Below are 72,089 nucleotides of genomic sequence, written 5' to 3' on the forward strand. Positions count from 1 at the left end.
AGCTAAAATTAAAAGCAAACAAATGAAGATCAACCTAACAGCAGAAAAGCAACAATTAAGAGCTTTTGAGCGGTAAAATTGCTACAAAAAAAGAGAGAGAAAATTTAAAGCAAAGCTGCAAACTACTCAATGACAAACAAAAAAAAAATTTAAAACTTCCAAGCTATATATCAAAGACCTAATAGTACGCGGAAAAAACCAAAAAAAAATCCCGAGATCCTTGAAGCTAAAGAAACTGAAACTAAAAGGATTTTCAAAGTGGGTTAAACACAATGCAATCGGTGTAGTCTTTAGAAAAAGGAATCCTTTATTTTTTCTTCTTCTTTATGTGTAGTGTTTTATCACTTTCTTTTTGCTTACTTTTGAGAGCTACACTTAGGTGCCATTTCCAGGTCGAAAAGGAGGCGAACTGTTGACGACAACAAAAGTAGCAATTTGGGTTGAGGGAGGAAGAAGAAAGAAGAAGAAGAGGAAGGAAAAAACAAAAAAAGGAAATTAATTACAAGAAAAAAATTAGGGGAGAAAAGTCAAAAGAAAAAATAAATTTTTTTAAATTTTTTTAGATTATAACATTATCATGACTTCATTTATGCCACATGTCACAATTTTATCCAGCCACCTGTCCTGAATTTAACGGAGTTAGACTCAAATACCGATTTAGTTGATGGGAAAAAATTTAAATACCAATATAAAACAGAAAAAAATATAAATTCCAATATAAGAGAAATGAATAAATTTAAGAACTAATTTTATATTTAACACTTTTCTTTTCTTAACTTTCCTCAACCAATCCTTTGCCTTGTTGTGGATGAGTGCATAAACCTACCGGTTCTCGGTGAAAAAATAACACTAGTCACGTATTCGTTTTTATCAAACATTTGTCATGTATTCGGTGGAAAAATATTCCATAATTTCACACACACTTCACAAATAAGTTGACCTTCTGAGAAAATATTAAAAAAAAACAAAAATGGAGGGATTTACCAAAAAAGCCAATTTTTTTTATAAAATTACCGAAATAGGCTGGTTTTTTAATTATTTACCGGACTGGGCCATTTCCCCTAAAATCGCGCCACGTCGGAGCGATGTCAGGGGACGGGGCAGAAGGTCGCGTCCACGTCAGCGCGACCTGCTGACGTGGAAGGAAATCACTCCCTTGAGGGCACGATTTCCTTCCACGCCGCAGTCGCTACCGACGCGGACGCTGATGTGGACGCTGCCACGTGAAAGGCTCAACGGTCAAAAAATTGACCGTTGCCCCCCAACAGTTAAATTTTTTTACTATATAAACCCCCACCCTTTTATTTTCACAAACAAATTCAATATCAATTTCTTTCAAAAATTCTCTCAATTCCTTTCAAAATTTCTCTCAATTCCTTCAATATTTCTATCAATTTCCTTCCAAAATTCTCTCAAACTCTCAAATTCCTTCCAAAATCCTCTCAATTTCCTTCAAAAATCTCCAAATCCATATTAAATTTCTTTTTCCATTAAATTTCATTTTTTAAGAAAATTTTAAAATTTTTATTTTTTAAATAATTTTAAAATTTTAATATTTTCAACAATGGCGGATCATTGATTCGTCTTGATAGGAATCACATATCGGTGAAGCAAATGAACATGGTAAGTATTAAATTTAAATTTTAAAATTTTTAAAGATATTTTTATTTATGTATTTTTAGATATTTATTAATATATTTTTGTTATAAAAGGATGAAGATCGGGTATTGGAATGCAATATTCGAATATGCATGCTCCATTACCGTTAGTAGAGAACTACTCATGAAGCGGGATTTTGGCACGTGGCGTGAAGTAGCCGGGATGCAAGTTGGAGCCGAAACCGATCGGTCGTTGATCGAGAGGTGGAGACCGAGACGCTTACATTTCATCTTCCATGTGGAGAGTGCACTATCACTCTAGAAGATGTCCATCTGCATTTGGGATTGCCGGTGGATGGGCACCCAGTGACCGGGTTTGCCCAATCTAGCAATTGGGAGGCGGTGTGCTACGAGCTTTTGGGCGCCGTTCTGTATTTTGTAACACGCTAACCGAGTGTCGGCCAGGGGTCGTGTATACATCTCGAACACCGGACGGAAGTACATCATTTGGTGACGTAAATTGTACATATAACTCAATATAAGTTGCTCCGCTAGCAAGATGAGTCTGCACCATTGCCTCCAAGCTACGAGCACCTTTTATGTCGAACGAGTCATATGTCACCGGATCAACAGAAGAACAAAATCGATACGTCATTGACTGAACTTTCATTGGCGTGGTTCCGAAGATTTTACGCCTAATTCTTTTACGGAGTTCTGTCAAATCTATGTTTTGGCTAAATGACAGTCGCACCGTATTCTCCGACAAAAAAACAACACTATTCTCGGTGTGGCAAACCTCACCATCGTAGTAAATAACAGCACTAATACGCTCACTCATTTTGAAACTCTAAATTCCCTAACCCTAACCTAAAATGTTTCTGCTCTGAGTTATGCATTCTAAGAAAATTCTCTGCCTAATTTATAGCCTCAGCCCAAACTTGCTACTGTAGCGAAATCGCGTCCACGAGGGCGCGATTTGACACTATTTGCTCAGAAACATCAAAAAAAAATTATTTCCTACATGACTAATCAGAGCGAAATCGCGTCCCACGGTAGCGATTTCACAATTCTTCTCATATAGCATCCCGGTATCGGCGATTTTATACTATTTCCTCGAAAACGCCAAAAAATAATTTCTCACATGACCATCAGAGCGAAATCGCGTCCACGAGGCCACTATTTCACAATTTCTTCTTAAATAGCATCCTAGTAGAAGCGATTTCCCACTATTTAACCGTAAACGTCAACTCGAAAAAAATTTTCCGGACCCTAACTCCTAAAAAGCCCGCACCTAAACCCTAAAAGCCATAAAACCCAAGCGTAAAATCGGGGTCAAAATCGCGTTCCGATCGCGCTAAGTGAGGAGGTCGCGTCAAGTCAATACGACTGCCGACTTGAAGGAAATCGCGCCTCAAGGAGCGATTTCCTTCCACGTCGGCAGTCGCTACCGACGTGACGCCACCTTTTCTCGCCTCGCCCCCGACATCGCTCGACGTGGCGCGATTTTAGGGAAATGGCCCATCCAAGAAATAATTAAAAACCGCCTATTTCGTAATTTTATAAAAAATTGGCTTTTTTGGTAAATCCTCACAAAATGGATAGGTGTCCCACTGTCTTTTAACGGGATAGTTTTTATATATAGGTATATATACACAATTTAATTTTGTATTCTCAATAAAATTAAAAGTTTTTCTAGTATCGTTAGTTAAATTAATTTGATGGATTTTTTATTTAATCGGTTCATAAATTAATTTAATTTTAACTAAATAAATTATTAAAATTGTATAAAAAATTAAAATATAGAGTTCCAACAATTTTGGTATGCTTTAAATTAAATTTAAAATAAAATTAGTAAATAAATGATTTATAGCAGTTTGTGTAATTCTTTTTAATTATTGAGCAGGTCATAATGATTTTTAATGTTTCGCTCATAAATTGTTTGGCAGACATTTTTTATAAAAATTATGCAATATTAAATTCCAGTAGCAACCAGAAAAGAATACGCTGTTGTTTTCTTTTAATCCAGAAAAAAATATGAATTGCAACATGCACAAGGAGAAGAAAAAGTATAGTAATGCTTTCAATAAAAGAAAACAAGAAAAATATCAAGCTATTTGGAAGTTTGTTCATAGATATTTTTCTTTTTCCTGGATAGAAACTGCATTGTATTGTAGGGTTATAGTTCATTGGTTTAAGGGGGTTCATCTTATCTTCCCAAACTTCATCGTCCTAAACACCATCCTTCCACATCTTTCTTCGAACAAACCCAGGAACAAAAATCCATGGCTTCCACTTCAACATCCTTGATACCCTTACGAGGACATGGTCGAAAAGCCAGTTTCTCTTCATCACCAGCAAAAACTGCACTAAAAAAAGCGTTGAGATTTTCATTTTCGTCAAGGTCAAGTGTAGTTATATGCGTTAAATCTTCTAGCGGTGCAGTGAAATATAATGAAGTGGTTGTTGATGAAGAGATGGACAAGATTAGGAGACTTCAAAATGGGTCCGATGTTCGAGGGGTTGCATTGGAAGGCGAAAAGGGTCGAACCGTGGACCTTACCCCACCAGCCGTGGAAGCCATAGCCGAGAGCTTCGGAGAGTGGATTATCAAGGCCTTGCAAAAGGAACGAGGACGTCCAGTGGAAGATGTTACAGTATCACTTGGCAAAGACCCTCGAATATCAGGAGCATCTCTGAGTGTAGCAGTATTTGCAGGCCTTGCTCGAGCTGGTTGCTTGACATTTGACTTGGGCCTTGCTACTACACCAGCTTGTTTTATGAGCACATTGCTGCCACCATTTGCTTACGATGCTTCAATCATGGTAGAGTAAAAAAAGCAGTCTTCACTAAAATCTGTGCTGAAAAAAAATGTTAAAACAACTACAGTAAATTTGTATGTAATTTGTGTTGCAGATGACGGCTTCTCACCTACCCTACACTCGCAATGGTCTGAAATTTTTTACAAAGAAAGGAGGTTTAACTTCGCCGGAAGTGGAAGAGATATGTGACAAAGCTGCTCATAAGTACGCCAACAGGCTCACAAAAGTGTCGACCATGCTTAACTCTCCTCCGAAAAAGGTTGACTTCATGAGGGCTTACGCAAAGCACCTACGGGACATTATCAAGGAGAGAGTGAACCATCCTATTCATTATGATACTCCACTCAAAGGATTCCAGGTTTTATCTCTATCTTTTGGTGTGCTTGCTATTTGTTTTTCACGTACTTTTCTACGTTAAATATTGCATTTTACCTTGGAACTCTATTCGGTTCTCACTCTTTCTTTTTGCATCCAATTAGAAATAGTAGGAAACTTCAAATATAAATCATATGGTGCTTGTTAGGCTGTTGGCTTATCGAAAAGGGAAAATGATTTATTTTACCTCTAATTTTACAAAATAAGTTATTTTAGTTATTTATTTAATTCTTTTATCTCTTTTAACTCTTAATTTTGTATTGTTTGTCAAATTTCTTTAAAATATATGGAAAATTTAACGTGTGTCCACTTTGCTAACGTGATTTAAAATTTTAAAATTCAAAAAATTATTTTAAAAATTAAATACTATTAAAATTATTAAAAAGTATAAAATTATAATAAAATATTTTTAATTTTAAAAATAATCAATTGCTGATGTGGATGCCATATATTAACTTTTGATCTATTTTGGGTGATTTGATAAATAATATAAGTTTAATGAGACAAAAAGTTAAATGAAGGACTAAAATGATTTTTTTGTAAAATAGAAGGTCAAAAAAGTCATTGTCTATCCAAAAACAGGCCAAGTTTTCGTGTGGTCAAGAATTCTTCTAGTAAGAGGGCCATATCTGTGGAGATCAGGCTAAGGGCTTAGTTTGCTGAAGATCCTAGCCCACGTAACACAGTGGCAATATATTTATGCATCGTTACAAGCTAATTAATTGCCTTGACATTACACCTGATTGCAGATAATTGTAAACGCTGGAAATGGATCAGGAGGTTTCTTCACATGGGATGTGTTAGACCAGCTTGGCGCAGATACATTTGGTTCTCTACATCTCAACCCTGACGGGATGTTCCCCAATCACATCCCCAATCCCGAAGACAAAACTGCAATGGCATTAACCCGAGCCGCTGTGCTAGAAAACACAGCTGATCTCGGCATTGTTTTCGACACTGACGTAGACCGCAGCGGTGTGGTCGACAACAATGGAAATCCCATCAATGGTGACAAGCTTATAGCCCTCATGTCCGCCGTTGTTTTGAAAGAACATCCCGGTACCACCATTGTTACTGATGCTCGTACAAGTATGGAACTTACAAGGTTTATCACTGATAGAGGCGGCCATCATTGCTTGTATCGTGTCGGTTACCGGAATGTTATCGATAAGGGGGTTCACTTGAACCAGGATGGCGTTGAAACACATCTCATGATGGAAACTTCAGGACATGGTGCACTCAAAGAGAACTATTTCCTGGACGATGGTCGGAAACACACCTCTTGTTTCTTAATGATCTTTTTTTAATTCTTTTCCAGGGTTGAATTAATCTAAGGTTTTGATTTTCAATTCCTTTAGGGGCTTACATGGTAGTGAAAATCATCATTGAAATGGTACGCATGAGGCTTGAGGGATCAGATGAAGGAATAGGTAGTCTAATAAAAGATCTTGAAGAGCCATTGGAGTCCATAGAGCTTAGGATGAATATCATCTCCGAGCCTAAATATGCAAAGGCAAGAGGTAGAGAGGTGATTGAAGCATTTCGGTCCTACATTGAGGTATCATACATCTCGTAAAATGAGAAGAAATTAATAAATAAATGAACAAAACTGAACTTCATCTGCTAATATATAATTGCTTGCAGGAAGGTCAGCTTAAAGGATGGGAATTAGACGCTTGTGGAGATTGCTGGGTAAGCGAAGGTTGTCTTGTCGACTCGAACGACAGTCCAGCTGCCATTGATGCTCACATGTACAGGTACTACAAAACATCTCTATCAGATTCTTAGCATTTACAAACAATTGTTTCAACCGAAGTTGTGTTTTGATGTCTATAGGGCTAAAGTTTCAAATGAAAAAAATGAAGAGATTGGTTGGGTACACATAAGGCAGAGTATCCACAACCCAAATATTGCTATAAACATGCAATCATCGGTTCCGGGAGGCTGTCAACTAATGACAAAAGTTTTCAGAGACAAGTAAGGCAAATTAATTAACCAAAATATCTACTGTGTTGAATTTTGCTTTCTCTGTGATTAATATTGTTGATGACCTTGAGAATTTCCAGGTTTCTCTTGGCAAGTGGAATGGGCAAAACCCTTGACTTTTCTCAGGTCGACAAGTATGCCAGACTGGGGAAAATGGGCTAAGCAATGATTCAATTACATAAATTGTATATATAGCATATGGGAACATCCAAGGAAATTGTACCCTGTCTGTGTATTGTGTGACATATACAGAGGTTGTATTTCAATGTATAGTGAAGACTGTATACTATACTATTGCTGTTTCCTCATTTTGGAAATTAGAAGAAAAAAATTACTATTAACTTATGATATGAGGAGATTGCTCACTTCTTCCTCCTATTTAGTGGTGAAACTCTGAAAATTATTTCACACAGCGTTGTTTATTTTCATGAGTATTCAATATTATGGATGTTTTTGTTTCAAAAAATTATTAGGGTTATTTTGATAATTAAATAAAAATTAATTTCATTTAAAGAGATTCATGCATTAAATGAATTTATTTACTAAATAAAATGATTTAAATGAAAACCTATATCGTCATAGTTAAAAATAATGGAATCATAAAAGCACTTGCACTTTTTAATAAAAGATTGCATATTAATATAATGTTTATTATTTTTATATAAATATTTAAATGATACAAAAATACAATGTCTCAAGCCTATCATTTTATTTAAAATTTAATTTTAATGAAATTTTGTATAAATATAATTTAAATAATAATTTTATTATTATAATTATTTTATCGAGCTTCTGTACTAAAAAGTTTATTTTAAGATATATTTATCCTAATGATTAAATTACAATTTCTAGTATTTTAAATTGATTAATTTTTTTAAATTTTAATATTTAAAACTTTTCATCTAAACCCAAGAGTTAACTATACCAGGGTTTCAAAATTATGGGTCAAATTCTAAATGGATTCTAAAGTTCAAATGTTTTAATTAATTTCTCAAATTATGAATCAAATTTGAATTAGTATCATTTAAAATTTATTGATCAATTTTACCCATAATTTAAGATAATTAATCCTAATTTTAACTTTTTAGAATTCAATATTGTCTCGGGTCTAATACTATTTTATTTGTGAGACTATCGAGACAAGGTTTAACACAAATAGGAGTGTGTAAAATAAATTCTAAATCGAAAAATCAAGTGAATCGAATAAAAATTCCAATTTTTTGGTTTATTCAGTTTTTAATTTAATTAATTTTTTGTTTGGCTTAATTGGTTTATTCAATTAGTTTTTGATTTTGACATTTTAAATCGAAACTGATTAAATAGATTAATGCCATAATCCATTTACTTACATAAACCCAAATTTAAATATTAAATCCAAATACCCATTAAATTTTAAAACCCAAACTGATAATTTGAATTTTTTATGATATTCATTTTAATTTTATCATTTAATATATAAAAGAACTCAAATTGATATATATTTGTTAAGAACGGTAAAAGACATGAAAATGGTATGTTGGCCATGTAAGAAAATAAATATTTTTGAGTTTATTAAAATTGTTTGCTTTAATTTTTAATATTTTATAATAAATTTGAAATACAAATAAAAGTAATATAATATACTTAATTGAAGAAAGAAGATAATTATGCAAAAAAAATATAAATATCTCAATTAAAGTTTTTTTTCAATTGAAAAATCTAAAATCACCGAAATTATTATTATTATTATTATTAACAATTTCTTTTAATTTACTCCCGCATTCTCACGCGAATTGTAGCAGCAGAACTATTTAAACTGAGAACATAGGGAAGTGTCTGAATCATGTAAAACTTTATTATTATTATTATTATTTCTTGAGCAAATTGCCCACAAGAATTGATGCCAAACTTTATTTAATTTTCCCACAAATACAAGCATTAGATGCATTAGGCAACGTAAAATATAGAAGGTTGAAGCAAGCATATAACCAAGCAAACACAGGATTAGATAAATGCATAAAGCAGCTGTGACAAGCAGCAGCTTGTTATTTTGTAGACGCTAGTTTAAACAACATTCTAAGCTTGAGCCAGGTAAGCACCGATCAGTTTGATCAGTTGGATTCCCTCATCAAACAGTGACTGTGAAGGTGCAACATCCTCATTCAGCTTTACGTATACTACACTTAACCCTACTTTACATCCCTCCCCTAATGGAGTTGCCTCAAATTTGGCTGTGAAACTGCTGAACTCATTCTTCAGGTCACCTTCTATCAATCCATAACTGACCGAGTGGTTAATCGGATCAACCAAACTCACAATCATCTTTGCAGATTTAGTATCCCCATCTACACCCACAAACGAAAATGAATATGTTATGTAAAGATTATGTGAAAAATTAGAACGTCGATAATGACAATGTATCGCAAAGAAAAAGAGAAAGAAAAATAAAGAACACACGATTTTTACGTAGAAACCCTTTCGGGAAAAATACCACGCGCAGAGGAGAAGATAATTCATTATGTCGAATTCGAATGAATACAAGAGGAGTAGGCTATGTCTATTTATAGGCTTGAAAAACCATATTCTAATAGAAGGAGTGTAGTAAGGTTGAAACACCTTATTCTAATCAATATCAAATAGATGAAGTGTAATAAGGTTGAAAAACCTTATTCTAAAATAAAATAAAAGAAGTATAGTTCTATATGGATTTTATTTTTATTTTATTTTATCACTGTGTTTTATTTTAACAAGGATTCGGGTCACTCAATTCTAACAATCTCCACATTGACACGAATTCTTCAACAAACAAGTTCTTCATCACGAACTTTCAACGAACAAGTTCTCCACCTCTTTCATAAAAACCCCTTAAGGGTTTAACTTCAACAATGAACACCAATCAAGTCTAAGCAATGCTTAAACTTGGTTATGGGAAGTGACTTAGTCATCATATCTGCAGGAATTTCATGAGTACTAATTTTACTCTCAACAATATCACCACGAGCAATAATATCACAAACAAAATGATATCGAACATCAGTGTGCTTTGTTCTCTCATAAAACATTTGATCTTTTGTAAGGAAGATGACACTTTAACTATCATAAAATACTGTACTGATTTGAAGGTCATCATTGAGTTCACTAAAGAGTCCCTTCAACCAAATGACTTCTTTACAAGCCTCAGTAATCGTCATGTACTCAGCTTCAGTGGTAGACAAAGCGACTGTAGTTTGCAAAGTGGCTTTCCAACTGATTGCACAACCTTCAATTGTAAAAACATAACTTGTGAGAGATCTTATTCTATCAAGGTCTCTAGCAAAATTAGCATCAACATACCCAATGACTCCATCTCTAGTTCTTACTATTTGTAAGCAAACATCAGTAGTACCTCATAAGTATCTTAAAATCCACTGAACTACTTTCCAGTGTTCTTTATCGAGTTTCATCATGTATCTGCTAACTGCATTGACTGCATATGATAAATCTGGACATGAACAAACCATAGTATAGATGAGAGATCCCACTGCACTAGAATATGAAACATGTGACATGTACTTAATCTCATCATCTGATTGTGGAGACAAATACGATAAAAGTCTAAAATGGGCTGCTAAAGGAGTACTAATAGGTTTAGCACTCTGTATATTGAATTTGCAAAGAACTTTCTCAATGTACCCCTTCTGACTTAGGTACAATTTACTTGCTTTTCTATCTCTAAGAATCTCCATACCAAGTATCTTCTTTTCTGGTCCCAAATCTTTCATGTCAAATTCTTCACTTACTTGGGTTTTGACATTTATTATCTCTTCTTTATCTTTCGCTACTATCAATAGGTCATCAACATAAAGGAGTAGATACAAAAAAGAACCATCACTGTTTTTCTTAAAGTAAACACAACTATCAAACTACTTCTTTTGAAATCATGAGAAGACATAAAGGAATCAAACTAATTGTACCACTTTCTTGGTGACTGTTTCAGATCGTAAAGGGACTTTTTCAGCAAGCAAACATAGTTTTCTTTTTCTAAGACTATAAAACCCTCTAATTGTTGCATATAAATATCATTCTTAAGTTCTCTATGCAAAAATGCAGTTTTTACATCTAACTGCTCAAGCTCCAAATCATTCATGATCACAATACCAAGCAAAGCTTGAATCAAACTATACTTCACAAGTAAGGAGAACACACCTATGAAATCCACTCCTGAAATTTGACTGTAACCCTTTGTAACAAGCCTTGTTTTATATCTAGGTTCTTCAACTCCTAGAGTCCCTTCTTTCTTTTTAAACACTCATTTACAATGAACAATCTTTTTGCCTTTAGGAAGTTTCACAAGATTCCATGTTCTATTTTTGTGGAGTGATTCTATCTCCTCTTGCATAGCAAACATCCACTTTTCTGAGTCTTTACAGCTAACCGCCTCAAAATACTTAAATGGCTCTTGGTTTGCATCTATATCTTCAGCCACATTTAAAGCATAAGCAACTAGATCATCCTTGGCATACTTTTTTTGAGGTTTAATCTTTCTTCTAGTTACTTTTTTCGCGATAGAGTATTATGGTGAAGAAGCAAATCTATTCTGAATTTTTGTACTGGCTTGAGGAGTCGACTCTGTTGTAGATTCTGGATTAATCTGATGTTCCACTTGCTTTTGATGTTCTCTATTGGAAGAGTCTTTAAGAGATAAGTTAGGTAGCATAGTAGTTTTATAAAAAAACAATATCTTTGCTAATCACACCTTTTCTATTTTCAGGACACCATAACTTATACCCTTTTACACCAGCTTTATAACGAAGAAAAACACATTTAATGGATCTCGGTTCTAATTTTTCATTATCAACATAAGTATATGCAGGACACCCAAAGATCTTTAAATCAGAATAATCAGTAGGACTACCAAACTATACCTTTTGTAGAGTCTTTTTCTCAATGGCAATGGATAGAGATCGGTTGATCAAAAAACATGCAGTAGAGGTTGCTTTGGCCCAAAACGACTTCGGTAAGTTAGCATTCAACAACATACATTAAACTTTCTTCATGATCATTCTGTTCATTCGTTTTGCAACACTATTTTTTTGTGGAGTATGGCGAACTGTCAAGTGTCTCACGATCCCTTCTGACTTGCATAGTTCATTAAACTCATCAGAACATAACTCTAAGCCATTTTTTGTACGAAGGTGTTTTATTTTTTTTCTTGTATGTTTTTCAACCATAATTTTCCAATACTTAAATGCAAAAAACACATCACTTTTTTGCTTTACGAAAAATGCCCAAACTTTTTTGGAAAAATCATCAATAAGTGTTAGCATATAGTTAGCTCCACCTCTCGTAGGCATTTTGGATGGCCCCTATAGGTCAGGATGAATATACACCAACAATCCCTTCGTGTTATGGATTCCTCTGGTGAATCAAACTCTCTTTTGCTTCACAAAAATGCAGTGCTCACAAAACTCCAGTTTGCAAATTCCTTGCTTATCAAGAAGTCATCTTTTACTCAATTCTGCCATGCCATTTTCACTTATATACCTTAGGTGCATATGCCAAAGTCTAGTAACATCATAATCTGATAAGGAAGAGGAAGCGACAGATGCATCACCGGTAACAGTATAACCTTGCAAAACATATAACTTGACAGTCTTTCTCTATCCTTTCATCACAATGAGGGAACATTTGGAAATCTTCAAAACCTCACTTTTAGTTGTGTATTTGTACCCTTTTGAATAAAAAGTACTTAACAAAATTAAAATTCTCTTCAATTTTGGAACATGTTGCACGTCACTAAGTGGTCTGACAACTCCGTCAAACATCTTAACTTTAATCATTCCAACACTTACGATTTTACACGAAACATTATTTCCTATCAAAATAACACCTTCAGACACTATTTCGTAAGTTGTAAACCAATCTCGATTGGGACTCATGTGGAAGGTGCAGCCCAAATCAAGGATCCACTCCTCGCTCACTTTAGAATTGTTGATAGAAGCGACTAAAAATTCACCATCGCTGTAGTCTTCTACAACATCAGCTTCATCAGATTTTTCTGTTTGTTTTCCCTTTTGATTCACAACCCCCCTTTTGATCTTGTTTTACAGTTTATAATAAGCTGATTTAATGTGCCCTTTCTTCTTGCAGAAGTTATAAGTTTTACCTCTATTTGAAGATTTTGATCTACCCTTAGATTTACCGTGAGGATTCCATTCTTGTGTCCTTCCATGACCATCATCAGTATTCTGATATTGTCTCTCACAAATAATGAGACCCTCTCCTTGAAAGTCAGGTTTAACCATAAGATGTTTCATCTTATCATACGAGGTCAAAGAATCATAAACCTTATCAACTATAAGAGACTCGTAGCTATATAAAATCGTGTCACTAAAGGTTGAATAATATGGGGGCAACGAATAAAGTAGAATCAACCCTAGATATTCCTTATCATACTGAACCTCCATGGCCTCCAAGTTTGACAGAATTTCTTTAAACACTGTTTCTTCCTCTAAATGATGAGCATAAAGATGCTGTTTTATATGCAACTTACTGGTTAGAGTTTTCGACATACATATTTGTTCCAGCCTCTTCCATAATACAGCAACGGTCTTCTCCTTCATCACATTCTGCAAAATTTCATTAGACAAATGTAGATGTAACTGTGTTAATACCTTTCGATCTTTATGCCTCTTCTTTTCCTTCATCAATGTCGAAGGCTTCTTATCTATCCCTAGTAGGGCATCCTCTAAGTCCATCTATGCAAGAACTGCCCGTATCTTTATCTTCTACAACGTGAATCAGGTGTTGCAATCCAACAGCGAAATTTCATACTTCAAAGATGCCATTACCATGAATGAGATGAACAACTCGGAAGCTTTGATACCAATTTCTGAAAAATAGCCTGTCAATAATGAAAATGTATTGCAAAGAAAAAAAGAAAAATAAAGAACACATAGATTTTTACATGGAAACCCTTTCGGGAAAAAAACCAGGGGTAGAGGAGAAGATAATCCACTATGTCGAATTCGAATGAATACAAGAGGAGTAGACTATTTCTATTTTTAGTCTTGAAAAACTATATTCTAATAGAAGGATTGTAGTAAGGTTGAAACACCTTATTCTAATCAATATCAAATAGATGAAGTGTAATAAGGTTGAAAAACCTTATTCTAAAATAAAATAAAAGAAGTGTAGTTCTATATGGATTTTACTTTTATTTTATTTTACCGTTGTGTTTTATTTTAACAAGGATCCGGGTCACTCAATTCTAACAGATTAATTTATAACCAGGGAAGTGTAATTTGACTTACCAAGCACGTAACTCCATTGGATGATTGAACCCAAACTTTCCCACACTTCATCTAGCAAATCACATGCTAGAATAACTTCAGGGCCGATGCAAAGTAACTACCTTGGTGAATTGCATATCACTCCATGAAATATTTTAGCTGAAGCATCGATTTCTACGTTAGCCTCCAGTGTGTCTGAACACTAAAATTTTTATATCTGAAGCAAGTTTTCAAGAAACTACTCGAGTTTTAGCAAAAGCTACTCTCTGGGGTCGCATTTATTTATTGAAAGGCCTGAAAAAAACATTGTGCTTGGGGGTGTGATACTCACCGGTACCCGATTCAAATGATTAGTGCATTGGTCACTGCAATATAACAACATTCTTTTGGAAAAAAAATTCTTCGAGGGAGAAACGAGAGATATTTTCTTCCACCACTGATAATTATTTAACTCTTGCATTTCAAACAATTTACATGATACATCAGGTCGCTCTTTTATAGGTATAGATGTAACAACCTATTTTTGGTAAAATCAGAATAGTGATTTTGGGACCACAAAATCGATGTGAAAATATTTATTTTATTATTATTTTAATGCCTACAGTATATTAGTAAGGTTGTATAAAAATTTTGTTAAGAAATTTTAGCGTTTGCATGCCTAATTAAGTAAAAAGGACTAAACCGTAAAAGGTGTAATAGTAGGATTCTATTAGTTAGAGGTATCAAATAGCTATGAAACTTTAAAGTTAGAGGACTTGAATGGTAACTAGACTATTAGTGATGTTATTGGATGTATATGGTTTGGTATTAATGAAATTTTGGTGTTAATTAAAAGTTAAATAAGTAAATTGGTAAATAAAGTTAAAATTAAGTAAAACAAAATCCATTTCCTATTCATTAATCTTCATTATCGAATGTAGAAGGGAAAATAAAACATTTAGAGTTCTTGAGTTTTCGGCAAGCTTTGGTGTGCATGGAAGTGTTATTTTGTTTCATTTTTAATGATTTTTTACGTTTTTGGGATCATTGTAACTTAATCTAGCTAGCCCAGGGACTAGTTTGTAAAACTGTTAAGGGATTAGGGGTATCAAAGTACATCAGTGTTGGTAGTTCTTGTTCTCTTTAGGGTCGTGGCAAGTATAATTGGCTATATAGGTTGTTATGGTACATTAGGATAAAAATACTAAACTATGATATTAGGTACTTTATGAATATTGTAAATAGACATCTTTTAGTACAATAAAAAATGTTTGGAATTGATCACTTATGGTTTGTTTTGGCTTGTGAATGATTGAAGTTCTATACTAGAAATGGATCAAAGTTTACATGTTTTAGTTGTTGTGTTTGACATGTATATATGTAGTATTATGGTTGGTGAACTTTTGGCATTTTGATGCTTAAATGGCTGGTGTTGAAATGGTCAAGTAATGGTATATTTTGAATGACCAATTTGGTATGTTTGATTATGATTTGGCATATGGTCAATTGTGCTAAGGCTTGGTATGGAAATAGTTAGTTGTGTATGGTTGATTCATGAATAAATATACTTATGTTTAGAGTGACTTAATGATTTATGATTAAGGTGTCTTTTGGAATATTGGTTGTATGGATAAATGACCTATTGAATTAGTTTTATTATGCATGTTTTATGTATGTTTTAAAGCTTGATTGTATGTGCAAATGACTTGTAGGTGTTTACTTCAGTTGGGTGAAAGAAAGGGCTTGATATTGGCATATTTCTTGTCCACACGTCCAAAGACACAGGTGTGTGTCTCAATTGTGTGTGACACACAGCTATGTGACACAGCTTTGTGTCCCCTGTAGGTTTCAAAAGGTTACAAGTTAGGCAGTTACTGGGCCTAACACAGGGCATGGCACACGGGTGTGTGAGGCCATTCTGGAGTTACATGGCCTGGCACACGGGCATGTGGCTTGGCCGTGTGACCCAAGTCAGAGAGTTACATAGGCTGGGACACGACCATGTGACCCCTACAGTGTGAAATTTTCTATCTTTTTTTATGATGTTCTAAATATTTCTGATTTAGTCCTAAATAGTTTCTAAAGTGTTTCTAAACAAGGAAATTAGACTGTAGATGAGTATGAATAAGAATTTGTGCTATTAAGCAAGTATGCTCGTAAGATCGTATCAAATGAGGAGGAAATGTGTATCAGATTTGAAGATCGGTTGAATGATGAGATCCATTTGGCTATAGCAGCATTAAAGTTATGGGAATTTATTGAACTTTTTGAGCGGGATCAAAAGGTTAAAGAGATTTGTAAAAGAAAACGACATTCAGATTCAAGATTTAGAGATTATAACAAGAGAGGGTCATTCAAGCCTGCTCAAATATCTCTATTAAAGAAATTTAAAAATGAAACAAGTCGATTAGCTGATCCTTAAGAGTTTGTTAACAAAGAGAATCGGAGGCAAAGCATTTTTCAGTTAGTCAACTTTCCGCGGCGAGTGCTGGAAGTGTAAGAAATATGGAGAGAATTGTTTCGGTGTGTGATGAATACAATAAAAAGACATTTTGGAGAGTGTTGATCAAAATCGAGAGCTTGTTTCCATTGTGGGTATACTGACCACTTTATTCGTAACTGTCTTAAGAAGCAAAATGATTTCAGGAATTAATCAAATAAGCCTGAAGCAACTTCTCAGAGGGGTAGACAATCTAGAAATGCTAGAAATACTACTCGCAGTCGAGGAAAGAACATCAAGATGAATGAACAGTCTGAAGCGAGAACACTGACTAGAGCTTATGCAATTCGGGCTTGTGAGGAAGTTATGTAGATCATGCCCACTGAAAATTAGGGGTTACGATTTCCCAGCTAGTTTGATGTTGTTACCTTGTGATGAGTTTGATGTAAATCTGGGTATAGACTAGTTGACACTGCATGATGCTATTGTAAACTGTAGAATAAAACATATTATGCTAAAATGTCAAGATGGTAAATAGGTTCGAATTGAGTTAGACAAACTGGATGGTTCATCTAGTATAATCTCTACTATGATGGCACAAAAATATGTTAAAAAGGGTTGTCAAGTATATCTCGCTTGGATAGTTGATTCTAGGGTTTCAGAATTGAAATTAGAACTGGTTTCGGTGGTATGTGAGTTCTCGGATGTGTTTCCAGAGGAGTTACCAGGGCTACCTCTGACCTAGGAAGTTGAGTTTGGTATTGAGTTAGTGTCAGGAACATCTCTGATATCAATAACTCCATATAGAATGACACATACAGAATTGAAACAGTTGGAGGCACAGTTGTAAGAGTTGACAGATAGGGGCTTTGCTCGACCCAACTTTTCTCCTTGGGGTGCTCCTGTTCTATTTGTTAAGAAAAAGAATGGATCTATGCGATTATGTATTGACTATCGACAACTCAACAAAGTTATGACCAAGAACAAGTATCCATTATCACGTATTGATGATCTGTTTGATCAGTTGAAAGGTGCAACAGTGTTCTCAAAGATTGATATTTGTTATGGTTATTATCAGTTGTGAGTTAAAGACTCAGATGTGCAGAAAACCACGTTCAGGACCAGGTACGGACATTATGAATTTCTTGTGATGCTGCTTGGCTTGACTAATGCACCTACAATATTTATGGATTTGATGAACAAAATTTTCAAATCGTACTTAGATAGATTCGTCGTGGTATTCATTGACGATATTTTGATTTATTCACGGGAAGAGTTAGAGCAGGCTAAGAATTTGAGAATTGTTTTACAAACTTTGTGTGAAAAGAAATTATTCGCTAAGTTTAGTGAATGTGAATTTTGGCTTCGGAAAGTCAGTTTTCTAGGACATGTGGTATCAGCAGATGGCATCAGAGTTGATCCGAGCAAAATTTCAGCTGTTGTTGATTGGAAGCCTCCGAGAGATGTATCTAAGGTTAGAATTTTTTTGGGTTCAGCCGGTTATTATCGAAGATTCGTCAAGGGATTTTCGATGATTGCTACACTGTTGACAAGATTATTGTAGAAAGAGGTTAAATTTGAGTGGTCTAAGAAATGTTAGCAAAGTTTCGATCAATTGAAAACATTGTTAACTGAGGCATCAGTGTTAGTTTAGCCAGAGATGGGTAAAGAATTCATGATTTATAGTGATGCATCGTTAAATGGTTTGGGCTATGTTCTGATGCAAGAGGGTAAAGTAATAGTGTATGCTTCTAGATAGTTAAAACCACACGAAAAGAATTATCCAATGCATGATTTAGAGCTTGCTGCGATTGTGTTCGCTTTGAAGATTTGGCGACACCATTTGTACGGTGAAAAATGTCATATCTTCATAGATCATAAAAGCTTGAATTATTTAGTGTCACAGAAAGATTTGAATTTGAGACAGCACAAATGGCTCGAGTTATTAAAAGACTATGATTTCATCCAGGAAAAGCTAATGTTGTTGCTGATGCTTTGAGTAGAAAATCTTTATTTGTTTTGCGAGCGTTAAACACATAGTTGACGTTGATTGATGATGGGTCGATCTTAGCTGAGTTGAAAGCTAGACTAATGTTTTTACAACAGATTTGCGGAGCTCAGAAATGTGATGATGTTTTGATAGCTAAATAGAAACGAATTGAAATGACTCCTGATTTAGACTTTCAGATTGGATCGAATGATAGTTTATACTTCAAAGGTAGAATTTGCATTCCAAAAAATTTAGATCTTGTTAAGAAGATTTTGGAGGAAGCATATAATAGTAGCTTGTCTGTTCATCATGGTAGCAATAAAATGCACGGTAATTTGAAACAAATGTACTGGTGGCAAGGTATGAAATGAGAGATTTCTGAGTTCGTATCAAAATGTTTAATGTGTCAGCAAGATAAAGCTGAACATCAGGTACCTTCTTGTTTGTTACAGCCAGTGATGATTCTGGAGTGGAAATAGGAGCGTGTCACGATGGATTTTGTATCGGAATTTCTTTTATCTCCGAGAAAAAAGATGCAATTTGGGTCATCGTAGATCGTCTGACGAAGTTCACACATTTTATTCCAGTGCGTACAGATTTTTCTCTTGAGAGATTAGCCGAGTTATATGTTACTGAGATTGTTAGATTGCAGGAGGTGCCAGTTTCTATCATTTCCGATAGAGATCCGCGGTTTACTTCACGATTCTAGAGCAAGTTACATGAGGCTATAGGTACTCATTTGTATTTTAGTACTACATTTCATCCTCAGATCGACGATCAATCTAAGCGATTGATAGAAATACTCAAAGAGATGCTTCGATGTTGTGTTTTAGAGTTTGAAGGCAACTGGGAAAGATTTTTACCGTTAGTTGAATTTGCGTACAGCAACAGTTATCAATCGAGTATAAAAATGACACCGTACAAAGCTTTGTATGGTCAAAAGTGTCGAACTCCATTGTATTGGACTGAAATCAGTGAGAAAAAGCTTCACGGAGTTGATTTGATACGAGAAATTGAAGAAAAGGTTACAGTGATTCGAGACAGTTGAACAACCCTTACTTCAATATTATAAAATAAGGTTGGGGATGTTGAACCTTCAACTTGATTCAAGTTTAAAATTGGCAATTTGGAGGGTTTATTGTTAGCTTTTATCAGGTGAATGTAAGGCCCAATATTTTACAAATTTTCCATTCTCTCTCTATATATTTTGCACTAAAAAAAACCACTTTTCAATTTTTCCGATTTTAATATTGAACAAATTGATTCTTTTTTAAAAAATAGAGTAATTTAATTTCTTTTAATTTTGAAAACAAATAATTAAAGATATTTAATCACGATGTTAATGTTTTTCCTTGATTGTACATACGTTTTATTAATATAATAAATTTAGCCCTCAAAATTTACACATTTTGTCCATTTGATCTTGATTTAACAACTTGAGCCCGCAACATTTACACATTCTTTTAATGTGGCATTGCTTTAACAAGTTTAGCCCACAATATTTACACATAATGAACATGAAGGGCTAAATTTGTTATTGTTTTAATTAAAATCATGTACAAGTGACAAAAAATATTAACATCGCGATTAATTATTTTTAGTTACTCACTTTTTAAATTGATAGAGATGAAATTACTCTAATTTTTTAAAGAGATTTATTGGCTACATGTCAAAATTGAGAGGAACGAAAGAAGTGTTTTACCTTTGCAATATTATAAAAAAGTGGTAAAATTATGTTTTAACCTTTATTATTTTGATTTTCTCTTATAAAATTTGTAACCTAATCTAATCAGTATATATTCTATAGTAGGATTTGAAAGTTAAATTGGTAATTTAACTTTTGTGACATTGTTTAATGGTTGTTATTTGGCACCATAAAATTAGTGCCTTATTAAATTCTTATTAATAAGAAAAAATTGATAAATCTTTTATACTAAAGTTAAAATTTTATCAAATATAAGAATAAAAAATTATCAAACATGCAATTTAATAAATAGTTTGTTATTATCATAATTAAAAATATATATTCTAAATCAATAACATAATTAGTGTAAATATAATTATTTTGGAAAGGAAAATAACTTACTTTACCCATACATATAGGTAGACATTTTAGGGTTTGATTTTCAAAGGAAGGTTTCTCTTGGTTAGCAGGATTTAGGATCGGTTTAGATTCCATAGAGCAATTGAATAAGCGTGTAATTATTAAGATAGTAATTATATATATATATTTTAATTACAAAAATTATAATTCAGTAGGCGTGTTTGGTTCATAGAGTGTAATTACATCGTAATTTCCAATTTCATGTTTGGTAGTACAAATTGCTATTACACAATTACGTATTTTATCTTTTTAAAAAGATTAATTACTATAAAAATTATTAGTATGATAATATTAATTTCGAACATATAACAAGAATTAAAACCAAATCATCATATGTATTATGTTAGTCTAAAAAGTAGTTGATAAAATGATTGCCAATAAAAATAACAAGAAGAATAAACATCATATGCAATTTTATCTAATCATTCTAGTGTAAAAAAAAACCCTTTTCTATTTTCATAATTAGCATCAACCTTATAATATTTGAGTTCATAGTCCAAATAATATGCAGCTTTCTAAGTGTGTAGGATGGCAATTGAGGTCCAAGAATACAAGGATGAGTGGGTTGTCAAGCAAGAAGCTCGGTAAGCCAAAAAAGCTGCCAAGTTCGGAACACGCTTGACGTCATGACGAGGAGCTTCTCGTCGTCACGATGACGCGATGAAGAAATGGGAAGAATGGCACAGGGGAAACATCGTGATGAGGAGCACTCCATGTCCTAACGACGCGACAATGGGCAGCCGAATCGAAGTTGAATTCTTTGGATGACACATTTGGGAAATTTCCTTAGATAACACATCTTCCATAATTTGATATGGAAAATTAGGCTTTCCCGGTATACTTAAGGAGCTTATTCTCAAGCAAACTAGTGTATTTTTCATAGTTTTTTTTGTAATTTTTAGATTTTAATTTAAGAATTGTCTCGTTTTTACTCATTTTGTGATCCAATTTGGCCAATGGCGCCATTGGGGGCCCCAACATGTGGTTGAGTGGTGTAGGGATGCGTTAGAGGTTGAAAATGAGCGAAAATGAAACCAAAGGAAACAATATTGCGATATCCATACCTTGGAATTGAGATACCTCCAATAGGATTAAAGATTGGAGACAACCCTTTAGTGGTATCACGATATCCACCTTCAAAGAAGACCCCCAAGGTTTGGAACTGCCTTAGGTATCGCGATATCCTCTTCTGAGTATCTTGACATTAACATTGTGAAGGGGACAAAATTGGACGCAAAAGGTAGTCTTGGTCCACTCGATCCACTAATCACCCAAGGCCTGTGTAGGGGCAATTTTGACAACAAAAATTCATCAACATTCAGCTTAAAACAATCAATTCTGGCTGAGGAGGAGACACACACATTAGTTTAGCTCTTAGCTTTAGTTTCTCTAGGTCTTCTCTTAGTTTTTTTGCTACTTGTTCTTAGTATTCTTAGTGTTAGTTAAGTTAGTTATAACTGAAGATTAGGTTTATTTACACTTTCTGTTCTTATACCTTGGTTGTAAGACATTTCTAGCTTTAGTTTAATGTATTTTAGTTTCTTTTACCTTAAATCAGTTAAGTTTGTTCCGTTTATATTTATTGCTTTAGATTTTCTGGTTGAATGCCTTTAGTTTCATGTTCTTTAAGTTTTCTTGCATAAAAATCTAAACTTTTATATTTTTTCTTAAACTTTACTTTAATGTTTTCTTTGCCTTTCATTTTCATGCCCATTCTCTTTATTTTCAGCATAAACAGCTAAACCTAAAAAGGGGGTTGGTAAATTGAGATGTGGGTAAGTTGATTTTTTTTGGACAATAGACTAAATCGTAATAAATTGGACTAAATTGAATAGACCTAAAAACATAGGAAGCGACTCCCCTAAGGGAATATTTAGACAAGTGAGACCGAGAGGTAATCTTGTTGTGCACCAATTCATTAGTCTCGAAATTAACCAATGAGATCGAGAGATAAATCAAATTAATTCATTTAAGTTGGTAAACTTAAGATCGAGAGATAAATGAATCCACATAGTAATTTAAGCGATTTAAGTCTCTCATCCGAATATCGATGAACCACATTAAAATCAACCAACCACCGTTAGTATTTTATTGATTAATCTCTTTGTTTTGTACTCTTTACAATTTGGTCCCTAGATTAACATAATTAATTTTCTTGCAAAACATTCTTGTTATGATTTGTCATACTATAAAATCATATCAGTAGCCGCTTAAACTCTTTAGTGTGTGATATTTATCACTCAATCGCCATCTCCTTTGGGTTCGATCCTTGGAATACTTTAGTGTTCTATTGTTACACTATAAATATTATAATTGACTTGTACTCTTACAGTAAAACTGCGCTTTAAAATTATTTTATAAAATCATTGGTTTTATGTGCATGTACGAACACTATCAATAGAATATTTTATTTACTGGTACCTAAGTGTATCTTGTGTTGAGTGGTCACCAAGTAGGCTGTTGCCTATATAAGCAACCTTAGGGTTATCGGAATTGTAAGCAAACCTAGGCAGACAATTTTTTTTTCTTTTACTCTTGGACCTAAATTGACATCCTACACACTTAGAAAGCTACAAGTTATTTGGACTATGAACTCAAATAATATTATAAGGTTGATGCTAATTATGTAAATAGAAAAGGGTTTTTTACACTAGAATGATTAGATAAAATTATGTATGATGTTTATTCTTCTTGTTATTTTTATTGGCAAGCATATTTTCATCTACTTTTTAGACTAATATAATACATATGATGATTAGGTTTTAATTATGGTTATTTGTTTAGAAGTTATTTTATCATACTAATAATTTTATAGTAATTAATCTTTTTAAAAATAGAAAATACGTAATTGTGTAATAATAATTTGTAATACCAAACATGAAATTGGAAATTACAATGTAATTACACTCTATCAACCAAACACATCTATAGAATTGTAAATCTAAAATTACAAAAAAAAAATACTACCTTAATACTTACACTTTTATTCAATTGCTCTATGCTATCCAAACCAACCCTAAATCTAGTTAACCAAGAGAAACCTTACTTTGACTATCAAACTTTAAAATGTCTACCTATATGTATTCATAAAATAAGTTCTTTTCCTTTCCAAAAATAATTATATTTACGTTAATTATTTTATTGATTTAGAATATATATTTGTTAATTATGATAATAACAAACTATTTATTAAATTGCTTGTTTGATAAAAAATTATTCTTATATTTGAAAAAATTTTAAATTTAGTATAAAAGATTTATCTTTTTTTTTCTTCTTATTAATATGAATGTAATAAGGCAGTTTCATGGTGCCAAATGACAACCTTTAAACAATGTCACATAAGTTAATTTACCAATTAAAGTTCAATAGTAGACTTTGAATTCGATCAAAATTAATAGCAAATTTTGAGAGTTGATCTTAGTTTGCAAATGTACAATAGGTTACCATAGCCAATGAATCTTCATAAATAAATTGTGCCTCTTCTTAAAAAGTTCTTAGAAATTCTTGTTCTTTTCTTACTTTCTTCATTTTTCTACTTCTGGTGGTGAGAAATTTTATCACGACCATTCACCATGACTATTATTATAGTCCAATTTACTACATCCACGTCAAAGATTATGTCTTTCGAATTTATGACATATTGTTACATTCTCTTCACGGAATGGTTACCTTTCGTGGTTAAAAGCTTTTGTTCAATCATAAGTAAATTTTTTCATGATATTGTCACCGTAGGAGGAGTACATTTGAATAATGAAAAGTTGAATAAGTTCTCTCTTGCAAGGTTCTCATTAGGATATTTTTTCACATAATTTTAGTTGAGAACTTATTCTGAATACTGTAGAGTTACACTCACAGTTTTAAAAAAAATTTGCAACTTCAGGTGCATCTAACCATAATGAGCTTTAGATAGATTTACCTTATTCTATTGCTTATAAGTTGATCTTTCACAGTCAAATATTTCACTTTCAACCCCTTAATGGGGATGATGAAAAAAAATATTACAAAGATGGTCACAATCAATTAATTTATAACAAGAGTAATAAATATAGATCAATAACCCAATCCTTTTTGATTCATATGAAATATAATCTTTTCTCCATTCATAATCCCAATATAATATCCATTATAATGAATATATTTTAAAACTAACGCATTAACCAACACAAATTTTGTATTTTTAGATATTGATATATTAGCTATTCGGAGCTTTCAACTAATTTTGTATTATCACATATTGAAATAATATTTATTTGTTTCAAGACTAAATAAGATACATATTTTTTATCCGTAATGATAGAATTCATTACTACATTCTCATATCCTTCCTCAAAGAATATTAACAGAAACAAAATATTGGGGCATACGCCACATATGTGGCCAATAATCTTTTATATTACATTGATAGCATATGTTATCTTTACCCTTTTAAGAGTTATCTTGAGAACTCTCGTTATTCTCTTATTTAGTACCATGTTGCCACTTTTAGTGGTCTATGATTATATCTTTTATTTTCTTTATGTTTGCATTCACTTTGGGGAATGCAACAAATCTGATAGGACAGGATTCTAAACGCCTCCATTTATTCTTTATTTCATAATCATCATTATAAAACATGCGTGGATCTCAAATCAAAACCTATCTATCATGATTAGTCTCCAATTACAATAAACATGATATAATAAATAAATCATAGTAAAATACACCTGAGATTCTTTAACATCACTGTTATCACCCTGGCTATTATCATGAGCACTGAGTGGTTAAAAGCTCTAATGACTAGCCATAGTGTGCATGCCTAAATTGAAATAGCAGCAACTTTAAGAGGCAATCGACAATAGTAAATTTCAGGATATTTTTGTGACTTATGGAGAAAAATAGTTAAAAGAGAATCATGCTGATAACGTGATATAAAATAAAAAAAGATAGAAAATAAAGAACAAAGAAAATATGAGAGCAAAAGAGAGAGCGTATTTTATTGATCAATTAGAATATTTACAAAGTTTCTCCAAAGTCTCTATTTATAGGCATAAGAAGTATAAATGAAGTAGAGATCTACTTCTAATGACTATTTAAATTTAAAATACATTAAAACTTATCTTGATCTTGATGGGCATCCACTTAATAAGATATTCACAACACATATGATGTTTACTCTTCTTGTTATTTTTATTGGAAATATAACATCCAAAAAACTGGGTTAGAAGAAATGAGGTTTTGAAACCAAGAGTGGTCATCCCTTTATTATGTGTTTAGATCTTGAAAATTTTGACAGGTAAATTGATTTGGATTAGTGGTCAAGTGTGCTAGGTATGTGTGTGAGGTTTTGGGTTCGAATCCTATTTCTGGAAACTTTGTTATTTTACTTAAACCCTTACCCTTGAACGTTTGGCTTACAAGTTAAATTTGGTCAATTGATGTTAAGAATGAGCTTGCTGGTTCAATGATTAAGCTTTTGTATAATCATCGGTCTTGTGTTCGAATCTCTGTGAAAGCAATAGAGAATGTTTTATTTTTGAATTTCATTAAAAGGTAGTTAGTTTTGGTTGGTTATTTAAAGCTTCCAGAAACTTCCGACGCTTTTATTTTCATTTTGTTATTTCTTTTTCTGCGACTTTTTCTGTCATTTTGTTTCCTTTCTTCAGTTTCTTCATTTTGGTTCCTTATTGTCAAGTGACCTTTCTTTTTTATTTTATGTTACATTACACTAATTCTATATGGGGTCTGACTTCTCCTTCAAGTTAATTCATTGGCCGCAAGTTCAATTTAAAAGTTTTGGTGTCGAAAGTTCTTCGACGTAACATTTATTTTGGAACGTTAGTTTTTAGCGATTTGATTGCAAATTAATCGTTTGTTGGGAAATTTCTTATTGTTTAGGGACGATAATTCATCATTGTTTCTCCTGCATCGAGTCCGTATCAGGAGGGTATCAGAAACCCATTCCTCTTCAAATTTTAGTTGTCAGGAAACGAGACTGTCAATGCCACACAGCCGTGTAACTTACTGTTCATGACGGTAGGAGGCACACGGGCTAGACACATGGGCAAACAAATAGGAGGGTGTTGGACCGTGTGGGGGCACAAGAGCCAGCTATCTAGGCCTGTGAAAGCACACGGTCTTGTGGACTAATGTTTGAAAATTTTCCCTCGGGCCACAAGCGTCGTTCGAAATAAACGCAGGCCTACTGTAGGGTCTGTATGATCCAAATTAAACTATATAACCTGATATGTGATGATCTGATGATAAATAACTGATATGTGATGATCTGGTGCTATATTTGAACCTAAGGGAGTATGATCTCTTAGAGCATAATGTGCTATGGTCTAATGTGTGTGAATTATCCAAGTACGATCTGTATTTTATTAAGTTGGTTAGTACTCTCCGCCTTACTTTGCTGATGAAGAATATGCGATATCTGATTATGTTAGATTGATTGTTGTTGCTTCTGGTTTGTAATTTTCTACGTTACACTGTTGTTAAGAATGCACAATATCTGAACATGTTAGATTAATTGTTACTGGTTCTGATTTACAACCGTGCATGTGACTTCATGGAAAATCTGGTATGATTTGTTGAGGTTTGATAAGTCTAACCAAAACATGAACTCTCATGTCTACTGATTCTGTTATTGAATGATAACATGACTTACATGCTCATCACTTCGATTTTCTATATGCATGCCATGACACATTGCATGGGATTTGGGTTGATGTGAGCAAAGAAAGTTCTGGTAGTTTAATGATCTGCATTATCTGGTGGTTTATCCGCATTTCTGTTCTGACAGTTCAACTATAATATAGTGGTTTGACCACGTATATCTGGTCTGGCAGTTTCAACTGCAAATATTCTAGTGGCATTGTCCACAGTTATCTGTTGGTGTGATCTTTGGTATGTAGCGGAATTAGGTAGGATGTTTTCTGATAAATATGCATTCTGATTTGTTTGAAAAATACTACATTCGCATAAACATACGTGCTTTTCTATGCTCTGTTCCATTTTGTTCTGTTCTGTTCTACTCTATTTGGTTCTGTTTCATTTGAATTGTGTTGTTCTGCTCTGTTCTGTTTTGCTTTTTTATATTGTAATACTTCTATTGAAACCTCTATGATACTTTAGATTTGTTCTGTACTGGTTATGCAACTGTCATTAAATGCTTGCGTTACTACGATATATATTACGCTTTGTTTATTTGTATTTTGAGGTTGGTTTTACGCGGTGCTTGGTGACTCACCCTTGTTTTACCTTTATCTGTTCAAGAAAAACATTTCATTTAGGATCGGAGGGATGCGGGAGCTCGGATTGTTTTGCACTGAGATAACTACATTTTAACCCATTGGATTTGTAAACTGTGTTGGACTTGTCTTGTTTTTCTTTTTATAATCTCGTCAGTATTTGATAAGTTCTAAAATAAAAATACAAAATCATCTAAACCGACTAAAATGAATTTCTAGTTTTCAGAGTCAAAACTCTGAAAAGAAGTACGTTTTTAATACGTTGGTATAACTCATCCAGATTCGGCTTAAACTTCTAGGCCGGGTTTGGGGTGTTACATTTAGTAGTGTTAGAGCCAGGTTTGCAAAACTCAGAATGTGGTTTTCAGGTTCAAAACTCTTTTTGAAAAATGTTTGAAGTAAATGAAACTTTTGATTGACTTCAAAATTTGGGGTTTTGAAAAGTGTATATTCAGATTTTGATTATTTTTGAGTCTGTAAATAGAGGATCCAAGACTCTGACGCCGATCTGTGGGCATCTCTACTTTAGCTATGTGAAATGAGCTAACACATACTGTAGTGTTTGGTTACTTTGTTCTAGCTAAAATAATGGAAATTCTGTGGAAACATCTGTTAAAACTTTAGACATAGGATTGTTGATAAACCTAAGTTAATTCATAGAATCTCTGAAACTGTAGATTCGTATAATAAGTATAGGTGGCCTTAACCGTTAGGTGATTCGAGTTAAGTTCTCTTCTCGGGGCAATGAGCCAATATGAGAATTCATGAATCTATAAGGACACTCAAATCTATGAGCAGTAACCAGGAAATGTGGGATGCTGCGGTGCCCGAATTATGTTTAGTGATTCACAAAGGTCAATTAGACCTAATTTGAGTCTGTGGGTTAATGGTCCAAGATTGAGCAACTCCAGATTATAAGAAGATTGTGAGTTCTAGTGATTCAAACTCGCGATAGAAGAATCATTAGCGATTTTCATGATGTGTGCTTGTGATAAATTACAATGGTGAATAAAAAGTTGTTGGAAATATTGATTGTTTTGTATTAAATTTGAGTTGCCCAACGACAACGTGGTGGTCTGTACAATATATATTCTGTGGTTTAGGAACTGATGGGATGGTGGGAATTTCAGGGACGAAAATCTTTTAAGGGGGAGAGAGTTGTAACATCCCAAAAAATTGGTTAGAAGAAATGGGGTTTTGCAACCAAGAGTGGTCATCCCTCGATTATGAGTTTAGATATTGGAAATTTTGACAAGTAAATCGGTTTGATTTAGTGGTCAAGTGTGTTGGGTATGTGTGTGATATTTTGGGTTCAAATCCTATTTCTTAAAATTTTGTTATTTTGCTTAAACCTTTACCCTTGAATGTTTGGCTTATAAGTTAAATTCGGTCAATTGATGTTAAGAATGAGCCTTCTAGTTCAATGGTTAAGCTTTTGTATAATCCTTGGTCTTGTGTTTGAATCCTGACGAAAGCAATAAGGAATGTTTTATTTTTGAATTTCGTTAAAAGGTAGTTAGTTTCATTTGGTTATTTAAAACCTTCTAGAAACTTTTGGCACTTTTATTTTTAGTTTGTTCTTTCTTTTTCTACGACGTTTTCTGTCATTTTGTTTCCGTTCTTCAGTTTCTTCATTTTGGTTCCTTATTGCAATTGACCTTTCTTTTTGTTCTGTTATGTTACATCGGTTATGTATGGGGTTTAACTTCTCCTTCTAGTTAATTTGCTGGCCGGTAAGTTCGATTTAAATAGGAAATGATAAATTAAGGCCAGAAAAGAGAAGATGACATCCTAAGAAGCCTTGGAAATATTAAGAATCCACAACTTCTTTCAATGGCTCTAATTCCCCCTCCAAGAAAAAGATCTTGGCAAGAAAAATCTCGAAGATGATTCCCACAACCTAAAAGATTTTTAAAACAACTTTTAAAAGAAACTAAAGAGCAATTTTTGAAGAAAAACTTAAAGAGAATTATTATTACCTTAAAAAAATTAATTGTTCATCTATAAGGGTGAATGTCCATGCTACTGTTCCTAACCCTAATGGAATGACTAACATGACAACTTATCAAATAAAAAAAACAAAATAATTCTAAGTGTGGACTTTTAATGGGAATTCAGCCGAAGGAATTAAATGGGCTCCTTGGGCTGAATTCTTACATGATGATTGACCTATTAAAATAAAAGTGGACTTATAGTTTAAATATTTTACAATTTGGGCGACTTTGATAATTTGACCTGATATTCAATTAAATTTCTTTCCAAACTTCATGATGGGCTTGTATACTTCTCAATGGGCCATTTTTTCAAGAACTTGGTATTGTGATCCGTTTGCTGTCGAAATTGGCTTGTTTAAGCTCGTACATGAAATCTAATGCGTCTTGACTTCAAAATTTGGTTTCTTGGACCATTATTTCCACGATTTGAAATCTTGATTTTATTGATTCTTGAAATTGTCTGAAACAACAAAATTGGACCAAAATTGGACCACGGTTGTGTGTGTGCATCTAGGGCCTTGGTAATGAAGTTATGGATGATCCCATTTAATCTTGCTCAAATTTGCTTGGCCTTTGATCTCAATATTGGGCCTTGAGAAAATTTCAGCTAATTAAGTTCATCAGCCTGATTTTAGGCCTCGAATCTGAAACATCAAAGGGAGATAAGTCAGAAATATTAAAAGTAGGACTTACATTTTACTTACTGGACAGATTTATTTGATAGGCGTTGTCATTGATCCGCTTGAGTAGTGGAAACACAAAAATATATAGAATTTTTAAGGACCTTTTGAGCTCTAATTCATGCAGTTTTGTAGTAAATTTTTTCAAAATTCACACTTTAATTATGACATAATGTTACTCTTAATAAAGTTTTCATATCATACCATAAAATTTTTAATTGTTTAGGAGAGCTAGACATGCATGAAAGTTTAAGTCTCTAGAATTAAGTTAGTAATTTCTGGAGGTGAAATCTTAGGAGGCATGAAATTCTGAAATTGACTCAGGTAAACTTTTGTTTGGACCGTTTGAGCCTTTCAAGCCAACCTTAACGAATATCTATGTAACGTCCCAAAATTTTAATTTTGGGTATTGTGTTTGTGTGACACAAAATATCTGTTTGCTTTAGTGGTTATGTGTTCTGGGTGTGTTTGAGAGGTCCCAAGTTGAAGCCAGGACTTGGACAAATTTTGGTATTTTTATGAATAACTCCTATCTTTGGTCAGTAGATTTTTAAGTAAAAGTTGGCAAATAATTAACAAAATGGGCCTCCTGGCCTGGTGGATAAGTGGACTGTTGGTGTGAAGGAGGTTCTTTGTTCGAATCTTGGTGTGGGCATTATTTTTGCTCGTGCGTCCAAGAGAGTCTGAGATGGACTAAAAATTTGAGTAGTGGATTTAGTGGGGAGTTTGATGGAGAGAAATAAGGGATTGGGGGTGGTTATCAAATATTCCTCCACCTTCTTACCGTTTTTCTCTTCACTGCTGCCAAATTTCTACTTTCTTTCACCCTTCATCTTCTTGATTTTTCTTTTCCCACTCTGTCTCGTGTCGCTCCACGTTTGTCTGCCATCATTCGATAAGTTTTAGATAAGTGATTTGTCTCTATTTGCTAACTTTCTTCTGAAGTGTTTTGATTATGCTAATTAGGGGAGGATTCAAGGGCTCGTAATCACCAATCGGGGTCTTAGTTTGTGTGGGAATTACTGTTCATCGGTTGAAGGTAAAGTTTAGTCGCTTAAAGGTTAAAACCTCGATACGAGTTTGATTTGGGATCACGTTATGTGAGATTAAATTAGTGTTATTTGTTTAATTATAGGCTTTGGAGTGCTCGTGAACTATTTTAGCATCAAACAAAACCAGGTGCGTACCCGAAACACAGAAAATGGGATTTGGCGAAAAGCCAAAATATTTTGTTGTTTGGACAGCAGCAGTAGGATAACTTTGAAAAATCACCATAAATTGTGGAAATCAAATTAAAGGATTTACAAATTATAGAATTAAATCTTATTAAGTCTAGTTTCCCATGAAGAAACAATGTAGGTAATGTAACTGTAAATCGTGAGATGTAATAAGCTTTGTGAGACAAGGTCAGAATGAATTCGGGTTCCCATATTCTGACTTTGGAAAATCATAAAAAATTGGAGAAAAATAATTAGGGGTTAAAATTTACATATTTAAATTATTAATGAATCAATATTCAATAGAAACAAACGGTCACATCACCCAAAATTTTTACTAAGAGATAATTAATTTTTAGCAAAGAAAGGTTGAAGCTGTCAAACAGCAGAACAAGGGTAAGATTGAAGATTTTATTCTACTTATTGGCAGAACCAAAAATTCTGAAAATTTTATGGTAGAAAGGTATTTTAGTCTATTTTTAAAGACATCGAGTGGACCTTAATTTGGAATTTTGTAGCTCAAGATGTAAATAATTTAGTAATAGTGACTTAAGTAGATAACTTTGAAGGAACATATAAGAAAACATATATGAATAGTTTGGTAGCACGAGTTATATTAAAAATGGACCACACGGCCAAGGCCAATTTGGGCCGAGTGGGCCCACACGGGAAGACCGCGTGGGCGTGTGAGACCAATGTCGATGAATTGATGGCTAAGGTTGCACGGGTCGCCCAAGTCGACTGTGAACCTACTGCAGGGGCGGTAAGGATCACTTAGACCCCTAATTGTACGAACTGACTGTTTGATTTATATATGTGTTGAACATGATGATAGTATACTTGTATACTGAACTGGTTATATGTACTGATGTCCTTAGATAGCATGTCATGACTTGTATGTTGCATTGAATGGGGTTGGGTTAATTATATTTGGAGGAAGTGCACTGAAAGGCTCTTAAGCCTAACATACTGGCAGCTCAGCTGCAAATTACTGTTTTGTGCCACATTCAGTACTACCAGGAGTGTAGGGATGGGTGGGCTGATTTGATCCTTTCATGGAGTGTAGGGTTAGACAGAGATGGTGTTTAGAGGCTAGTTGGGTAGGACTTTGTTACTGAATACTGCATGATTGCTACTGATACTGTGATAGGCTAAACCCTTACTGCATATTTGATACTTTTCTGAGATGGGCCAAGGCCCACACTGTTACTGATACTGAAAAAGGGCTTAGGTTAAGGACTGCTTTAACTGTGCACTGTGATTTGCTATTGTTTGTTTTATATGGTATTACACACTGAGTTTTCGTAAACTCACCCCTTTTGTTTAAATGTGCACAGGTAATCCCCAGATCTAGACGGATCGGTGCAGCGGAGGACTCGGCGGTGACCACGATTTTGGACTTTCATGGTTTTTAACCCATATTTATGATAATTGGTTTTATTTCTATTCTATTTCTATTGGCTAAGTTTTGGGGTTGTAATTGGACTTTCAGATTTTGGTTTTGGGTTTTAATTATCTTTACCTTATGGGTTACAAGTACTATTAGTAGGAAGCCTCAGTTTTTAAAAGAAACAAATGTTTTTCCTAAACGCATAATTGTTTAATGTTTTTTAAAAGCTTCCGCAAAGGAATAGCGTTTTGAAACTATCGATTAAATAAGCAACATAATTTTAGAACTAATAAGATATTAAGATAAGGAATTCAATGGAAATGGTTTTAACGCGTCGACACGGTTTTCAAATACCCTATCATGTAACATCGCTAGATTCGGCCATAATATCTGAGCCGAGTTTGGCGTGTTACATTTAGTGGTATCAGAGCCAAGTTGTAAAACTTGACTGCGGATTATGAGTTTTATAAAAATGAGGCTTTTGAAAAATTGATTGATTTCCAAATGATTTGAAATGTTTTTACAGAGGAAGTCTTACACCGAGTCTCCGGCGTCGATCCTGTAAGTATTCTAAACTGTGATTTGTTTTAAACTGAAACTGTTATGGATAGTATATTCTGAACTGCTATATGTAGTAAATTGTACTGAAAATGCTTTAGTTAGTGTATACTGAAAATTGTAGAGAAACTAGAAACTGTAGTGAGACTACAATTTACGAAAATGAACTTTGAATAACCGATACTATTTTACATAAAACATTTGTTAATAAACACTAGAACTGTAACTGATTTATAAAACTTATAATACCAGATAAATCTGATTAGATATGAGCACACGAGGTATCCGCAGACGGGGTATTAGAGGCCAAGGTAAAGGCCGTAGAGGGGCTCGAGCTGAGTCATCGTCATAGGGTAGCCTGCCAAATTTAGATACGATTGAGACGCTATTGTCGCCTGCTACTGAGACAGGGTCTCAGGATTGCATGGCTGGGGATGATGCATTGTCCTAGGCTATGTTATGGATTTTGGACAGGGTTGCTAGGCCCAATACTGGATTCGGGGGCCGAGGGTCAGTTACAAAACGACTCTGATCCAGTGGAGCTGAGCTCTTCAGGGGTGTCACTATAGTCGCCCTTAATGTGTCCGAGTACTAGATTGAGGCCACGGAGAGGATCATGGATGATCTAGATTGTACCCCTAAACAGAAATTAATGGGTGCAATCTTGCTACTGCGGGACGAGGGTTATCAGTGGTGGTTGACCGTTAAGAAGGCACTCAGCCTGAATGTTTGACGTGAGAGTTCTTTAAGACCACCTTCCAGGGGAAATATGTCGGAGCAATTTATGTGGATGCACGTAGGAGAGAGTTTCTGAATCTTACATAGGGGGATCGATCAGTGGCCGAGTATGAGGCTAAGTTTCTAAGATTGAGCCGCTATGCGCGAGGTACAGTGACATCTGAATATGAGCAATGTGTTCACTTTGAGGATGGCCTCAGAGATAATTTAAGAGTTCTGATAGCCCCGCAGAGGGAGTGAGATCTTTTTGCCCTGGTCGAGAAGGCAAAAATCACCGAGGAGGATATAGAGGTAGTCATGATTGGAGAACGTCGGAACTACTTATCTAATTTGATCTCTATGCTGGTGGCGGATAAGTTGGTTCGTATGGGATATGAGGCATTCTTGGCCTATGTAAGTGTTTCAGATTTTTGGGACTCTACAGTTAAGGAAATCAGAACGGTAAAAGATGTTCTTGAGGAGCTACCGGGTTTACCTCCAAATCGTAAAGTGGAGTTTGGGATAGAGCTCCTTCCTGGTACAGCTCCAGTGTCTATCGCCCCCTACCAAATGGCACCGAAGGAGTTTACGGAGCTTAAGGCTCAGATTTAGGATTTATTGGATCGTGGGTTCATCCGCCCTAGAATGTCTCCGTGGGGAGCACCGGTACTGTTTGTAAAAAAGAAGAATGGATCCATATGGATGTGCATAGACTACCGGCAACTGAACAAGATGACCATTAAGAGAAAGTACCCCCTACCGAGGATAGATGATCTGTTTGACCAGTTTCGAGGAGCTTCGATTTTCTCTAAGATTGACCTCTGATCTGGATATCATCAATTAAGGGTTGAGGAGACTGATGTTCGTTATGGTCGCTACGAGTTCCTAGTGATGCCATTCGGACTGACTAATGCACCAACAACTTTCATGGATTTAATGAATCGAGTGTTCCAGCCTTATCTGGATTGGTTTGTGGTGGTATTCATTGACGATATACTGGTTTACTCGAGGACTGAGGATGAGCATAATGAGCACCTTCGAGTTGTTCTTTAAACTTTGAGGGAAAAACAACTCTATCCTAAATTTAGTAAGTGCGAGTTTTGGCTGCGTAAGGAGACATTACTTGGTCATGTAGTTTCGACTGAGGGGATTCAAGTTGATCCTCAAAAGATTAAGGCTGTGTTGGAGTGGAAGCAGCCTAGGAACGTGTCTGAGATCCGCAATTTTTTGGGATTGGCGGGATATTATCGACAATTTGTAGAGGGTTTTTAATTGATCGCAACACCCTTGACTAAGCTGCTACGTAAGGGTGTGCCGTTTAACTGGACTGATGCACAGCATGAGAGCTTTGAGAAACTCAAGACTGTACTGACTGAGGCCCTTATCCTGATACAGCCGGAGGCTAAAAAGGAGTTCACTGTTTATAGTGATGTATCAAATGTCGGTTTGGGATGTGTGTTGATGCAGGATGGTAAGGTGGTAGCCTATGCGTCTCGTCAGCTTACGACCCATAAGGCAAATTATTCGATGTATGACTTCCAGTTGGCCGTTGTGGTATTCGCACTGAAAATCTGGAGGCATTATTTGTATTGTGAGAAATGTATCATCTACACTGATCATAAGAGCCTCAAGTATCTCCTCACTCAGAAAGAACTTAATCTTAGGTAGCGCAGATGGATTGAGCTGCTCAAAGACTATGACTGCACCGTTGAGTACCACCTTGGTAAGGCTAATGTGGTGGTTGATGCACTAAGCCGTAGGGCTATGACTAATTTGACGGTGATATTTGCTCGCCTAAGTTTATTTGATTATGGTAGTTTATTAGCTGAGCTTCAGGTTAAGCCGCCATGGATTGAGCAGATTAAGGGTAAGCAGTTGGAGGATGAGTCGTTGGGTCTTCGATTCCGGCAGATTGAGGGTGGTAGTACTACAGATTTTGGACTAAACAGTGATGGGGTACTCTGTTTCCGTGGGAGAATCTGTGTTCCGAATGATACTGATTTGAGACAGGCCATACTGAGAGAGGCACGTAGTATCCCTTATGCTATGCATATTGGCAGAGATAAGATGAACCGAGACCTCCATGAGTTATATTGGTAGCCAGGGTTGAAATGTGAGGTTACTAATTTTGTGGGCAGATTTCTGACTTGCCAGTAGGTTAAGGCTGAGCATCAGTTACCTTCGGGTTTGCTGCAGCCAGTTAAAATTCCTCTTTGGAAATTGGTAACTACGGATTTTGTTAATGGGTTGCCTCTAACACCCATTACGAAGGATTCAATATGGGTCATCGTGGATCGATTGACCAAGTCTGCCCACTTTATACCGGTTTGTATTGATTATTCTTTGCAAAAGCTGGCGAAGCTTTATATTTCCGAGATAGTGAGACTACGTGGAGTACCAGTTTCGATCAGCTCTGATAGGGATCCTCGTTTCGCGTCTCAGTTTTGGAGGAAGTTAGATGAGGCTTTGGGTTCAAGGTTGGACTTCAGTATTGCATTCCATCCTAAGACTGATGGTCTGTCTGAGAGGGTGATTCAGATACTGGAGGACATGTTGAGGTGCTACCACTCTAATCCTACTCATATTGTTCCTATTGAAAAGGTCGAGGTTAGGCCAGATTTGACTTTTGAGGAAGAGTCGGTTCAGATCTTGGACCGCGACGTTAAGGTTCTGAGAAGAAATCTATTCCACTGGTAAAGGTTCTATGGCATAATCATAGCACCGAGGAGGCTACATGGGAGCTTGAGAATGCGATGTGTCGGCAGTGTCCTCATCTGTTCTAATCAAGTAAATTTTGAGGATGAATTTTTCCTTAGGGGGTAGAATTGTAATGCCCCAAAATTTTAATTTTGTGTATTGTGAATGTGTGACACAAAATATCTGTCTGCTTTAGTGGTTATGTGTTCTGAGTGTGTTTGGGAGGTCCTAAGTGGAAGCTAGGACTTGGGCAAATTTTGGTATTTTTATGATCTTTGGTCAGTAGGCTTTTAAGTAAAAGTTGGCAAATAATTAACAGAATGGGCCTGCTAGTCTGGTGGATAAGTGGAGTGTTGGTGTGAAGGAGGTCCTGTGTTTGAATCTTGGCGTGGACATTATTTTTGCTCGTGCATCCAAGAGAGTTTGAGATGGACTAAAAATCTGAGTAGTGGATTTAGTGGGGAGTTTGATGCAGAGAAATAAAGGATTGGGGTGGTTATCAAATATTCTGTTCATCTTTTTTCTTACTTTCCCCAAAATCCCTCCACCCTCTTGCCATTTTTCTCTTCATTGCTGCCGAAATTCTACTCTCTTTCACGTTTCATCTTCTTGATTTTTCTTTTCCCACTTTGCCTCGTGTCGCTCCACGTTTGTCTGTGATCATTCGGTAAGTTTTAGATAAGTGATTTGTCTCTGTTTGTTAACATTCTTCTGAAGTGTTTTGCTTATGAAAATTAGCAGAGGATTCAAGAGCTCGTAATCACCAATCGGAGTCTTAGTTTGTGTGAGAATTACTATTCATCAGTTGAAGGTAAGGTTTTGTCGCTTATGGGTTAAAACCTTAATATGAGTTCAATTTGGGATCACGTTATATGAGATTAAATTAGTGTTATTTGTTCAATTATAGGCTTTGGAGTGCTCGGGGACTGTTTTAGCATCAAACAAAACCAGGTGTGTACCCAAAATGCAAAAAATGGGATTCGGCGAGAAGCCAAAATTCTTGCTGTTTGGACAGTACTAGTAGGCTAAATTTAAAAAATCACCATAAATTATGGAAATCGAATTAGAGGATGAACTAAAGATGGAATTAAATCTTATTGAGTCTAGTTTCTCATAAAAGAAACGTGTAAGTAATGGAATTATTAATCGTGAGATATAATAAGTTTTGTGAGACAAGATCAGAATGAATTTGGGTTCCCCTGTTTTAACATTGGACAATCATAAAAAATTGGAGAAAAATAATTAGGGTTACATGTTTAAATTATTAATGAGTCTTTTTTCAATAGAAACAAATGGTAACATCATCCAAATTTTTTTACTAAGAGATTTAATTTTTAGCAAAGAAAGGTCGAAGCTGTTAGACAACAGAATAGGGGTAAGATTGAAGATGTTACTGTACTTGTTGGCTGAACCAAAAATTTTAATAATTTTATGGTAGAAAGGTATTTGACTTTAGTTTCAAAGACATCAAACGAACCTTAAGTTGGAATTCTGTAGCTCAAGATATAAATAATTTAGTAACCGTGACTCAAGTAGACAACTTTGAAGGAACATATAAGTAAATAGTGAAAACAAATACAAATATTTAGCTAACACGGGTTACAATAAAAATGGACCACACGGCCAAGGCCAATTTGGGTCGAGTGAGCCACATGGGCAGACGACATGGGCGTGTGAGCCCATTTTCACTGAACTGATTGCTAAGGTTTCACGGGTCACCCAAGTCGACCGTGAACCTACTGTAGGGGCGGCAATCATCACTTAGACCCCTAATTGTATGAACTGACTGTTTGATTTATATATGTGTTGAGTATGATGATAGTATGCTTGTATACTGAACTGGTTATATGTACTGATGTCCTGAGATAGCATGTCATGACTTGTATGTTGCATTGCATGGGGTTGGGTTAATTATATTTGGAGGAAGTGTACTGAAAGGCTCCTAAGCCTAACATATTGCCAGCTCAACTACAAATTACTGTTTTGTGCCGCATTCGGTACTACTAAGAGAGTAGGGATGGGTGGGTTGATTTGATCCTTTCATGGAGTGTAGGGTTGGATGGAGATGGTGTTTAGAGGCTGGTTGGGTAGGACTTTGTTATTGAATACTGCATGATTGCTACTGATACTGTGATAGGCTAAGGCCCTACTACATATTTGATACTGTACTGAGATGGGCCATGGCACAAGCTATTCGATCTTGAAAAAGGGCTTAGGCTCGGGGATCGCTTTAATCGTACCCTTTGTGATTTGCTATCGTTTGTTTTCTATGGGATTACACACTGAGTTTTCATAACTCACCCCTTTTGTTTAAATGTACACAGGTAATCCCCAGATCTAGACGGATCGGTGCAGCGGAGGACTTGGCGGTGACCACAATTTTGGACTTTCATGGTTTTTAACCCATATTTACGATAATTGGTTTTATTTATATTCTATTTTTATTGGCTAAGTTTTTGGGTTGTAATTGGACTTTCGGACTTTGGTTTTGGGTTTTAATTATCTTTACCTTATGGATTACAACTGCTAGTAGTAGAAAACCTCAGTTTTCAAAAGAAACAAATGTTTTTCCTAAACGCATAATTGTTTAATCTGTTGTAAAAGCTTCGACAAACGAATAACGTTTTGAAACTATAGATTAAATGAGCAAAACAATTTTGGAACTAATAAGATATTAAGATAAGGAATTCAATGGAAATGGTTTTAACGCGTCGACACGGTTTTCAAACAGCCTATCATGTGACATCGCTAGATTCGACCATAACGTCTGGGCCAGGTTTGGGGTGTTACAATCTATCCTTTGAAACCCAACTTTGAGACTAGATGGCCTAATTTTATTTGAACCTTTACAATTTTTAGCCATAACTTCCCTCATAATTATCTTTAAATTGTCCCAAACACTAAACTTAGTCTATCCAGAATATTCTTTGAAAATAAGTTTGGAAGAGCTGAAAAGAAGCATCAAATGCTCAAAAAAATTATAGTACATACAGTAAAATGATCGTGTTCAAAAAAGAAGAAGAAGAAGAAGAAAGAGCATATGTTCTTGAAAGAAATAGATGCACAAAAGAGCAAGTGAAAGCAAAATGAGTTGATGCACAAATATTTTTCTTTCATAGTCCTTGTGAGTACGATAACTCGGCATTTACTTGCCAATTTATTACTTGATAACGATTGTTTACACTTGTACATTTTTGTCGTTCCAAGTACTTGGAAACGTCCATCGGCCCTAGGGTCCAATTTAATCCTCCTTTTACTTGGAAATTGCTCTTTGCGCATATGGACCCAAACCCAATCACCGGGTTCAAGAATAACTTGTTTGTTTCCCTTGTTAGCTTTGTTGACATTTGTGTCACTTGTTTTGGCAATTTGTTGTGTTTCCTTTTCGTGCATTTATTTAACCAACTCGGCTTTCTTTTTGCCATCTAAGCTAGAAATATTTTCTATAGGCAATGACACAAGATCAAGTATAGTTAGTGGGTTAAAACCATAAACAAGCTCAAATGGTGACTAGCCAGCTGTAGATTGAATAGATCGATTGTATACAAATTCAACAAATGAAAAACATTCTTCCAAAATTTTAAGGTTATTACCCACAACAGCTCGTAATAAAGTGCCTTTAACTTGATTTACTACCTCAGTTTCGCCATCAGTTTGGGGTGACATGTAGTGGAATATAATAATTTAGTACCAAGCTTACCCCACAATACCTTCCAAAAATGGCTTGGGAACTTTATGTCTCTGTCAGAGATGATTGTGCAAGGTATTCCATGTAGTCACACCACCTCTTTAAAGGTAGCACCATCTGTTTTGTGACAAGGAATAAAGGGTGCCATTTTTGAAAACCTGTCAACAACAACAAATATACTATCTCAATTGTTTTTAGTTTGTAGCAAACCAAGAATGAAATCTATGGATAAATCTACCCATGGTGAAGAAGAAATCAGCAAAGGAGTATAAAGTCAATGAGACATTACCTTAGAATTTACTTGTTTACAAGCAATGCACTTATAACATACCTTTTCAACATCATTCTTCATGTGCAGCCAATAAAAGTGTTCTTGTAGAATATCTAGTGTTTTGGTGACACTAAAGTGTCCTATTAAGCCTCCACTATGTGCCTCATGTATTAGTACCTCTCTCATGGAGCAATGAGGTACACATAACCTATTTAGGCGAATTAGAAACCCATCTACAAGATAAATTTTGTCAAAGGCACTTTTCCAAAATTAGCAAAGATATGTGCAAAATCAGCATCATTTTTGTACAAATCTTTTATATGCTCAAATCCTAAAACTTTAGTATTTAATGTAGTTATCAATGAATATCTACGAGATAAGGCGTCAACAACTACATTTTCTTTACCTGTTTTGTACTTAATTACATATCAAAATGTTTCTATAAATTTTTCCTATCGGGCATGTCTTTTGCTCAACTTACCTTGTCCCTTTAGCCATTAAAAGGACTTATTATCTGTATGTATAACAAACTCATTGGGCAGCAAGTAATGTTGCCACTCTTGGAGAGCTCTCACCAATGCCAATAACTCTTTATCATAAGTTGAGTAGTTCAATTGCACCCCATTTAGTTTTTCATTAAAATATGCTATTGGCCTTTTATCTTGCATCAACATGGCACCAATTCTAATACCTGAAGCATCATATTCAAGTTCAAAATTATTAGAGAAATCAGGTAATTTAAGAACTGGAGTAGAACATAACTTATCCTTCAAGACTTGAAAAGTCTTTTCTTGAGGTTCACCTCACTTGAAACCCACTGCTTTTTTTTATAACTTCAGTTAATGGGCTGACAATAGTGGAAAAATCCTTCATAAAATGTTTATAAAAACTTGCTAAACCATGGAAAGATCTCACCTCGGTAATCGATTTAAGAGTGGGTCACTCCCTTATTACCTTTACTTTATCCTCATCGACATGAATACCTTAAGCAGTAACTAGAAACCCTAAAAACATTACTTTATCACAACAAAAAGTGCATTTATCAAGGTTGGCAAATAATTTTTCAGTTCTTAGAATGTCCAAAATAGATTTAACATTGAAAACATGAGCATCTAAAGAAGTTGAGTAAATTAAAATATCATCAAAATATAGTACTACAAATTTACCCAAATAAGAGTTTAAAACATGATTCATTAATCTCATGAAAGTATTAGGTGCATTAGTTAGACCTAAAGGCATAACAAGCCATTAATACAATCCAAACTTAGTTTTAAAGGTTGTTTTCCATTCATCCCCTTCTCTTAGACGAAATTGATGATAACCACTTTTTAAGTCAATTTAGTGAAAATTGTTAAACCATGTAACTCATCAAGAATGTCATCAAGTAGGGATTAGATGCCTATACTTCACTATTATTTTGTTTATTGGGTGAAAATCAACACACATTAAGAATGAACCATCTTTCTTAGGCACCAACAGGACAAGAACAGCACAAGAATTTAAACTTTCTCTAATGTACCCCTTGATTAATAGTTCCTCTACTTGCCTTTGCAACTCTTTTGTCTCCTTGGGATTGCTTCGGTAGGCTGGGCGATTTGGAATGGATGCTTTTGGGACTAAATCAATTTGGTGCTAACTTCCTCGTAAATTTGGTGAACCTTTAGGTGCTTTATTGAAAACATCTGCATAATCCAACAAAAGAGATTTAAACACACTAGGAAAAGTTTGGTTAAAGTCAGTTAAAGATAAATGATTTTGCCTAAACCTCACAAGGATATAAGGTTGTTTGTTTAACAAGGCTCTCCACACATCTTGTACACTTGCAAATAGACTTTGCACTCTATTTTTACCACCAGAGGATTCACTTACCATTGGGTCGTTTGAATTTTGACTTTTAGCACTAATGGCCTATTTTCTCTCAGTCTTTTTTACTTGTCCTTTCCTTTTAACCCCCTTATAGAATTTCATCATTTTCATTTGATCTTTATACACGTCGTTGGGATTCAAAAATGCTAGAGTAAATTTCTTCCCTTTAAAGATAAGGGGATATTAATTTTATTTGGAATGGTGTATTACATCACGATCAAATTACCACGGCCTTCCAAGAAGTAAATGTAAGGTATGCATGGGGACATCAATGCACCATACCTTATCCTCACAATTTCGAAGTTTAAATGTAATCAAAGACTATTTTATAACTCGTAGTTTGGAACATTCATTAAGCCATTGAAGGTGGTATGACTTAGGGTGTTTTGAGCAAGGTAATTTCAAAGAGTCTACAAGATAGTTATTAACAACATTAGCACAACTCCCACTATCCACAATAAACGAACACAATTTACCTTTAATGAAACACCAATAATGGAGTATATTAGTCCTTTGACTATCAAGATCGTCCCTCATTTGGATGTTGAGGGTGGGACACACTATTAGGAAATGGGTTTCAGCAAAATCATCCTTCTTATTTGGTGGTTCTACGACCACCTCATTCATATAACTGGCATGGATCATATTCTCCATAAATTCTATCATATTCGGCTTGTTCGAATCAGAAGTATATTCACCAATTTCTTTGATAATGAGAAGTCTCGTGTTAGGGTAATCTCTACTATAGTGCCCATGCCCTTTACATTTGAAACACTCTATCTCACGAGTTTTTCTCATGTTTGAACCAACTGAACTAGACTGGTTAGAAGGTATTTGCATTTTCATAGGAACCCAGTCTACCAATCTAATTTCCTAGTATCACCACTTGAAGAGAACTTGTTAGCATTAAAAGGTGGTTTCGAATGCTTAAGTTAGAATTGGAATTGTTAACTTTGTAATATTTTGAAATATAGAACAAACGAGGACCTTGTTCATTCTATTATTGTTCAAATCTCAGTGGCTTTGTGAACTGCCTCATCTAGATCTATATAAGTTTGTAACTATAAAGTGTTGGCTATAGGTCTATTCAAGCCATCAATAAAAAGTATCATAGTGGTCTCATCATTCTCTTCCACATTTGCTCGTTGCATGAGCATTTCCATCTCCTTGAAGTACTCATCAACTGATCTATTAGCTTGAACAATTCATCGAAGTTTGGTTTTGACCTCCCTATGGTAATGAGAAGCAATAAAACATTTTCGCATGACTTGTTTTGACTCATCCCATGTGGTAATTTCTATATTGTAGTTTCGTTGACGACTTATTCCAAGTTGAGTCCACCAACTTAGTGCATAGTTTGAGAATTCAAGGGTTACCAATGGGGCTTTCTCATCTTTTGGGCATCTATAGTAATGAAACATAATCTCTATTTTGATTGCCACTTACAGTATGCCTTGAGATCATTCTTTCCACGAAATTGAGGGATTATGAACTTTGGTTTTGCCAAAGAAGGCTGCCCACGTTCATTAGTAACCAAAGGAACATCATTTGTATGAGGGACACGTCTAGCATTATGTCTATGAGCATAAGGTTGTTCAACCTCAACATCACCATTAGCAACCAAATTTTGAGTCATTTGCTTTGTTCGTAACTAATTCAAGGTATTGCTCATTATTTGAAGTATAACATCCCTTTGTCTTTCTACTATATCTCAATCCTCTAGTTTTTGTTGCAACCTATCTAACCTGTGTTCGAACTTATCATTGACTTCATTGAGGTCATGTTCTAATTTTGTTGCGAAACCAACAAGATTTTCTATGGTCACTAATGGTGTGTCACCTTGGTCATCACCGTTATGTACTCAAAAATAAAAATGAATTATTATGAGGTAAGAATTAATCTTGTAAGTCTTTTAAAAGTGTCTATATTAATTAATCAGAATGTATTAGAATCAACTAACAAAGCAAACCTAATAGCACTATGAGTCCAAAATAGACTAGACACCAAAGAATTGTGTTGCTCGGAGGAAGGTATGTGCAACATGCTTTAACCTACTAAGACAAGAAACAATAAAGTGTTAGAATGAGTAAAGGAAAAATAAAAAGAAAAAACAAAGTAAACCTAAGGCTAAGAGTCAATGAAAATTGCTAAAACTTGAAAACCCAAAAAATTGCGAAAATACTTGACACACTTTGTTCGAGGTGTACTCAATTTCCAAAAATCACGAAATTTAAACTGAAGCCTCCTCAAATAATGTGTATTTGATTTGGAAAATTTTGGCACAAAATTCAACCCACAATTTTTTTCTTTTTCTTAGTATTTTTCTCTTTTTTGCACTTCTTGATCACTTTTTTCGTGGGAAATATTTTTTTTAAATTGTAATACAGTGCCAAGAATAATTATATAAAAGTTTAGATCAATTGAAAAACATTTACCCACTCAAAATTTTTTTTTGAAAAAAATTCTAGGTAAAAACGGCTTATAGGCTGTTTTGCAATGGAAATCAATTTAGAAATCACCCATGAACACCCAAAACACCCAAATCTGAAACCAAATGATAAAGAATGATAAGACACGTGTACAGAACAGGATCGTATCCCGTCTAAGTTGCAGATTTAACGTAGATTTCTAGACGAATGTAAACTAAAATGAGAAACAACAAAAATATTTTAATTGTCACAAATGAGAGTCAAATGAAACTAAAAGAAAAGAAAAATGAACTGGTTGGCAAAGAGTCTAATAGAGAATGAATTAGGGTTGCTTGGATTGAAAGAAACTGTCCTTGGACCTAAAGAAAATGGCCCAACCAGATCTAGAAACACAAATCACAAAACAAATTTGTTAGAAGTGATTTTAAAGACAAAAGCAAATTGTTTTGTGCAAGAATATTTGAAATAACGAGAAAAGATTAAAACTCCTAATTTTGGTGTGTTTCTTGATGGAACAAGATAGGAGAACATCTCTCTTGAAGTAATTTTAACCTAGAACAAAAATCAATAAAATCAGCAAGCCAAAAGAATAAGAGCTAAATTAAAATAAACAAGAAACGATAAATTAAGGCTAGAAAAGAGAAGATGACTTCTTAAGAAGCCTTGGAAACATTAAAAATCCTTAACTCCTTTCAATGGATCTAATTCCCCTTCCAAGAAAGAGATCTTGGCAAGCAAAATCTTGAAGATGATTCCCATAACCTAAAAGATTGTTAAAACAACTTCTAAAAGAAACTCAAGAGTAATTCTTGATGAAAAACTCAAAGAGAATTATTATTACCTTAAAAAAATCAATTGTTCATCTATAATAGTGGACATCCATGCCACTTATAGGCCTCCAAAATAAGTTTTTTAACCCTAATGGAATAACTAACATGACAAATCATCAAAAAAAAAAAATTCTAAGAATGGACTTTTAATGAGAACTCGACCAAAGGATTAAATGGGGTCATTAGGTTGAATTCTTACATGATGATCCACCTATTGAAATAAAAGTGGACCTATAGTTTAAATATTTTACAATTTGGGTCACTTTGATAATTTGGTCTGATATTCAATTAAATTACTTTCTAAACTTTAGGATGGACTTGTAGACATCTTAATGGGTCATTTTGTCAAGAACTTGGTCTTCTGATCTGTTTGCTCTTGAAATTGGCTCGTTCAAGCTCATACATGAAATCCAATGCGCCTTGGCTGTAAGATTTTTGTGTTTTCTCAAATCAGGTGTGGGATCTAAGATTTGAAATCTTGATTTTCTTGATTCTTGACATTGTCTGAAACAATAAAATTTGACCAAGATTCAATTTCTTGATTTTTTTAAAAACGAGAAAGTGAATCTTGATTTTCTTTTTCGGTCGTGTGTGCATCTAAGGCCTTGGTAACGAAGTCTTAGATAGTCCCTTTCAATCTTGCTCAAATTTTCATGGCCTTCGACCTCGTTATTGGGACTTGAGGGAATTTGAGCCCATCAGGCTCCTAAGCCAGATTTTGGGCCTTGCGACTTGTTTTAGAAGGGGGTTTGTATGCAAAGGGGGTTTGCATACAATGGGGGGTTCGCGTACAAAATGGGGTGCGCATGCGAAGGTGATTTTCGTGCAAAGGGTTTACATGCATAGGGTTCGCCTACTTAAAGGTTCGCACATGCTAAGGGTTTGCGCATTTAGGCTCACACATAGGCTACGCATACTAGGGCTCGCATAATAGGTTTGCATACAAGGGCTTGCACAACAAGGGGGTTCTCCTAGGGGTTCACCTGTACTTGTTCTCTACTTCCTTCTCTTTTCAATCATGCACAAAGAGTTTGGTTTAGATCCCACACCTGATTTCAGAAAACACAAAAATCTTTGACTCATTTTGCTGAAATGTGGATTTGGTGTTGGTGATGAAGGAGATGAATTTGGCCTATACACGTATAATTTGTGTGAGTTAAATACAATGTAACATGAACAAGATTTTTGTTTGTATTAATAGGCCTAGTTATCTAGCACATCTATAGGTTCGCATGTGGGGCTCGCAAATAAGGAGTTCGCATTTAGGGTTCGCTACAGTAATCTAATTTGTAGTGGTGTCGAAAATAATAGTTTCTGGACCACAATTTCAATGAGTGATTCCATAAATATTATTAATATTTACGAGTCAAGTATTGTGGTATAGTGAATTTTGATTTGATAATTTCATTTAATTGGATAAATAGTTAAGTATAAGTGGTTCAATCTTAAAGTCAAGTGGTTTTGGAAAATGAGGTATCAAGACCTCGTTTCCATAAATGAGCCCATAAATATTTAATAAAATATTTAAAACTTTTTATATAGGTGTATTTAATTTTGGTGCGGAAATTTTAATGAATTGATAGTTAATTAAGAAAAAGGACTAAATTGTAAAAATTGTAAAACTTTGTCACTATTAATTTATAATGGTTAAATGGCTTAATTAATAATTAATTAAGGCTAATGTAGCAACTTAACATCTTTTAAATATTTGTACGGTTAGTGCTCACATTTTTTTCTTAATTATATTATGTTCAATTAAGTTATAATAAAATAATAAAAGGTTAAAGTTAATAAAAACAAAAAAATATCATCTTCTTTCATCTTCTTCTTTTCCAACCGAAGAATACCATTTTCGAGAATAGAGAGCTTCGACCAAGCTTTCAAAGATGCATGTAAGTACTTTTGAGGTCCGTTTTTCATAATTTTTATGCTCTTGAAATTGTAGCAACTAGATCCAGCTAACTTGCTTCTCTATTCTGAAAACTGTCAAATCTAAAAAGTTTCCATTGATGTTATTTGAGGTTTTTGAATGTTTATGGTAGGTTTGGAAGCTATGAAATGTTTATGAATTTGAGCGTTATTATGAGATTGGTATTGATATTTTGAGTCTTAACTATTATATAGATCAAGTTCTTAACTTAGGCGAACAAGGGAAAACCTTCGAATAGTCCCTAGTATCCGAAGCGTTACCATTTTATCAAGTAAGTTCATATGGTATAAATATGTTTAAATTGCTATTGAGTTTCACCTGTATGTTCATTAATGTTTAATTAGTAGCTTCAATTGGATACAAATTAGTACCTAAATTGAGAATAGAATCAATTGAAATGAATTGTTGCGAAATGGTATAATGTGAGGTTAAATCCCGATGAAATTACTAAAAGTCTTGGCAGTTTGCGTACAAAGGGTTTACATGCATGGGGTTTGCCTACTTAAAGGTTCACACATTCTAGAGGTTCATGCACTCAGGCTCGCACATGGTCTATGCATACCAAGTCTCGCACAATAGGTCCATATACAAGGGCTCGCACAATAGGGGGTTCTCTTTGGGTTTCACCTATATTAGTTCTCTTCTCGCTTCTATTTTCAATTATACACAAAAATTTTGGTTTAGATCCCACACATGATTTGAGAAAACATAGAAACCTTAATTTTAGGATAGGAGGTTAAAAATCCACATGAGGGAGAGGGATGATTTTTGAAATCTTTGACTTCTTTTGCTTTAAAGTTGATTTGGTGTTGGTGGTGAAAGAGATGAATTTTGGAGTTTGCTCTTAAAAAAATTATTGAATAAAATTCAAGGGTTTGAAATGCTTTGGTTATTTATAAACTTGTTTTTCCCTAATTTTAATAAGATTAAAAGTTATTTTAAAATTAGGATTTGATTTGGATTAAAGACTAAATTGAAAAAAATTGTTTTGGGCTGGGCTATTTTGTAATTTCAACATTTTCATGCGGTAAAAATGAGAAAATAAAATATTTTGGCTAAATGCTTAGTTAAGGGATTCAAACTTGGGACCTAAGGGTTGGCTAATGCCTTAGTAGTGAGTCAGCAAGCTCATTCTTACTAATTTTTTAACAAAAATAATTGTTAAGGCATTCTAAGTTTTTCTTACCTTATGCTAAAAAAAATAAAATTTTACTTTTACTCCTATTTCTAATAGGCCTATTTTTGGTATGTGACAACATATAATTAAATTATTTTTTGTAATATATAATAAAATAATATTAATTTCACTTAAGGGTAAATTTGTCATTTTAAGTCTATCTCTTATTTTAAGTGTTTCACTAGTTAGTGTCATTAATTGATTTTTATGTGGATTTTAATAAATATATTTGTTATATAATTTTCTTTTCACCCATATTGTTGGTGTGCCATAGATTTACTTTATCCTTAATTGGTGAAACAAACAGTTGTTAGTTGCTTAGGAAAGAGTGTTTGAATGGAAATGATGATTGCAATTAACTAAAGGTGGCATTGCAACAATAAGGTTGTTCGATCTCCCTACGTCTACGAAGCTTAGTTCAGTGAATAAATTCACTATCTTTCAACCCGATACAACAAGTGATACAAGGCCTATCACACTTCTATATAGCTAGATTACTTTTTTACTTAAAGATCTAGATTGCTTACCTCTAAGTTCTTCAACTTAGGCAGTAAACCAAACAACAAAACTTGTTTACTTTCTCAAATGCACTCACAAAAATATGTTCCTCAATGAACAAATAAGTTCTCCCAGTAGTCAGCACAAAACATATACAACTCTCTCAAATATATAAGGATTTATAGACTTGCTAACATACTAGATTAATTACTATAATTCCACTATTAAAAAACAACTAAAATAGAAAAATACAATATAATGGTAAAGACCAATGTATGGATCCAATCTCCATAATCAAAGGCATTTGATTACTTGATCCGATCCAATCGAATCTTCACGATAAGTTTCTTTAAATGCATTAATCTTCATAGGTAGCCTTTCATACTTCCACAATATTAGCATCATTCGGTACCCAAATATTTTGTTTCAGAAATTAGCTACTCCAAACATGACAAGCTACAAGTCTGTTGCAATGTTAGTCATGGTGGCCACTATTGTTGACACTTTGTCGACCACTTCAAAAACTTACATAAACATTAATCATATTCTAATAAACTAAGCAACACATAATTTTTTGTAATACCTCTATTTCATTCTCACCAAAATAATTATTGCATTCTTACTTTATTTTATTTAAATATCATGTCATGTGGTAAACTTTTTTTGTTTAAGCATTGATAGGGCAGTCGAATGTTATCCTTCTTATAGTAATAGTGGGTATTAGAACATATTTTGATGAATGTGGTTATCTACCACGTAAATAGAAAATCTGATGACAATTGAAGGCAAAAGTACCACAAACCCCTTATACTATACCCTAGATTGCATTTTATCCCCTTTATTGAAAAAAAGGGCAAAATAGCCCTTCTATGTTATCTGAGTCAGAAAAAAGGCCCTACATTAAAATTTGGTGTTTATATATAATGTAGAATAACAAATTTAGCCCTTCTACGTTAGATTAGTGAGAAAAATAACCCCTCTATAATAGCTCATTTTTTAGTGGTACCAAAAATGAGGGTTTCAAAACCCAATTTTCCAACAATCGAGTCTATAAATATTATTAATAACTATTTACGAGTCTATTATAATTTTAAATTTATTTTTGGTCCGATAATTTTATTGAATGGATAATTAATTAAGGTATAAGTGTAACGACCTTAAAGTTAGTGGCGTGGAAAAATGAGGTCTTGAGATCTCGTTTTCTAAAATCAAACTCGTAAATATTTTTATTAAATATTTATGGAGTTATTATATAGGTGAATTGAAGTTTGAATAAGTAATTTTTCCGAATAAGGACTCAATTGTAAAAGTGGTAAAAGTTAATTGTTATAGATTTTTATTTACAAAAAAATTAATAATTAAACCATGGATAAAAATGGAAAACAATCCATTTTGAATTATTGGTGGACGGTCGGGTGTGAAGTTTTATGTTTTAAAATAATCATTTTCAATTAAAATGTTATGAAGTATAATAAAATATAAAATAATAAAAACAAATAGAAAGTTGGGAGAAGAAAAAATGTTCATCTTCTTCATGTTGCCTTCTCCACCGAATTCCAAAAAGGAAAAACATAAGGTGTTAAGCTTTTAGCCATTCAGTCCTTCCATGGTAAGTAATTCTAAGCTCGTTTTTCATAAATTTTATGTTTTTGAGATTGTGGTAGCTCGATTCAGCTAACCCGTGTTTAATTTTTCAAAACTTTCAAAGTTTCAAAGTGTTTCCATTGATGAATGCTTGAATTTATTGGTGTTATTTTGTTAGATTTTAAGCTTAGATATGAAAAATGACTGGTTTGTAAAGTTTAATTGTGAGTTTTGAACATAGGAACTAAAATGTAAATATTTAAAAATTGATGATAAATTTATGTAATTTTATATAATATAGGAATATATAAGGATGTAATTGATATCAATTTCAAAATCGAAGCTCAAATTTGAAAGTTAAAGCAATTTCAATTCTAGGGACTAAATTGAATCAAATGTAAAAATTTAGGGGAATCCAAAAAATGAATTGAATTGATATATGTTTAGGATAGACTATTAAAAGAAGTTTAGAATTGATAAATTGAAATGAATTATCGTATAGATTGAGATTTCAACCAATTAGAGGATATCTAAGGAAAAGGCAATATCACAGATTAGCCTTGACGTCTTGTTTGTTGTTGTTTTTTGTTGGGTAAGTTCACATAGAACCTTCTACCTTATTTATTTTTGTGTGATCTATGTTTTAAATTATCTTTATATTAGAATTGAATCAAATTAATAAATTTGGCATTAAGGCTTCAAAATGGACTAAATTGTAAGTTGTGTAAATTAAGGTTATATTGAAACAATTCAGAGTGAGAATATAAATATTGTATGATTATAGGACCTTTAAATGAAAATTGTGATATTGTTCAAGATATAACTGAATTATGAATAATTATAGAGAATTGGTAATGATATGTAATATATATATATATATGGAAATGATAAATTAGGAATATGTTCGGCCCACCATGAAAGAAGTTTAGCACATCTTTGCTCTTTGTTTAGCACTTCTGTTCTCTCTACTAACTATTTCGAGTTAATTGGCAAATGGAAAATGAGAAACGATAATGAAATGATATAATGTTATATTTATTGTAAAACGTTGAATGGATATTGAAAATGGTATTGGATTGTTAACTCTATGTGAATAATACTAGATTGAAATGCTAAATGTTATATTGTTGTAAGGTATTTTATATGAAAAACTCACCTTGTTGGATTGTGTTTCCATGATTAGGCATATTTGTTAAGTTGAATTATTATCTGATAAGGTTTTAAATTAACTCACCTTGTCGATATGTGCTTTGCCATGTTAGGTTAATTTTATCAAGCTAATTAATAAGTTGTGTTTAATGTTAATTTGAGGTAAGTTTATTGTTTTAATATTTATGAACTTACTAACTATTTGTAATGCTTACCTAGCCACTTTCTCCTTGTCTGTAGACTGTCAGTTTGTGGAACTTGTCGATTGAACACCTCGAAGCTCACACTATCCCTTTATCGACTGGCTAGACTTTTATTCATTTTTAGATCGGTATTGTGGCATGTACCTAGGTATTAGAAGTGTGACGTTTTGAATATAATAGCTTGGTGTAAAGTGACTAATTATGAACTTGTGAGGATAATGTATATATATAAAGTATGGAATGTTTTGATCACTTTTAGGACCATATAAATAGTAATGCAATGTATGTTTACATGAACAATAGTATGAATGGTCATGAAAATGGTATGTTTAAAGTATGATTTAGGAGGTTGAATGATAAGATGTTATGGTTAATGGAATTTTTTAGTTAATTAATTTGATATAAGTTAAACTAAAGTGAATTGGTGTCAATTTGTGATATAATGAATTGGAACTTGGTATTATGTTATGTTTGGTATGCAATTGAAGTGTTTTGTGTAGGTTTTGTGTTGTGCTTAGGCACTATTTGAACCAAATTTGGTTTTGGAATGAAGAAGGGTTCAAATGGTAGGTTTTGACAGTTTGACACTAAGGTATTAATACTCTGGTAAAGGTATTGATACCTAGTATTTTCAAATCATTTTTAAACAAACAGATTCACAATTTGGTATCGATACTTATCAAAAGCATCAGTACTTATAAGACAGTATTGGTACTATATACCAAGTATCAATACTTGTGATTTAATTTTGAATCTTCCAAACATTGAAGTTGATTTGAGTATCGGTACCCTTTAGGGGTATCGTTACCTGTTTATAAGTTTTGAAAATTTTGCAATGTAGCCCTATTTCATTAATGAATTAATATTTAAGTCTTGTAAACTCATTTGAGCCGAAAAGATTTAATTATCGTATTATGAAAGTTTTTATAAAATGATTTAATGTTTAAAAGATTATATTCAGAATTTTTTATCGGTTGGTCCTTCGATTTTGATTGTAGCATTTTGTAACTCAGATGCAACGATCAGGTCGGGTGAGTGGTGCTACATTTAGTAGTATCAAAGCTATAATTTGGTCGATTGTAGTACTCAAATATATCACATACAAGGCTAGAAATACATGCCACAATTATGATAGTGTGATGCCTTCTGATCTGATTTGACTTTTTTTCATATAGATATACAGTGTCGACTGAATCAAATAGGGTTGTATGTAACGAGGTTGATAGTAATATTCCAACTTTCGATTAGGAAGCTAGTCACTGTGTATCCATTCTACAATTACTAGGGAATGAGACAAGAAATGCCTTTTTCCAATTGATAAATCAATGGGCTACCAAGTACCTGGGAGGTATCCCTTTAACTTCATAACTGCAAAAACATCCTCTTTCCCCGGTTATGCCATTTGTGCCCTCCAAGTCCTAATTCAATATCTGGAAATTGTCCACCAAATGATAAATTATGTAGTTTTAGGATAAACGAATTTAAAGGTATAAAAGAGAAAATGCGTACTGAGAGAAAGCAAGATGGGTTCAATATATGAGATTCTGGAAAATGTAGTATAGCTAGGTGGATTTCGATACCTCCACAAAAAAAAGTGGAGAAATTTCATGGTTAATGTAGGGAATATTAATATTATGGATAGAACATTTTGCATACATTGTGGGGAAAACCACATAGGTGAGTGAAAGTGTATAAGTAGGGCTTTTTTAAAATATGGTTCCAATAAGCATATAAAAAGAGACTGTCTAAGAAGAGACATGTCTAAACATAATCATTAGAGGCTTCAAACTACAACAGTAGTTAGTATAAGAAATGTTCAGAATATGAGTAAACCAATTTGTGAGCACTATAATAAAAATCACTTCAGAGAGTGTAGACGGAGATTATAAGCTTGTTTTAAATGCGGTTCCACTGAACATTTCTTTCGGGATTGTTTCAGAAAGTTAGATGTCATCAGAGGTCAGTCTACTAATCTTATACTAACTCCTCAAAAAGGTGGGAGATTAGAAATTAGTGGTAATGATAGTTCCAAACAAGGTGAAACCAGAGATACATTGGTGAGATCTGAAGCTTGTACACATTCAGTAACAACCCACCCGACGTAGATCATACAAATATGTTGTTGGGATACAATTGAGTAAGCAAGAGTAGTAGTAGGGTGAATTATCAGTTAACGTGTTAGGTTAGCGTGTTGCGTGAATTTTTTAGTATTCCCTGGTGAGGGATGCCTTGCTGGAATTCACAATTTGGTGAACTTTAAGGTTGGTGAACTCTAGGGTTTGTTGGACTCTTTTATTAGATGATCTGCCAACCCTATATGTTCTGGGCGAACCTGTTAGTTCATGGAGAAATTAGATTGTTTTATATAGAAACGATAGCTCGGTGCATATAGTTAGAGTTTAGTTGAGACTTAGTTGGAATTGAACTAGAGTACTGTAGATGACAACTTGATATGTTTGGGTAGCTGAATGACCTGTTTAGTTGGTTGCTTAACTGTACAATCAATGTTTTACCACTTTGATTAGTGGTAATAGTTGCATTTGGTAAAAAGATTAGACTCCAAATCTTGTTAGGCAAATTTAGCCTCAGTTTTCAAGGTGATAGCGGGATGTCTGACCTTACCACTAAGCTTATTTTTTGCTTTCTATGCTATATAAGGATGCCTATAGCCAGCATGTTTCACCATTGTTTCTTTATGTTCTTCCATACTATTGGATATGGTGGCTGAAGTGTAGTATTTTCGTCAATATACACTTGTAATTTTTCCGAACAGATTGATTAATAAAATTATTCATAAACTAAATTAACATACTTTGTATTATTGTCCTAACATGGTTTTTACATGCAAAGAAAGATAGAAGCAAATGTTGCTCAATGGTTGTCTAAATGTTTAGCTAATACTAAGCGGTATTACGTGGTCAGATTGTAATATTAAAAGACAACTTGTATTAGTATATGAACCTAAATATGTCCTTAGTCTAATTGGAAATGAGTGAACTGATTAAAAGACTAATATGTCGTCTATCAAGTCCAATTGGGGAGATGCCTTGTGTTTGGCACCAGAACGAATAAATCTCAGAAGATAGAGCAATAGATGTGACTTAGTAGACTGACAGTATATCGGATAAGACTCAAGCAGAATAGATCCTAAATCCATTTATGGATTTATTCACTTGTAAGGTTCATAGTGTGACATACCTAAATCCTGAGTGGATTGTGAGCTATGTATGCATGACTTGTACACTTTGATGTAAGTAAAAGCCTAAGTTCAAATAGATAAGGAACCGAAAGCTAGTGAATTGAGTGGACAACTTATGTAGTATGCATCGTCATTCACAACAGTCAAATTCATAGCCCAAAACATTGGTAAATGATATCCTTTCATTGCATTACATGGTTGATGAAAAGTAAGCGTGGCCACGGGTCATCCGTCTTTGTGATGGATGACTTGTTCACTATTTGATAGTGATTGACTTTTCATGAGGGAAAATGTAATAGTTACCATTAGATTGAATAGGATGATATTGGGGTAATGTATATTATCCCAAAGAAATCAAGGATATCCTATGAGAGTAACACACTTTTGATGAGGTCATCAAACTAGCACTAAATAGTTGCTCTTGTAATGGTATGTCAATTAGGAGAGCTTAGTTACAATACTATAGGGGAATGACTTTGTGACTAAATGATTTTATAATTAATAGGTGAAAAGTCAGAACTTAATTATAAATCATTTGAGCCAAAACCACATATGCCCAATCGGTCCCTCCGTTAGCTCGTTGAAACCAAAAAAAGAATTGTGTGTGAATAGAAATGAACATAATGAATAGTAAAAGAGATATACAAAACATTCAGGAATGATTATGGTTTCAATGAAACGGAAAAATGAAGTCATTTGGAAATGAATGGGTTTTAAAAAATGAAAATGAAAACTTGTAATCCTATATAGGATTAGTTAAAAAATAGCGAAAAAATGAGTTTATGTTTTTGGACTGTTTTGAAGCCCAAAAATGAAAATAAACTAGGGGGAAAATCGTCAAAATTTTACCATAAGTAAAATGATCAAAATTTTACTGGGGTAAAATAAGGATGAGAAAATTATTTTATAAATAATTATCAAAATTTATTTTGGAAATAGAAAAACTGAATCGGGTTGGACCATATTATAGAGTACTTAGTCGAAAATGCCCACGAAGTACTCATAATTGAACCTGATGTAAGAGATGCCCAAAACCCTCATATAACATGAAGGAGGCAACAACCCTAGTTGTAACATCCCGATTTTAGGCCTAGTCGAAACAGTGGTTTCGGGACCACAAATCCGATGAGGAAAAGTTTATTTTTACTATATTTTTATGGCCTACAGTTTCACGGAATGATTTCGTGAAAATTTTCGTTCAAAAATTTTAACGTTTGGGCACTCAATTTAGTGAAAAGGACTAAATTGTAAAAAAGTGCAAAAGTTGAGTTCTACATGTTAGAGGTGTCCAATTGTTATGAAATTTTAAACTGGAGGTCTTTATATGGTAACTAGACCATTAGTTAAGTTATGGACAAAAATGGACATGAGATAAGTGAAATAGGAAATTTTTAAGTTAGGGGCATTTTGGTAATTTGGTAATTAAAATGAATTAAAAGGGAAAAAGATGGCAAATTGTGCTCATCTTCTTCATTTGGACGAAATTAGCAAGGGGGAAGCCATAGTTGGGGTTTTCAAGCTTCCAAGCTCTATAGTAAGTGATCCCAATCCCCGTTTTTAATGTTCTTTACGTTTTTGAAGCCCCGATAACCTGATTTAGCTTATTCTAGCAATAATTTAACCTAGGGTTCATATTTGGAAAAATACCCATAGCTGAAATGTGTTTATTTTGATGCTTTTTGGTAGAAAATTAAGTCTTAAATTATGTTAAACGATTTGTGCTAAGCGATTTTAAGTGAAAACAAGTAAAATGACATAATCGGTAAAAATACCTAATGTTGATAAGTAAGTGTTAGAATGGGAATTTGATGTTACCATAGAAAGGAAAAATGTTTATCATCTTATAAAACATAATAATATGGGATGAAGTTTAATTTCGGAGCTTTGGGGTAAAAGTGTAAATATGTAAAATTTTAGGGTCAAAATTTTTATTTTGGAAAAGTTAGAGTCGAGAGCTGTTTTGATAAATGTGAGTATTAAGTAAACTAAATTTGCTATTATATAGCAAGAAGAACGAAAATTGTGGTTAGACCGAGGAAAGAAAAAGGTTGAAGACTAAGTCGATAGATTCGGCCATATTTTGTACTGAGGTAAGTTTACGGTAAATAAGTGTAATATTTAAATAATTATTATTAATGCTGCTATTTTTCTACCAATTATGTATTTATTTTATGAAATTATTTAATGTTGACTCAAGTATGAGATGATAGAGAATTAGTGTTAAAAAGTCCCATTGAAACATAAGGAATATATCGGATACAAATGTTATGACATTTGGGTAAAGAGATCCCATGTAAGACCATGTCTGGGACATGGCGTTGGCACCGAGATAAGGGGTCCCTCGTAAGACCATGTCTGGGACATAGCATGGGCACCGTTATGAGAACTCCCATGTAAGACCATATCTGGGATAAGGAATTGGCAGTACAATAAACATCCCATGTAAGACCATGTCTGGGACATGGATTTGGCATGTTATTATCAGAGAAGAGACCCAAGTATCCTTATTATTCCAATGTGGCTTAACGGGCTAGTAAACAAATTATGTTGCATGAAAGTTCAGGTAAAAGCATAAATAACAAATTCAAGTGAGTTATAAGAGTTAAGAACATATTATGTTATCAATTGAGAACCAACATTTCAGCAAGAGAAGATTAAATTATAATCATGAGTTATCTAAGTAAACAAGTAAGCGAACGAGTAAGAGATTAAGTAAAGAGGAAATTAGAGATCATGACACTTGAGTATATTTATTTGTGTTAAATGTTATTATTTATCTTCTTGTAAACTTACTATGCTTTATGCTTACTCCTTTTATTTTCCTTCTTTTATAGTATTGCAAAGCTAATTGGGGGATCTTAAAGACGTCGGAGAGCACTCAGACTATCAACAACAATAACTCGGTATTTTATGATGATTAATGTTTGAGCTATGGCATGTATAGGGACTTAGTCATTTTGAATGTACGTCCTTATAATATTGCTGAAGGATGATGCGTAAATATGTGATAAGTTTTAGCTATTAAAATGGCTAAGTAAGAATATGTTTGGTATTATGAATGCCTAGGTGATAGTTTATACCTAGAAATTATGAAAGAGTAAAAAAATTTGCAATGAAATAGTTTTGGGACAGCTGCAGTGACGTGACTCTGAAAAATCACCAAGGATAGTATAAATGAATTAGAGAGTGAATTATATACAAAATTAAAGCTTATCGAGTCTATTTTCATAGAAAAATAACGGTGTAGGTAAAGGAATTTTATATTCTGAAATATTTAAATTTTGGTTAGACAGAGTGAGAATAGTTTTTGGAGTCCCCTGTTCTAACTGTAGAAAATCATTAAAAATTGTAAACAAAAAATTATGAGTTATAATTTATATGTCTAGATTCCTTAGTGAGTCTATTTTCTGTAGAAATAAGTGAGAACACCATATGAAAATCATACGATGATAAAATTGATTTTTAGTGAATAAAGGTCAAAACCGTCAGGCAGTGAAATAGGAGATATTTTAATGAATAAACTGTACTAATTGGCTAAACTAAAAATTCTAAAAATTTTATGGTAAGATAATATATGAGTCTAGTTTCAGGAAAAATTTACGGATCTAAAGTTTGAGTTTTGTAACTCGAGTTATAGTAAAATTAGTGACTGCTGCGCAGGTTCATAGCATTATGGTGAACAGTGAAATAAATTTTAAAAGCTAAATTTTTATGCCCCGAACTAATAAGTTAAGTCAAGTAACACCCCATACTCAACTCCGGCAACGGTCTCGGGTAAGGGGTGTTACATTTTTTTGTATCAAAGCAGATTTAGTTGGTTCTCAAAACATTCAGTGTGAATAAGAGTCTAGCTATACATGCCATACTTTTATTTTGATAGTGTGACTACTCCTGACGATTTTAAAATGTTTTCTTTTATAGTTATGTATCCCGAATGAGCTGGTGCAGATGATGTAGGGAGTAATGTGCCCACTCCTACAGAAGGGACGGTGCCACCGATAGTAGTGAAAGGCCCGTATCAGTTAGTCAGGGAGGAGGGGCTCGAGAAGTCTTCTTTCAAGCTATGAATGATTGGTTTGCCGAGTTCGTTCGTACGAATCTGGCTGTTAGACCTCCACCCCCTCATGATTCTCAGGTTCCCCATGTAGCTTCCCCAGCAACAAGTATAGTTATAAGAGAAAAAACACCAGTTGATAAGATCAGAAAACAAGGGGTTGAAGAGTTTTGGGCTACTAAAGATGATGATGTAGAGAAAGCTGAATTTTGGCTCGAGAATACTATCAGAGTTTTTGATGAATTATCCTGTACACCTGAAGAATGCATGAAGTGTGTTGTCTCACTTCTCAAAGATTCGGCCTATCGTTGGTGGAAGACTCTTGTGTTAGTGGTACCGAGTGAGAGAATTACTTGGGATTTCTTTGGGAGGAGTTCCGTAAAAAGTATATCAGTCAGAGGTTTATAGATCAAAAAAAGAAAAGAGTTTCTTGAGTTAAAATAAGGTAATATGACTATGACTTAGTAAATATGCTCGGGAGTTTGTGTCCACCGAAGCTAATATGTGCAAGAGATTTGAAGATGGACTCAATGATGATATCCGACTGTCAGTGGGTGTTTTAGAAATTAGAGAGTTTTTTGTTCTGGTTGAAAGAGCCTGTAAGGCAAAAGATTTGTTAAAAGAAAAAAAAAGCAAAGTTGAAATTGAAGTGCAAGACACGAAGAAAAGGCAAATGAGCAGATCATTTCAGTCTACAACTAAAAGGCCAAGAGAGTTCTCTAGTGAATCAAAATTTTCAGCCAGGTATTCTAGCCGAAACAAAGGCAGAAGATTTGAGGGTCCAAGAGCTCAAACTACTACAGTCGCAAGTACGGGTAGTACTCGACCACCTAGGCCAGAATGTGCCCAATGCGGTAGACGTCATCCTGGAGAGTGTAGAGCAAACGAAAATGCTTGCTTTAGATGTGGTGCACCAGATCACTATATTCGGGATTGTCCCGAAACAGTTAAAAATGAAGTAATACCGAGTGCGAGATCGGGAAATGCTCCTACTAGAGGCAGACCACAGAGGAATCTAGGAGTTGGAGCAAGTAACAGGGGTACGCCAAGAGACTCAGCTGCTAGACCAGATGTTAGAGCACCTGCTAGGACATACGCTATCTGTGTTCGTGAGGAGGCATCCTCCCCTGATGTGATTACGGGTACATTTTCTCTCTATGATACTAATGTTATTGCTTTGATTGATCTGGGTTCGACCCATTCCTATGTTTGTATGAGATTGATGCCTAGTATGAACATGCCTATAGAATCTACTGAATTTGCAAGTAAAGTATCAAATCCATTAGGCTAGTATGTGTTAGTAGACAAAGTATGTAAGAGTTGTCCTTTGATGATTAGAGGTCACTGTTTTTCGACTGATCTCATGCTATTGCCATTTAATGAGTTTGATGTGATTCTTGGTGTAGATTGGTTGACTGCCCATGATGTGATAGTGAATTGCGGAAAGAAATACATTGAGTTGAAATGTGAAAATGGTGATATTATCTGGGTTGATTTAGATGAGTCAAATGGTTCTCTCGCTATGATTTCTATTATGTCTGCTCAGAAATGTTTGAGAAAGGGTGTGAAGCTTATCTTACTTTTGTATTGAACACTAGAGATCCAAAGTTGAAAATTGAATTAGTGCCAGTGGTACGTGAGTACTTAGATGTGTTCCCGGAAGAATTTCCAAGTTTGCCTCCTATTAGAGAAGTTGAATTTGGTATTGAGTTGATTTCAGGTACAACTCCTATTTCTATTGCTCATTATAGAGTGGCCCCGTTGGAATTGAAAGAATTGAAATCTCAGTTGTAGGAAATAACTGATAAAGGTTTTGCAAGGCCTAGCTGTTCTCCGTAGGGTGCACCAGTGCTTTTTGTTAAAAAGAAAGACCATTCAATGAGATTATCCATAGATTATCGACAACTTAACAAAGTAACTATAAAGAACAAATATTCACTGCCTAGAATTGATGATCAGTTTGACCAATTGAAGGGAGCTACTGTGTTTTCCAAGATAGATTTGGGATTCGGTTATTATCAGTTGAAGGTTAAAGAGTCAGATGTTCCGAAGACTACTTTCCGAACTAGGTATGGTCACTATGAGTTTCTTGTGATGCCATTTGGCTTGACTAATGCTCCTGCTGTTTTCATGGACTTAATGAACCAAATTTTCAAGCCTTACTTGGATAAGTTTGTAGTTATGTTCATTGATGATATTCTATTTATGCTCATGATGAGATTGAACATGCCGAGCATTTGAGAACCGTTTTACAGATTTTGAGAGATAATAAACTTTATGCCAAGTTTAGTAAAAGTGAGTTCTGGCTTCGGGAAGTTGGATTCCTTGGACACATTATCTCAGGTGATGGTATTAAAGTCGATCTAAGTAAAATTTCAGCAATTGTTAATTGGAAGCCTACTAGAAATGTATCAGAGGTTAGAAGCATTCTTGGATTAGCTGGTTATTACAGACGATTTGTAAAGGGATTTTCCATGATAGCTACCCCGTTGACAAGGTTGTTGCAGAAAGATGTCAAGTTTGAATGGACTGAAAACTGTTAGTAGAGTTTTGACAAGTTAAAGACATTGTTGACTGAAGCTCCTGTTTTAGTACAACCAGAACCGGGTAAGGAATTTGTGATTTACTGTGATGCATCCTTGAACGGATTGGGTTGTGTACTTATGCAAAAAGTTAAAGTCATCTATAACAGGCTGAATTTTGGGCTAGACGGAATAGTGGTTTTGGGACCACAAAATCGACGAGAAAAAAAATTATTTTCATTATATTTTTATGGTCTACGATTTCAAAAAATGATTTCTTGAAATTTCGTTCAAAAATTTTGACGTTTGGGCACTCAATTTAGTCAAAAGGACTAAATTGTAAAAAGTGCAAAACTTGAGTTCTACATGTTAAAAGTGTCCAATTGTTATAAAATTTTAAATTGGAGGTCCTTAAATGGTAGTTAGACCATTTGTTAACTAGTTGGACAAAAATGGACAAGAGATAAGTGAAATAGGAAATTTTTAAGTTGGGGGCATTTTGGTCATTTAGTAATTAAAAGAATTAAAAAGGCCAAAATAGCCAAAAAATTGTCCATCTTCTCCATGGTGAACGAAATCAGCAAGGGGGAAGCCATATTTAGGGTTTTCAAGCTTCCAAGCTTCATAGTAAGTGACTACAAGCCTCGTTTTAAATGTTCTTTACGTTTTTAGAGTCCTGGTAACTTGATTTAGCTTATTCTAGCAATAATTTAATCTAGGGTTCATATTTGGAAAAATACCCATAGGTGAAATATGTTTATTTTGATGTTTTATGGTAGAATATGAAGCTTGAAATTATGTTAAATAACTTTTGCTAGCCGATTTTAAGTGAAAACGAGTAAATTGACATAATCGGTAAAAATACCTAATGTTCATAAGTGTTAGAGTGAGAATTTGATGTTGCCATAGAAGGGAAAAATGTTCAGCATGCCATAAAACATAAGAAAAAGGAATAAAGTTTAATTTCCGAGCCTAGGGGCAAAATCAAATTTTTTTGAAACTTTAGGGGCAAAAATGTAATTTTTCAAAAATGTGATTTTTGGATTGGATTGAATAATGTGAGTGTTAAATAAGTTAAATTTGTTATTATAAGTCAAGAAAGACAAGGAATTGACTTTGATTAGTGAAAAAGGAAAAAATGAGAAAAAGTGAGAAATTTCCCTATTGAACATTCGGAATAAAAAGGGATACGAATGAAGTGACAGAAATGATCACATGTGTGGCATGGACTGTGTGTAGGCCACTATGTGAAAGTGAAAGTGATTGTCACGTGTGTAGTACTATGTGCTGGCTACTACGTGTACCAGAATGATAGGTCGCATGTGTAGTACTATCTGCAGGCTACTATGTGTACCGGATAGCTTCGATCATGTGTGTAGTACTATGTGCAGGCTACTACGTGTATCGGATAGTGACGGTCACATGTGTAGTACTATGTGCAGGCTACTATGTGAACCAGTATCATTAATTATTCGGTGGTTGCTATGTGCTGATCCCACCGGATATCATTGATTACAAAGGGTGGTTGCTGTGTGTTGAATCCACCGTGTATCTGTTATTATTCCAAAGTGTTCATCACAAATTGACTAAGTGAAAATATATGAGATCATGTAACGATTAAGTGTGATTGAATGATGAATATATGTGTGGAATTGAATTGAATAATGATTGAAAGTGAAAAAGTGAAATTATGAAAAATTAAAATTAGCAACTAAACAGTTTTGGACAGTAACAATAGCGTGACTTTGAAAAATCACAAAAAATGGTGGAAATTGAATTAGAGAGTGAATAAGAAATGAAATGAAATCTTAATGAGTATATTCTTACATAAAAGAAACAGAGCAAGCAAAAGAGTTACATATTTTGAGATATTTGAATTTTAGTGAGGCAGGGTCGGATTGATTTCAGAATCCCCTGTTCCGAATTTGGAAAATAATTAAAAATTATAAAAAAAATAATTATGAGTTATAGTTTATATTCTTAGAATCCTTAATGAGTCTATTTTCAAATGAAATAAACAAAAATGTCATCTGAATTCTGTATAATGAGATAATTCATTTTTAGTGAAGAGAGGTCAGAGATGTTGAGCAGTGAAACATGAGTGACTTTAAAGAATAAAATGTAGTAATTGAATAAGCCAAAAATTTTTAAATTTTATGGTAATAAGATATGTGAGTCTAGTTTTGGGGAAAATTAACAGAAATTAATTTGGAGCTCTGTAGCTCTGGATAAAAATAATTTAGTGACTGTAACTCGACTAGACAGCTTTGAATTTAAATATAAGTGAATAGTGAAATTATGTATAATGCTATTTAAGCATGTTATATACATAAATAATGTGGGATGGAGAGGAGGAGGAGGATAATAAAGTATATGAATGAATTGTGTATAATTGGTTAAATGTCTGATTATAATCGATAAATGTTGAAATAGGAGTGATGCTTATATTGGTGCATTACTGGTCATGGTAAGCTCATGAGAGAAAATAAAGTTTCATAGCATATGCGTGTGGTATATGTTGCATGAAATGATGTCATGAGTGGCTCATGAATTAACTCATGTTGGTAAGTTGGTGCATAATTATAGTATTCAAATATATACATATTTGTAATATTTTGCTATGTGATTCGGAAAAAAGGGGAATAAATAGCATACTGAAAATTTGGCCATGGTGCTAGTTTATGTTAAAGGAGTGTTTTATGACATACCTTAAGTAATGGAATGTTATGAATTTTGAGATTAATTTGCTAGTCAAATAAATGACAAATGAATTGATTACGTATTCGTAATTTTGACATATGCTTGGTATATGAAACGTAATAATATATGCTTGAATAAACTTTAAGTATTCGAATGACATGGATTTGATGGTGATAAGATTCGAACATTGAATTCATGAAGCACAGGTGATGTATTATTGTTGTGTGATAGCTTGGTTCGAGAAATTGGTTAGGTTAATGGTAAGTGAAAGCATTTATGGATATAGAAGAAAATTTGGAGTGAATATGAAATTTAGCTCAATTAAATGATTTCATCAATTAAACATTGTGTATACCAGAATGTGTTACTGAATTACATATTCGTAAATTGACATTCAAAGTTCAGTTAGTGATATATGAAAATAACATGAAAGGATTTATGATTGTGATTAATATTGATCCTGACTTAAGGTGGATTCTTCAATATTGGATTGATTTAACGGATATATTGAGCATATGAATAGGTATGTATTGGGCCTCGTAAACCCTAATTAACGACTCGAAGATAATAATTTGAAATTTTTAATTTGGATGAAATTTTATAACTCGGTTTAATATGTTCATAAGTGTATTTATTTTGGTAATGCCTCGTACCCTATTCCAGCGTAGAATATGGGTAAGGGGTGTTACAATGTGACATCACCAGATTCTACCGTAATGTTTAGGTCAGGTTTGGGGTTTTACATCATCGCATATGCTTCCAGACAGTTAAAGCCACATGAGAAAAAGTATCCGACACATGACTTAGAGCTGACTATTATTGTATTTACGTTGACGATCTGGAGACATTACTTGTACGGTGAAAAGTGCCGAATATTTACTGACCATAAAAGCTTGAAGTACTTGATGACTCAAAAATATTTGAACTTGAGGCAAATAAGATGGCTAGAGTTGATTAAAGATAATGAGTTAGTGATCGATTACCACCCGGGTAAGGCAAATGTTGTTGCTGATGCCTTGAGTAGAAAATCTTTATTTGCATTGAGAGCTTTGAATACCGGTTTGGCTTTATCTGATGATGGTTCCATTTTAGCTGAGTTGATGGCTAAACCGATGTTTCTCGAAGAAATCTATGAAGCTTAGAAAAATGATAGTGAGTTGTAAGCTAAAAGAGCTCAATGCGAGTCGGGTGTAGAGTCTGATTTTCAGATCGGTTCTGATGGTTGTTTGATGTTCAGAGACAGAGTATGTGTACCAAAGAATGATGAGCTTATTCGGAAGATCTTACAAGAAGCACATAGTAGTTCTCTGTCTATTCATCCAGGTAGTACAAAGATGTATAACGATTTAAAGAAAATGTACTGGTGGGCAGGAATGAGAAGAGATATTTCAGAACTTGTTTCTAGATGCTTGATCTGTCAACAGGTAAAGGCCGGACATCAGGTACCTTCAGGTTTATTGCAGCCTGTGTTAGTTCCTGAGTGGAAATGGGACCGAGTTACCATGGATTTTGTAACACGATTGCCATTGACGCCAAAAAAGAAAGATATAGTATGGGTTGTGATTGATAAGTTAACGAAGTCAGCTCATTTTATCCCAGTTCGTATGGATTATTCACTTGACAAGTTTGTTGAATTGTATGTTTCAGAGATAGTCAGACTACATGGGGTACCATTATTGATTATCTCAGACAGAGATCCAAGATTTACTTCACGGTTTTGGAGGAAATTGCAGGAAGCTTTGGGTACAAAGTTGAACTTCAGTACAGCTTTCCGTCTTTAGACTGATGGCCAGTTAGAGGGAGTTATTCAGCTACTTGAAGATATGCTCAAATGTTGTGTTTTAGAATTTCAAGGCAGTTGGGAGAAATATTTGCCGTTGGTAGAGTTTGCCTATAATAATAGGTATCAGTCAAGTTTGAAGATGGCTCCTTATGATGCTTTGTATGGACGTAAGTGTCGTATGCCTTCGTATTGGACAGAGCTTAAGGAAAATCAAATTTACACGTTGATTTAGTCAAAGAAATGGAAGAGAAAGTAAAAGTTATCAGAGATTGTTTAAAAGCAGCTTCAGACAGACAGAAGTCTTATACAGATTTAAAAAGAAAAGAGATCGAGTATCAAGTTGGTGACAAAGTGTTCTTGAAAGTATCCCCGTGGTAGAAAATTTTCAGATTTGGCAAGAAAGGCAAACTAAGTCCACCTTTCATTGGACCGTTCGAGGTGACTGAAAGAGTTGGGCCCTTAGCATACCGGTTAGCTTTGCCAACTGAGTTAAAGAAGGTTTATAATGTATTCCATGTGTCTATGTTACATCGTTACCGTTTCGATCCATCACATGTGATCTCACCGACAGAGGTTTAGATTCAGCCAGACATGACTTATGTTGAAGAACCAGTAAAAATTTTAGATAGAGAGATCAAGCAACTAAGGAACGAGAGTATTGCACTTGTGAAAGTGTTATGGAATGGGCATGGGGTTGATGAGGCTACATTGGATCCCTAAGAGGCTATGCGAAAATAGTACCCAAATCTCTTCACAGGTAAGATTTTCGGGGACGAAAATCCCTAAAAAGTGGGAGAAATGTAACATCCCGATTTTGGGCCTAGTCAGAAGAGTGGTTTTGGGACCACAAATTTGATGAGGAAAAATTTATTTTTACTATATTTTTATGGCCTACAATTTCACGGAATGATTTCGTGAAAATTTCGTCCAAAAATTTCGACGTTTGGGCACTCAATTTAGTCAAAAGAACTAAATTGTAAAAAGTACAAAAGTTGAGTTCTACACTTTAGAGGTATCCAATTGTTATGAAATTTTAAATTGGAAGTCTTTATATGGTAATTAGACCATTGGTTAAGTTATGAACAAAAATAGACATGAGATAAGTGAAATAGGAAATTTTTAAGTTAGGGGCATTTTGGTAATTTGGTAATTAAAATGAATTAAAAGGGAAAAAGATGGCAAATTGTGCTCATTTTCTTCATTTGGACGAAATTAGCAAGGGGGGAAGTCATAGTTGGGGTTTTCAAGCTTCCAAGCTCCATAGTAAGTGATCCCAAGCTCCGTTTTTAACGTTCTTTACGGTTTTGAAGCCCTGATAACTTGATTGAGCTTATTCTAGCAATAATTTAACCTAGGGTTCATATTTGGAAAAATACCCATAGGTGAAATGTGATTATTTTGATGTTTTATGGTAGAAAATGAAGTATTAAATTATGTTAAACAATTTGTGCTAAGCGATTTTAAGTGAAAACGAGCAAAACGACATAATCGGTAAAAATACCTAATGTTCATAAGTAAGTGTTAGAAAGGGAATTTGATGTTTCCATAGAAGGGAAAAATGTTCAGCATGTTATAAAACATAATAATATGAGATGAAGTTTAATTTTGGAGCTTTGGGGTAAAAGTGTAAATATGTAAAAGTTTAGGGGCAAAATCTTTATTTTGGAAAAGTTAGAGTCGAGGGCTGTTTTGATAAATGTGAGTATTAAATAAACTAAATTTTCTATTATAGGTCAAGAAGAACGAAAACTGTGGTTAAACCCAGGAAAGAAAAAGGTTGAAGACTAAGTTGATAGATTTGACCATGTTTTGTATTGAGGTAAGTTTACGGTAAATAAATGCAATATTTAAATTATTATTATTAATTCTGCTATTTTCCAGCAATTATGTATTTATTTTATGAAATTATTTAATGTTGACTCAAGTATGAGATGATAGAGAATCAGTGTTAAAAAGTCCTGTTGAAACATAAGGAATATATCGGATACAAATATCATGACATTTGGGTAAAGAGATCCCATCTAAGACCATGTCTGGGACATGACATTGGCATCATTGAGGTTATGAGAGGTCCCATGTAAGACCATGTCTGGGACATGGCGTTGGCACCGAGATGAGAGGTCCCTCTAAGACCATGTCTGGGACATGACATGGGCACCGATATGAGAACTCCCATGTAAAACCATATCTAGGGTATGACATTGGCAGTACAAGAAACATCCCATGTAAGACCATGTCTGAGACGTTTCTTTGGCATGTTATTATCAGAAAAGAGACCCAAGTATCCTTATTATTCCAATGTAGCTCAACGGGCTAGTAAACAAATTATGTTGCATGAAAGTTCAGGTAAAAGCATAAATAACAAATTCAGGTGAGTTATAAGAGTTAAGAACATATTATGTTATAAATTGAGAACCAACATTTTAGTAAGAGAAGAGTAAATTATAATCATGACTTATCTAAGTAAACAAGTAAGTGAACGAGTAAGAGATTAAGTAAAAAGGAAATTAGAAATCATGACACTTGGGTATATTTATTTGTGTTAAATGTTGTTATTTATTTGCTTGTAAACTTACTATGCTTTATGCTTACTTCTGTTATTTTCCTTCTTTTATAGTATTTCAAAGCTAATTGGGGGATCTTAAAGACGTCGGAGAGCACTCACACTATCAATAACAACAACTCGATATTTTATGATGATCAAGTTTTGAGCTATGGCATGTATAGGGACTTAGTCATTTTGAATGTATGTCTTTATGATATTGCGAAAGGATGATGTGTAAATATGTGATAATGTTTAAGTATTAAAATGGCTAAGTAAGAATATGTTTGGTATTATGAATGCCTAGGTGATAGTTTATACCTAGAAATTATGAAAGAGTAAAAAAAATTACAATGAAACAGTTTTGGGGCAGCCGCAGTGACGTGACTTTGAAAAATAACCAAGGATAGTGTAAAATGAATTAGAGAGTGAATAATATACATAATTAAATCTTATCGAGTCTATTTTCATAGAAAAATAACGGTGTGGGTAAAGGAATTTTATATTCTGAGATATTTGAATTTTGGTTAGATAGGGTGAGAATAGTTTTTGGAGTCCCCAGTTCTAACTTTATAAAATCATTAAAAATTGTAAACAAATAATTATGAGTTATAATTTATATGTCTAGATTTCTTAGTGAGTCTATTTTCTGTAGAAATAAGTGAGAACACCATATGAAAATCATACGATGAGAAAATTGATTTTTTGTGAATATAGGGCAGAACCATCAAGCAGTGAAACAAGGGAGATTTTAATGAATAAAATGTACTAATTAGCTAAACCAAAATTTTTGAAAATTTGATGGTAAGATAATATATGAGTCTATTTTTAGGGAAAATTTACGGATCTAAATTTTGAGTTTCGTAACTCGAGTTATAGTAAAATTAGTGACTGCTGCTCAGGTGCACAACATTATGGTGAACAGTGTAATAAATTTTAAAAGCTAAATTTTTATGCCCTGAACTAATAAGTTAAGTCAAGTAGCACCCCATGCTCAACTCCGGCAACGGTCTCGGGTAAGGGGTGTTACCCTAGTAGAAACACAAGGGTGACTCGTCCACTCCTCTCCTACACTAAGTAGGATTTTTTTTCTATTTAAAATAAACCTCTACAACTTTACAAGAGTTTTACCTTCTCTTCCTATAAATAGATGGCACCGACAGAGCTATTCACACAACTTTTGAGAGATTATTATTCTGCTGAAAAATAGAGAAAGTTTATTATCAACTTTTAATTATATTTTTCCAGAATAACAATTTTACCGACTTCTATTAAAGAGGAGAGAATTTTTGTTTTCACCCAAAAGGAGAGAAGTTTTTCCAGTTCTATGTTTCAATTCAATTGGTTCGAGCCCACACTTGAAGCAATTTGTGGTACGATAATAGCAGAGAAGATCGTTTGGTTGAAAGATAAAAAAAATCAAGGATTCGCTTATTTGAAAACATAGGAATGAATTCAGTTAAGGTTTATTGCTATAAATATCACAAACCGGGTTGATTTTCAAAATTTTAATTATTTGTTGTGCAAGAAAATCGTTTTCAAACCGATTTTTTTCCAACAATTGGTATCAAGAGCTAGTTTTTGCTCTATTTATGGTGTCAACCGAGATCAGATCTCTCTCATCATCTTGTTTGATTAATATTTGATAAGATGTGACATTCTTGTATTTTTTATAGGAAACGACCTAGAGGTCAAAACTCAATTAAAAAGAATCGCAAATTACAATATCGTGGATATCCCTTGGATAATCCATTCCAAAAAAAACATATTGGAATTATTTGAGAGTGATAATTTACAAATAAAATCCGCTACTTTATTGCAGCTCCTGCTAACCCACTTAACTTCCACTTTTGTGAACAACTCCATTGTTTTATGAATCTATTTGGTTCAGTGACTGATAACTGTAATCTTTTTTCAAAAATGGCATTTTCAACATTAAAAAAATGAGCAAGATTGATACCCTCCTCGAACGCATATAGCTCCGCCCATTCTGTCGTCATGAACTCGTACTTAAAGCCACCACTACAGTATCAGCACAGTCATGGATAATCACTCCAAAACCCGTTTTGTTGTTTAAGACAGTATCATTCACATTAATTTTCATGAAACCATTCCGTGACTTTTTCCTTTTTTGAACGGTAGGGGTCATAGGAATAATCGGTTTACTCACAATATTATGAATCTTAAAATCATGATTGAGTGTTCTTGCCCTCTCCCATATGATTCGAGCTTCATCTTCCTTTCCACGAAAGACAAAATTGTTGCGATTGTTCCAGCTAGTCTAGAGTGTCGTTAGTAAATCTTCAAAAGCTTTTCTGTCTAGAGTGTGAATAATCATTTCTACACTTGCACCACACGTTGAACATTCTCATCTAAAATTATGTCGAACGGAGGAGATTTTGACATTTTTGGGTAGTAACTCATGACCTAATCTCCATGGAAAAACATGTATTTTAGGAAGAATTTTGAGCTTCCAAATTGTCTTCTAGAAAAGTCTATGCGAGCCAAAACTAGTTTGCTTGAGAAGGAGCCACAAATAAGTTGGCTTTGTAGTATAGTAACCATGGGTGTTATGAAACCATATCATTCTGTCTTTCATACCATTAAAAATAATAGGTAAATTACAAATTTGATCCCCCAC

The 72,089-nt window shown here is 34.0% G+C and overlaps 3 protein-coding genes across 3 annotated transcripts; 2 read left to right on the forward strand and 1 right to left on the reverse strand.

Moving 5' to 3' along the window:
* The first annotated feature begins 3,692 nt into the window (after positions 1-3,692).
* LOC105785692 (uncharacterized) lies at positions 3,693-7,186 on the forward strand. Its single transcript, XM_012611813.2, has 7 exons — positions 3,693-4,420; positions 4,512-4,775; positions 5,542-6,058; positions 6,151-6,350; positions 6,437-6,549; positions 6,629-6,769; positions 6,859-7,186. Exons 1-7 carry the CDS (start codon positions 3,881-3,883, stop codon positions 6,938-6,940), a joined length of 1,857 nt encoding a protein of 618 aa, XP_012467267.1. The 5' UTR covers positions 3,693-3,880; the 3' UTR covers positions 6,941-7,186.
* Positions 7,187-8,833: 1,647 nt separating this feature from the next.
* On the reverse strand, positions 8,834-13,494 carry LOC128032453 (MLP-like protein 43). Its single transcript, XM_052620611.1, has 3 exons — positions 13,411-13,494; positions 13,311-13,365; positions 8,834-9,102 (listed from the first exon to the last, which is right to left on the reverse strand). Exons 1-3 carry the CDS (start codon positions 13,492-13,494, stop codon positions 8,834-8,836), a joined length of 408 nt encoding a protein of 135 aa, XP_052476571.1.
* A 5,116-nt stretch (positions 13,495-18,610) lies between these two features.
* LOC128032461 (uncharacterized) lies at positions 18,611-19,146 on the forward strand. The gene is made up of 2 exons (XM_052620634.1): positions 18,611-18,797; positions 18,890-19,146. Exons 1-2 carry the CDS (start codon positions 18,611-18,613, stop codon positions 19,144-19,146), a joined length of 444 nt encoding a protein of 147 aa, XP_052476594.1.
* The last annotated feature ends 52,943 nt before the right edge of the window (positions 19,147-72,089 follow it).

Source organism: Gossypium raimondii, chromosome 1 (assembly GCF_025698545.1).
Source record: "Gossypium raimondii isolate GPD5lz chromosome 1, ASM2569854v1, whole genome shotgun sequence".
Classification (NCBI taxonomy): domain Eukaryota; kingdom Viridiplantae; phylum Streptophyta; class Magnoliopsida; order Malvales; family Malvaceae; genus Gossypium; species Gossypium raimondii.

What these genes read in the sequence shown, in the direction of transcription:
- LOC105785692 (XM_012611813.2), top strand. Translation starts at nt 3,881, where the DNA reads ATGGCTTCCACTTCAACATCCTTGATACCCTTACGAGGACATGGTCGA. An exon ending in CTCCACTCAAAGGATTCCAG is followed by an intron (nt 4,776 to 5,541) that starts GTTTTATCTCTA and finishes ACCTGATTGCAG; the next exon opens with ATAATTGTAAACGCTGGAAA. An exon ending in ACAAAAGTTTTCAGAGACAA is followed by an intron (nt 6,770 to 6,858) that starts GTAAGGCAAATT and finishes GAGAATTTCCAG; the next exon opens with GTTTCTCTTGGCAAGTGGAA.
- LOC128032453 (XM_052620611.1), bottom strand. Translation starts at nt 13,494, where the DNA reads ATGGACTTAGAGGATGCCCTACTAGGGATAGATAAGAAGCCTTCGACA. An exon ending in AGAGGCATAAAGATCGAAAG is followed by an intron (nt 13,366 to 13,410) that starts GTATTAACACAG and finishes GAAATTTTGCAG; the next exon opens with AATGTGATGAAGGAGAAGAC. An exon ending in GAAGAGGCTGGAACAAATAT is followed by an intron (nt 9,103 to 13,310) that starts GTATGTCGAAAA and finishes TTGTGGGTGTAG; the next exon opens with ATGGGGATACTAAATCTGCA.
- LOC128032461 (XM_052620634.1), top strand. Translation starts at nt 18,611, where the DNA reads ATGACTCCTGATTTAGACTTTCAGATTGGATCGAATGATAGTTTATAC. An exon ending in ACAAATGTACTGGTGGCAAG is followed by an intron (nt 18,798 to 18,889) that starts GTATGAAATGAG and finishes TGTTTGTTACAG; the next exon opens with CCAGTGATGATTCTGGAGTG.